A 57,351-nucleotide genomic window follows, 5' to 3' on the forward strand; every position below is an offset into this window, starting at 1 on the left:
CTGAATATAAATCCTCAGTGAGTTCACTGGAGGAGTCTCTTGTGATTATTCCAGAATTCCATCCAGGAGGCAGTGGAAGAAAAAATATAGCCAAAGCCATAGCAAATGACTTTGGCTGCTACAACTGCCACGTGCCTGTCTGGCCTGCTCTTTAAGTGTCAGCAGCGGGGAAGAGAAGATGATATGGAGCATGTTTGTCGCATAGCGGTTGCCAACAAACCACTCTCCCATCAACTTTGCTTGTGGCTCTGGTTCTTTAAGGTTGATGAGAAAATTCGGGGACTGTCATGAGAAAACAGGGAATTGCAGCATTCCTTCCTCGTAGTTCGGGAGAATCCCAAACATTTTCGCACAGCCAGGTGCACATGCTGATCCTCTTTATCAACCTACTTGCTGCACTACTGACCATGTTTTTAAGTCTGTTAAATGTATCGTGATGCACCAGCTATTACAATCTAATTGCAAAACCCCCAAAACTACCAGTAAAACTCATACAAAGACTTCTTTTACTTTCCAGCAGACAAAAGCAACGTCTGCATGACTTCCCTAGTTTTTGTAAAGAGAAGTTTTTTGTAAACTTTTTTCCACACCAGCAATTCAGTGGCTGACAGACATTTATGCAAGTAAGACCCATTTTGAGCTTACTCTCTAGAAGCTTCCATTGTGTTTTCATTGATAAATGCACTTGTCTTGCCGGTTTTCCCTGGAAGTGAACAGGAATTTGTAGCTTCAGAACAGGAGGTGGGAGAAGGTTATGTTCAAGCTATGCTGTGGTTGATTTCAGCAACGGTTTTTTTCACAGACACCGGAGACCTCTCAGGGATGGACTCTACCCGTGTGCTTGACTTGAATGCTGGTGGCAGTAGTGAGATCATCTGCGTTTCTTGCTTGACACAGCTGCAGTTCCTGCACTCTGTGTAACGCTGTTCCTCATCTGTGGGTTACAAGCCTTGTCAAAAGGAGTGGTGAAACAGATGGGCCAGAAATTGGCTCCGTTTAAGAAGGTCATTACCTGTGTCCACGGAAGGGTGTTGGCAGCACTGCCAGTTATCTGCTGTCCTCACCACTTTGGTATTTAGGGTTCAGCTGTAATTTGAAGCTCAGCATGCACATATGAATGTGTGAGAACACGTACAGAAGTTCACATCACAGGCATGTTCCTCATATACCTCATATTTTGGTGACACTGTCATTTGACTTACAAAAGAGGAGGTCAGTAACAGCCCTTCTCAGTAGAAGCCAGATTTTTCCTAGTGGGAATGACAAACTGAAGGAGATTATTCTGTAAGCCATCTCTTCTCCAGTTACAAGTTGTGAAGTTCACTTCTTCCTCAAGGATTGTGCAATACTGAGCGTCTCTGTTGAAAAACAACTTGCTTGTGAGTGCCAGAAATGAGGTTAAACCTGTAACTGAAGTTTTTTGTGATGAACCCTCGCGTATTCCTCTTGAAGGGTTAGAAGACCAACACTTTAAACCCCTGGAATACCCTGCGGTGTTGTCTGTTGTGAACACCCTCAATTTTCCCATCCGATTGGTTTCCAAAGACATTTTAGGAAATGGATTGCAACCTCCCTTCAGTTCCTTATGATAACAAAATCCCTAAAAACCAGAAGTAAGTAGAGCTTGGATGCAGAGGGTCTCATCTTGAGACATTTTAATTGTAGGTATCTTTTGCTGCTTCTTTGGATGTTCCCTGTCTTGTCTGTAGCACAAGAGTTTCGCACACAGCACGATCCTTTGGAAAGAGAGCTGTGTACTGTACATGAACAGTACTATCACTATTTCTAGGTGACTGTGGTGAAAAACACCTCGGCGAGGAGTGATGGTGACTAAAAGCACAGTTATTACTTCATGTAGCATTGGTGTAACAGGATAGGAGGAAGGCAAACCCAAAGGATGTTGTGCATCTTCCGAGGCTTGAAAGAAACAAGGCAGATCTGTGACCACCACATGTTTAATAGAGCAGACGTTGCAGGCATTACATTAATAACCTTTGCAAGTGCAGCGTGTGGGAGCTTGGTATTAATTTTAAGAGGAGAGAATGGAAATTTCCTGCCTTTACTCTGATATGAGCAGTAAAGTCATGATATTTATCAAAGGGGCAAGCATAGAGAGAAATGTGGGCAAGCATGCCTATGAAAGATTCCACAAACAGAAAACTATTTATGGATCTTTTTAGGTTTAAAAAATTGTGCTGAAAATGATATACCTGTTTATTTCCTGCTTGACTTTTACACAAAAAATAGATATTACCTATACCATAATGCTACAGAAAAGTAATGAACGTACTTGTTGTAGGAGGCAAGACACTAAAAACAGGCACATGAGCAGCAATGCAATATTTAGCCGGAATGTTTACTATTCGTTGGTGTTTGTTTTTGCAGATAACTATTTAACTAGTGTGGCTCTTAGGAGAAAGAAATGCTTTGTTGAAGTACCGGTGCTGCGTTCAGGCACATACCGTTTCAAACCTGGAAAACATTCTCCAGAAAAAAAAAAAAAAAGGAAGATTAAATTTAATGCTGATATTTATAAGGTAAAAGCCATGGGATTCAAGATTTCTCACCAAAAGCAAACAAATCTGTCCTTAGACTTGCTAGTTTACATATCCTAAGAAAGCAAGCGCAACAAACTCTAGACGCAGTGTGAAGAATGTCCTTTGCAGATGCCGAGAGACATATGGGGAGCTTTGTCACACGTAGCGACGCCTTCGAAACGGCTGGGCGAGGTGAGGGGCCCAACAACACGCTAGCTGTGAGGCGCAGTCCTCCGCCGAACTTACTGTTCAGATCCCTGCTTGCGTAACGTGAGATTTGCTCATTTTGCCAGTCGGATCAGGAGTCACTCAGCGCCGAGGAGCCTGAGAAACATCTTCCTCTTCCAGCTCAGCGCTGGAACAGATTGTCACCCCAAAGCCCCAGCATCTGCTCGGCGCAGAGGAACAGTTGCGGTGCTTGCTTGGTGCCAGAGCCTCTTAAAGGCACCTTTCCCTGCGAAGCGGCGGAGCCTGGCAGCCCGGGCGGTAGCAGAAGTATTTGGGTCAGGTTTTGGAAAGGGAAGGTTGACTTCCAGTGATTTAGTAAGGGTTTACTTCTCAGCTTTTCCTGTGCTTCCTAAAAAACAGAATATGCGTATGGTAAGATTGAATTGGCTTGGCTTTTTTGTTGGTTTTTTTTTCCCCCTGTGTTTTTCAATAGAGCAGCCCAGAAAGAGCTTGTGCAATCTGCTGGCAATGCGTCTTTAATCACAGAATCATAAAATAATTTGGGTTGGAAGGAGACTTTGCAGGGCACCTGGTCCATTTCCTCACTCAGAGCAGGGACACCTTTGACCTTGGATCTACCCGAGAAGGGAAATCCAGTGTTCTGGGGAGGAAAAACATGAAATATGAGAGCTGCACCTGCAGCAGTTTTTTCTGTATCTCTCCTAATTCTCTGTGCCCAGAGCGACTGGGCTGCCAGAGCGTAGCTATCCCAACAAAACCCATTTCTGAGTTAATTACAAAGGTCTCCTGTTGTAACTCGCTTCGTTAACCCTCAAACAGTTTCAAATTGATTAGCTGGGCCCGCTCTGGGTCAGACTGACAAACAGGTCCAAACGTAATTGAGGCTTCGTTACAAATTGGAGCACTGATGATAGTCAGGCAGATATGGGACATATGACATATTTTACCTTTATTCTAATACTGTTTTACATTATGTGCTAAAACTTTGAAAAAAAACTATGTAACAGCGCGGATTATAAGGCTACTAAAGATGACTCTTATTAACATTCAGATGATGTCCTGGGAAAAACTTGTTTATACCCTCCTTTAATTGAAAACGTCCATGTGACACACACTAGAGCCCGAAATATCAGATTATTAATGACTGTCACAGGAGGATTTAAGCACCTAATCGCCTCCTTTAATTTAATTTTAATTTTGAAGTGGCGGAGGGGGGGGGGGGAAGAGCGCGCTGCCGATGCTGCTCGACGGGCAAACCCGAGACCGGTCCCTCAGAGCGAAGCGTCCGAGGCAGCCGGGCTGCGTGCGGGATCAAAGGGGAAGCGGAGCCCCGGCGCGGCGGTGACGGCCCCCGGAGCCCTCCCAGCGCTGAGGCAGCCCGGGCCCGCCTGCCCCGCCGGGGACCGGCTCCGCGCGGGGAGGCTGCGGGGCGGTGACCGCTGGGGGGCGGCGACCGCTGACCGCCCGCGCGAGCGCCCGCTGAGGGGCCGCGAGGACGGGGCGGGACGGTGCCGCTTCTCCGCTTCTCCGCGCCGGGACAGCGGCACCGGGGCTGCCGGCTTCCTGCCGCCCCGCCATGGCCCCCGGCTCCGAGCGGCTCTTCGACTCCCTGGGACACTTCGGCAGGTACTGGGGCAGCCGCGACCCGGCCCGGAGGGCTGCGGCCCGCTGCTCTGGGACACCCGGGCGGGACGGAGGGACACCCGGGCGGGCGGGGTACCGCAGCGGCCCCCCCCACTCTCCCGTGTGTGTGTGTCGTGGTCACGTCTGCACCCGCTCGCCGCCCCGTTGCGTGGGCTCACGCACCTGTGGGCACCGTGCGCGCTCCTGTGCGCTGTGCGCGCAGACGCCGTCACGCAGGGCTTGGGTACGAGATAGGCAGCGTGGTTTTCTTGGGATCGGGCTTGGATATGGAGTGTACGTGCGTGTGTTTGTTGTCTGTGTGACCAACGGTGCGGTGCGCCGTGGCGGGTTTTCTGCGGCGTGGCTCGCGGCTGCGGCGTGTGCGCTGCCTGGGCGTGCGGGATGGGACACACAGGCGCGCGCGTGTGCGCTGCTGTGGCTGCGGATGCAGGGCTGGTGTGTCAGGCTGGCTGTGGCAGGCGACGGAGAGACGCTCGGCAAGGAAATGAAGCCGTAGAGGATGTGAGTCGTAGGGCGACGAGGCGCTTATGCCCGCAGTGGGTTCTGTCGCGTACTTTCCCAACGCAGCGATCGGCGTGGGTTTTCCAGGTACACGCTCCTCGGAGCGGGTGGCTGGAATAGACCCACGTGTCACACCACAAGTTTAAGCTGTCGGATTGCACTGTCGCCCTTTCCCGCTCGGTCAGCAGTGGGCTAGCCTAACCCCTGGTGTCGATCTCCTCTCTGTCGGGGGCAAGCAGGAGCGGCATTGTGAACAAAGCCTGGGAGCTCCTTTGGACGGTAGAAGCGCGTACCTGCGCTCTGCAGCAGAGCAGGCTCTCAGTATCGTGCAGCAGTAGGGGTGGGTATCCATAGCCTCTCTAGATGGTTAGGATGGAAAGACTTTTTCTTTGCTTAACTGGGATCTATCCTTTAGTACATGTTTGGCGAAGTTGTGACTTACATGCATATCTGTCTGAACAATATCTCATTCATTATCAGTTCTAGGTCAGCAACAAAACTACCTTGTTTGTGTGAACTAGGATAGAAATTCTAGCAATCGGTTTATTTTGCTGTTGCTTTTGCTCCTCTGTCTTACGTGCTCTTTGTGGAAAGCAGGCACTTGATACTGAATACTGAAATAGCATGAAAGTGGTTATTCCCTAACTACTAAAGTAGTTCTCCTACTTGAGAATATTTAACCATACTTCAGATAAAGTTTCCACAACTACTTCTTGCAGTTAAAGGGAGTACAATTCTACAGTGATAACCTCACATCTAGCCGCCAGATTATTTGAGGCACGCTTAATAGGGTTGCTTTAGGTTTAGGACCTTTGAGACTAACCGCAGACCACCAAAATTTTCATAGTCATGTCAGACTCATGGCTGTGCAAGGTTTCAAAGACCACATGCTAACAGTAAGTATTGTGGTAGCTTATGGTGGAAGCACCTATTTTAAAAATGTTGTAAAAAACTCTTTTCAATCCCTTGATACGGCTAGATAAATGATGATAATTCATATAAAAAATTGCTCTTAACTGTAGCTATGAATTTAGTCCTGATTAGTTTGTATTTATGCATCATCGTGACACTGACAGATAATCAATCATTTCTTCCATTCAAGCAATTCTTATAAGGCCCGTGTAACCTATGCAGTACATATAGATTCTGTAGATTTGCCACAGTCAGATTCTGAGCAATCCAAACATGACTGTTAGTATTTTGAGACTGTTTTGATTTTCTTAAACTCTGACAGAGGCAGTAAAGAATGGCCAGCTGTTTATGTGTATATAAATATACACATGGAGAGAGTATGCATGCATGCATTATATATATGTGATATATATTATGCATATATATCTATATAAAAATTATTCATATGCATATAATAGATAAACCCTTCACTTTTGTTAAGGCTGTGAGTTTTGCAGAATTGACATTCACATGGATGCTGACAATATTTTTCTTTTCATGTGGACTCTCCTTCAGAAATCTCAGTGATGCTGTAATTCTTACTGCGGTCTTGAGACAGGCATGAGCACCCATAAAAATGTAACGGCTTCCGTTTCCATTGCGGTTGAAGGAAGACTTTATGCCTGTTTTTGAATTTGGGCATAGGTAGCATCTGTGGCCTGTAAATTCAAGAAAGTTCTTTTAAACATCGTTCTAAAGTCTGCCTCTGGAGCACGAGATCACTGCTTGGTATTGCAGAGATTAATAAAAAAACCCCATCCTGTCTACCTCAAAGGACCTTGTCTCCAAAGTGTTGCCAGGTACAGCGGTGATGTCTGCTGTGTGGCCTGCAGCAGGCATGCATCTGCTGCGCCTGCCGGGCTCTGGTGGGGAGGCATGCCCTAGGGCCTGGCTGGCTGGTTCGTTCTGCCCGCTCGTCTCGTTCCCAGGTAAACGAAAGGGCTTTTAATATCTTTAGCGACTTTTATCTACCAGCGGGACACAGCTTACTTACCTGGTTGCTAGTGAGAAACAGGCTGTGTACTTTGGAGCTCTGATCTACACCATGACAGAGTGCTGAGTGGAGACATGGTCTAATCAGGAATAGCTGTCTAGAGAGAAATCCAGTAAGGTACCTCTTGTCGTAAGTGTGGATGAGAGTGAGGATTTGATTTCCCAGCTGGAACGTCTGGTAGCTGTGAGATGCAGTTTACACGATATGTAGAGTTTTCCCTGTGATTTACAGTTTTCAAATCTTGGCTTATACTTTATCTCAAAGCAGGTGGTGAAAATTGTCAGGGAAAGAGGGGAAGATTGGATGTCATTGACACTATTTCCAGGTTTTGTAATGAAGTATTTCCAGAATCTTTTAAAAGGTTATCTTTTAAAATATTCTGTCTCCTACAAAGCTGAGTAAGTTATCCAGATTTTCAAATGTTCATTTTATAAATAATGTATTTTACTAGCAGTTAGACTATTTAACAAATTGACAATAACTGGTCTTTATATTTACTGAAACGTTTGTGTATTTATTGAGTTTTTAACATTTTTATGTTGTTGCCTTACGTGAACTTGTTGCCTGGTCAGTGGAGTTGCTACAATTTGGACTTTGGAAGCAACCAGTACAAGGATTAGCAACGGCTGCTAGTAGGAGGAGGGAAGCAGGACAGACTGCCTTTTGGACAGGATGCTCACCTGTTGCAGCCAAACATGGAGTTTTGTAGAGTTTACCACACTTATCAACAGTTTCAACATTTTCTGTTAATTTCATTGGAACTTTTCTAGTGTTCGTAAATAGATCAGAGACTGTTCTTAGCCAGTAAAGAAACTGGCCTGACTTTTGTAGAGATTCTCTCAATGGATTTATACAATGCAGACCCTGCTGGTCAGTGTCATAGTAGCAATATCTGAACACTCAGTGCTAATACCATTTCTCTTCTCCCTACTTTGTAGGGTTCTTGGTTCTCTTCTAAATTCCTACACCACACCATCTACCTTCTTTTCACGTCTCAGAACTCTTCTAGGCTCCTATTTTCATGCTGATGCCCTTATCCTCTCTCTTGTTTCATAGCTCACAGCTCTTGTTGCGATCACATTACGTCTTCTGCAAATTGTCCTGTGTACATGATACTTCCAGCAATTCTTGGGTTTGTATCAAATAACAGAGAGTCCCAAGTATCTCAAAGAACATGCTCGCCATTTCTTTTCACAAAAAGAAAATAAGAATACTTTCAAACAATGATTTTTGAAACTCAAATATTTTACAGATGTCTTGAAAGGTTCTTCATCAAAAAAAATACACTTATAAGTGGAGAAGTGTACTTGCTAGACATGCAAAGAAATTGATTTTCCTTTTCCAAGTTAGTATGGAGAAACAGGCAATCATATGCAGTATTTGAACAGATGATTAGCTTTAACTTAGAAAATGGAAACATTACAAGCTTTTTCTGAGACACTGATACATTTAGTGTTTAGTACATCCTGCACAAAATTAATAGTTGTAAACAACATAATCTGAATTTCTGTTTAAGCTTTGAGTCATTTCCTGAAGTTGAACAAAATACTGTGATCTAGAGATTGTTTTCCAAAAAATCTTCCCCCCCCCCCTCCCCCCATATACTGGCTACTTTTATACAGTGGAAAAGTTTATAGCAACGTATCTGTCATTCAGATTTCAAAATGTATCAGTGGACAGCTGTTTGTGTTTACTGGAATGTGCCAGACAGAAGAATGTCAAATCTAAGTCCTCCTTTGGCTCCTAGTCAGGGGTGGTAGTTGACAGAAATGCTTGATAAATGTTCTTCAGCTTTATAACCATGGTATATGGTAAGATCTGAATCAGCCTGTGCTCATCTCAGATGTTTGTAGGATAAAACAAGTGGACTTGGCTGCACTTCATTTTTTTCCCTTCTTTTACTTGGGGGGTGTGCGTCTGGATGTTTTGCAAAGAGTACTTGATCCCGTTGGTTGAATAGCATCATAATAGCCTTGGCGAACTGAGACAAGCCATGTGTTTTCACAGAGCAGACTCTAGCAGCTTAAACAAAGATCTTGTTATCTGTGCCTGACTAGGCAGAAGTAGAAATACTCTCAAGGCTCACAACCAAAGTTGGATACTGGCAAGTGCTCCTGGGTAATGGTGGCAACGCCCTTACAGTGTCATCTGCAAGAGATCCTAACAGTATTTGCTGGGATCCAGGTCATACTGGAGGCAGTTTTGTCTGTGTAGACAAAACTGTACTGTATCAGAATGTGCTGGCAACCTCTTCCTGCCTGTTTCTGGACTGAAAAAGTAGATTATAGTAACAGAAGTAGATTACAACAACAGGAAAATAACTAAATAAAACTGGGATGAAAAGGTACTTGTCTATAGTACTGTCCATTACTTCTCTAAGGCTGCAAACTGCAATACAAGCAACCACTCAGACTTTTAGCTAGTAAATCAGTTATGATGCATAAACCAGCTGCTGATATTTAGACTGGACCTCTGAAATGTTGGCAACCCCCAGGGTGGTTTCTAGACCAAGTTGTAGCATAGACATATTTATGGCAGCATAAGGTAATTATCACACACATCAAGGAGCTGATGATCCACTGTTTCATCCCAAAATATTATGGTATGAATGAAAGGTAAATATAGAAGGCATTCACAGTGTGTTCCCAGTAAACCAATGCCTGGGTCTGGGGTATCACTCCTATAAAAGCTCTCAATAACTTCTTCATAATAATCATGATTTTCAGCGGTAGTAAGATATGTCAAAGTTTGAAGGAAATATTTTATAAAAGGCACCAGAAGCCTTCAGCACACGCTATGGAAATTTCTGTTGTACCATGTTGCTATAGACAAGAAGAATGGAACTGAGATACGTACACAGGTGACATTTTATCTGAGGTAGGTTGAGGCATGAAGCTATAACAGCTGAGCAAGAACAGGAGACTCTCAACTTCACAGAAATACAGAAAAAAATAGTAAGACAGAGAAAATATCAACTGAGGTAGCTATGTCTCGGTTGCAAGGCCAAGATGGGAAAAAGTGTGTTGACAAACTATACCAGACAGAGATTTACAAGTACTAATAATGATAGCTGATCTGTCAGATTGTCCATGTGACATACTCGGAGGGAAATCTCAGCTGTATTTGAAAAATACGGAAATTGCCTAGAGAGCTGATGTATACCTTAATATCATACATTGACAACCAAACTATAATGTTCACCTCAGACCAGATGTTCTCTGAAAATCACATGCAATGAAAATGTGGTTTGAGGAATCTAGAAGCACCATCCATTGAATCACAGACTATACCCTTTCCTCAAGAAAATGTTTTCATTAAGAGGTGAAGTTGGGTTTCCTCTTCCTATTATTTGGAGGCATTACTATTAGATAGCAGCATGAGAGGTGCAGCCCTAGCAGCGGTATTGAGGCAGGAATAGAGGCCAAGGCCTGGAAAATAGACAGAAAATGTCCATAAGGCAGCAGGAAGTAGAAAACAAGAGCCAAAAAGTTGCTTCAAGAAACTGGGTATAATTTACTGCTCTATAAAGAGCAGTCAGCACCACGCTTTGGACGGAGCTCAGTGTGATTTAAATCTGTTGTATATATGATGGCCTGGACTTTTCCAGGCATGTTGCAACTTCCTTCTCCTCTCTGAGTAGTGAAGGAGATTTGGAAGGATCTAGGTTCCTACCTGATCAATCTGTAGAAGTCTACGCTAGCTGTGTGGGGAAATTAGTTGTCCAAATCAAGGTGCTAGTGAGCTCATCTCACTAACTTACAGGCCTGTAGTGTGAACTGTAGACATCTGCCTTAGTCACCTTGTCATGGGCGAGAATTAGACCCTTCAAGGGCATGATACGTCTGTCTCATTGTCATTGGGTGGTTTAGGACAAGATGAGTGGTGCACCTAGATTAGTCTGTGCTTCCTCGTTGAGTGAAAAGAGGATCTAGAGAAGTAGTATAGATGTGTATGGATTGCATACTGCATACAGTATATTGTATCCAAGTGTACAGTATACATTCTTTAGTTTCAACCTAAAGGAACTAATTAAGGCTTAAGTAGAAGGTTGGGATGTGGGAAATGCTTCTGGCAGGACACTTTCTGTGTCACAGCATTAACTAGCATCTTACTCTCAAGACAACACAAAGCAGATATCAAGATCCTTGCATTGTTCTGCTGTCTGTCAGACATCAGAAAAATTGTCATGTATGCAGCAATACTACTGTTACAGTGCTTGCTACGTTATTGGCTTTCCATCAGCAATCCTTACTGTCAGTTCCTTGAATACAGGTAATTCCAGGAAAAATTGATTTAGACCAACTATTGAACCGAGAGCATTAAGATCAGAGAACTAAGAGAACAAGCCTGTTCTGAAAACACAGAAATCCCAAAGGTATGGCAGGTGAGGGAATAAAGCCTGCAACTGACGTTCTGGGAAGGAAAATGGAAGATTAATGCAGTCATTTAGAACTTATGAAGTAGGAAAAAATGCATTTTTTAGCCTTTTAGTTGCAGGCATAGATTTGTGTCCTTGATGAAAAATTAGAAAATATTACTAATAATATTAATTTAGCCCTTGTTCTAAAAATAAATATTATCGTATCTATGATGTAATATTTCATTTGGTGGATGTCTGTTCAGTGCTAGAGAGAAAGTCACATACAAAGGGTGAAGAATAAGCAATAAAGGATAAGCAGTATCAAAAGCACTCTCTGACGCAAAGCCACTGGATATATGGTGATATTATACTGATGAGACCACGTATCATTTAAATAACTTATATTCATGGCTCATATTCCAGAACAAATTATTTGTTGGAATTTTTTTCTGCATCTTTGGAACTGGTTTAGGTCAGCAGAACTGTGAAATAGCATAAACTTCTTGCAGCTCCACCCTTCTGAGAGAAATGATTCATATTAGTCCCGGGGATCAGAGCAACTGAGACCTCAGCTCATTTACACTTACATTTTAGGCACTTTGGAGAACTGTCATCCTTTGTACATCAGTGTAGCTGAGCTCAGTTCTGTCTTACTTATCCATTGAGAATAGAGGGGTCAGTTGGTGCAAAAATAGATTTATGCAGAAGGATCCTGAAAGGTCTGAGCAGAATCCAGCTTCTTTATTGAATTCTTGTGGAGAATGGGACTCGTATATTGCTTGTAAATATTTATGTAAGATTAGAAAACAGATCATTTCAATTCCGCATCATTCAGTTGTAGGAGCTACCACGAGAGAAAGACTCAAGGAAGGAACCTGACATTACTGTGGAAGTATAAGCTGGTAAAAGAACATTACAGAATATATTTAATAAGAGGTCAAAGTGCATTCTTAGCCTTGAAAAAAGTCAAATCTGTAATTCGCATTTCTTTGTTTTAAATTTAAATTGCTTCCAATTTTAACAGTTTAAAGAGAAAGGTAGTGGAATCATCTTCCTTGAATGACAGGAAATGAAAAGGTTGCCTGCTTTCCATTAAGAAATCAAGAACAATATAGAATAACTCAGTCTGTTGGTCATAGAAGAGATAAATGACCAATAAAACTAATGAAAATATCTTTTCTTTGGAAAGATCAATAATGCTGTTAAGATTTTGACTTGTCTTCTTTAGAGAGGTTGTAGAAAAGCTCTTTGTCTAATTAAAATTAAAGGCAGTATGTCAAATATCCAAGATCTATTATTTCACCTTTCAGCATTTCATACTATATTATATGCTCCACAATGTGTAAATCTCTCAGAGGAAAAAAAACCCAAATATTTTTCTTGTCCTATGAGGACACAGGCTAGCCAAACCAGTGTCCAGCACTGAAACTGAAACTGGACAGAAGTTCATGACCAGGCTGCTAATGAAACCAAAACAAACTGAAAAGCCCTGCAGTGAGAATTAATCATTTAATAAGGTCTTATTATGGGCCAGATTCACATGACCATTCGGGGAGAAGGAGTTGAGGACTTCTAGGCAAAGACTGGGCTACACGTTTGCAGTGAAAGACAGCTTGGAGGGAAGGTGAGCTACGAACCTGCAAAAGAAGTTTAAAGTCCTCTTGCACTCAGAAACCTTATTTATGTGGGTTTAGAGGTAACCTGGCTTGCCCTGGAGAAGATGATAGCCTGTCGGGGATATTGTCCTAGCCAAGCAGGCACATGGGTGGGACAGACTGGCTGACCTTGCAGGAGCCTGAGAACAGCACTTGCAAGAGCTGGTGAACTGTTGGTGCATCATCAGTGTAGATTCCTGAAAAGAGAGGAGGAAGGGAGCTATGCCTTACTCCTTTTTGGTGTCCTAGCTGAGCTTTAACAAAGTCTGTAGAAGATACAAGCTACTCTGTTACACAAAGAGAAAAAAGGTGCTGGTGTGGAGGCTGTTTTCCTTTTGAATGTAGAACATAGCTGCTAAATATGGATGCACTTAAACTTAGCAAAGCTGCTAAATATGGATATACATAAACAACTCATTCATAAGCAAAACCAAGTTTAATAGAAGACAATACTTTGACCACACCAGATTGTGCATTAAATCGAATCCCTTTCTTCAAGCTGTAGAGCTGTAGAAATACAGATGTAGAATTCCATAAAGGTAGAATTGCAACTTGCTGTGTTGTCTTTGGCAGGAAAGAATCTCTGGCTGAAACTGAGTAGCATTTCCTAAAGCCATGCCTTGATTTATATGTTGATTTTGTCTCAAATTTTAGAAGACACAGTATTATCTGACACTTAATTCCCCAAATGTAACATCTTATTAATGATTCTTTTTTTAGTGAAATTTTCCTAAAAAGCAAATGAGACAATGGTGTCTGCTTCAGCTTTTCAGCTTTGCTCTTGATGAAGAGCCACTGTGATGGAAGTCAGAATTAACAAAAGAATGTTGTGCGAGTTGCAAATGGAGCCAGGGAGAGTAAAATGACCCGTTATCCAGGTAATATGATGCTTTATGCCCACAGAAATAGATCAAATCATCTTAATCATATTCTAGGCTGCAAAATTAGTGCTATGGGCAAAATTATTGATTATATTAAGGAAGAAAGAAACAGTGGAGCAACCCAAAATTCCATTACATTTTTGTCAAATATTGACTGAAATGATTTAAACATTATTTTATCCACAGAGTTAATAGTTCTTCTTATTTCTAACTGAAAACTCAGCAGATACTAGTATGTGCAGGAATGGTTACAAACATATGATAGGAAACTGATGTCCAGTATAATTAAATGAATTACATGGATTTCTTACTTGTTTTAACTTTTACCATGAGAACTTTCAAAAACCTATAAGAATGAGAAATTTTACAGTCATTTTCCAAGCATGGAGGAATTAAGTTTCCAATACAGAAATTTAAAGCCATGGGTAATATGCTTAACAACCAGTGTGGCATGGTATGAAGAGAATTGATGTAGAATTCAGGCTGAAAATGAGCTGTCTTCATCCAGTTCTGCTTAGGTGTTACTACGAATAGGAAACCAAACAAAGAGAAGTGTGGCCAGCAGGGCGAGGGAGGTGATTCTGCCCCTTTACTACGCTCTCGTGAGACCCCACCTGGAGTACAGCATCCAGCTCTGGAGCCCCCAACATAGGAAGGACATGGATGTGTTTGAGCGGGTCCAGAGGAGGGCCACAAAGATGATCAGAGGGCTGGAGTAACTCTTCTACGAGCACAGGCTGAGGGAGTTGGGGCTGTTCAGCCTGGAGAAGAGAAGGCTCTGGGGTGACCTTAGAGCAGCCTTCCAGTACCTGAAGGGGGCCTACAGGAAGGATGGAGAGTGGCTTTTCACAAGGATGTGTTGTGATAGGACTAGGGGGAATGGTTGTAAACTAAAAGAGGGCAGATTTAGATTAGATATTAGGAAGAAATTCTTCACCATGAGGGTGGTGAGGCACTGGGAACAGGTTGCCCAGAGAAGCTGTGACTGCCGCATCCCTGGTGGTGTTCAAAGCCAGGTTGGATGGAGCTCTGAGCAACCTGGTCTAGTGGAAGATGTCCCTGCTCATGGCAGGGGGCTTGGAACCAGCTGATCTTTAAGGTCCCTTCCAACCCTTAACTTTCTATGATTCTATGTTTCTATAAAAAGCATAATTTAATTATGACAGCAGTAAGGCTTAATTATTTTGCAAAATAGTATTTGAAGAATAGATAGCTAGTTGCTTCAGAATTGACAGTTTTCACCACTGTGAAGTAGATGTTTAGTCCATGTATTTGTACCTTCAGCTATACCAGGTTTAGAGTTTTGCAATAGAAATGTGTAAATAGAATAACAGATAAGTAAGAACATAATTCATATGAAAAGCGGTGAGTTTTATTTAAGGATTATAGACAGAAAAAAAATAGATAAAATAAACTTCCTTAGTTTCAACAAAGTTAATGCAATGTGTCATCAAGGTAAACAGTAGAAAACATCTGATTTCCTAAATGAGAAAGGAAGCATGATATATAACATATAAATAAACATATAGCATGAAATAAACATATAAATTTACATGAAATACCACCTATGTCTATAATTAGATGGAATCTGAATATAAACATTTAAATTCTGTTAGACACTTTACAGATTATGATGTGAAATGATTTGCTTACATAAGCTGATAGAAAGGCTACAGCGTAAAAGAGAATTAAATACCGAATTTGGATTTGTCCCCCAAAAAAGAGGCTTACCAAAAGAAAACAATGTTATCAAAGATACTAAAATTGAGTTTTCCCTGAGAAGTAATGCTAGTAATATATCATGCAGGCAGAGTACATGCTGATTTTCTGAATGCTAGATGTTTATAAAAATGCTGCTCCTGGGATGGAAACTTCCAAGTATAGAGCCTGAAGTGTTACTACTGTTCAAGAGTAACCACTCTGCCTTGTTTAGCACTGATCCAAATAATTCCCAAAGAAACCTGAATAACTTAGAACCTGCATGGTCATGGTCTTTTTTAATTGAATTACCTGGTAGACACCCTTGACACATGTGAAGCAGAAAGGACAAGTGGGTAACTAGAATGAAATAGACTGGCTCCAGCTCTGCCATGGGAAGGTGCTGGGATTGCTGTTGTGATTGCCGTCCATTCCTGCTTGCCTGCCCTGTTCCCATTGTGATTGCTGCTCTGCTGGTAACTGCTGTAGCCCCACTTGGAGCCGTCACCTTAAGTTCCAGGACTGCTTTACTGGTACCTGTATGGGTGCAAACGTACCAGAATTACAAAAATTTGTTACATACTGATTTTGATAATCAAAAAGAAGGCCGATCAGCAGGTTAGAAATTAATGCACACCATTTAATGTTTGACCATTGTTTTCACTGATAGTTTTAAATTTCCACTTTTTTCTCCCTTTTACTGCTTTATTTCTGCTAGTTAGAAGGTAGATACTATAAATATGTGAAGGAGAAAAACTACAGTTTCTCCTAACAGCAAGCGAGATGTTTGATTGGCATTTGTTACACAGGTAGGTCTTGTAGATCTCTCTCTTCACTAGATAATCATCTGCAGGTGGACCCCTCCATGTCAGATTACACAGCATTTGTCTTCCTTTCATCTAAGGAGTGTAAAGTATGGTGAAAGAGCTGTGCTCACCTCTCATGTTGCAAAACTGTTCAAAGTCCCTCGTTGAGTTCTCCAGAGTCCGTTGTAGTTTACGCATGCCAAAAAGCTAGTGGATGTAGCCTCAGCAATTAAAAAGTTATTGCTCCCAGTAATGTGTCAACCAGAAGTTGCTTTCGCGGTAAAGTCACAAGCGGAACGTGTGTGTGTAGCTTGATTGATTGAGTGCAAAAATCCAGAGCCTTTGTGCCTAGTCCAGTTCTGCTGTCAGCTGACCCTGACAGCTGGTCTGGCGTGGCCAAGGTGCGAACACACCATCCTTTGGGCTGGCTCTCCCCTGGAGGCAGTAATCCTGGGCAGAGGGGCGGCGAAAAACATCGGGGCATCTTCAACAGCCGCTGCCCTTTCTGCTGTGTATGGCTGGCCGGAGTTGAAAGCTGTGTTACCAAACTGCTGCAACCCAGCAACATTTATCAATAAATGGATGGTTTTGTCACAAGTGATGACAGAAATGCAAAGTGCCTGATTTAGATAGTCAAAAATGAAGAATTGTTCCATTAATTGCAAAAAAAAAAAAAAAAAAAAAAGTATGGCCCTTAATTCTGTAGCACTAATTCTTGATTTTTACGCTGATGTGACTTTCTTCATCAAATGTGCAGTAGTGAGCAGCCGATGTAATTTTCTTCTTGGCTCTGGTGAACAAATGCTGGGCTTGTCTTAATCCAAGGGAAATGTGCATAAGTTTAATGGGATAGAAGTGTTACAATTCTTCAGATAATCAGTTTTAAATGATTCTAAGAACAATTTGGTAAGTGTCTGCTGTTTGGTGACTGCATGTTGATGCACACATTGACACCAGTGATGATATATAATTCCTGGGGCCTTCCTGATCCCTAGAGGCTTTCTTATTCCTGTTGCATCTGTGCTGTGGGTACACTTAAACTGGATATCCAGCACAGCATCTTTGACCTCTGAAAACAAATCTGAGAAATAACAATCTTTCTGATGTAGGCTGAGACCAAGTCTTAGCATAGTTTAAACCGCCCCTAGGAGGGAAGGAAGTTTACTCTTGACGCTGTAAGTCAAATAAGGCTGTGTTTGTTACATATTTAAGGCTGCTTCCAGATTTATATGTCTGCACCATAGCAAAAATACTGCTCCAGAGTCTCATTCAGCTCCTTTGCTCTCAAAAAATAAATGTGTAAACAGGGTTTTGATTTAGAGTGGAAAGAATGTTGAATGGCTTTTCTCACATTTAAAAAACCCAGGATGGAATACAGAGGTGAAAGTGGTTACTGAACACAAATTTTTTCAGAAATAGTAAATATCTGGAAATTTCTTTCCACTGAAGCCATCCTGTTGAGTGTACACTGCACAACAAAAACATACTGTGTTTTCTGAGTAAGGAGTTTGCTAACAAGGTGGTTGAAAAGACAAACAGTAAAAATAGTTCTTGTAAAACCCATGGAATAGTACAAATCTTTTGCTGATCACAGCCTTGTGACTCTATCCTATGCTGAAAAGATTTCTAAATTTTTATATTAACTTTTGAAGAGTATCTAGTAATTCCTCCGTGTTCTCTTTGATAGACAGACGAGGAAACAAATGTTATCAGAAACATATTTTATTTAACGTAAAATTAGTGTCTAACAACAAGTTTTGTCCCAGCTATACACTGTAGTAACTGACAATGGTTTAAGTACTCCAAGGCTGGGGATTTATTTGCTAACATATACGCAGCAATGTCCATTTCAGGTAATTTTGTATGCCAGATGTACCACCTTTCAAGTAGACTGGTGCAGATTGTTTGCATGGATGCAATATAAATTGGATCAAGCAACTGATCTGACTTGTTTGGTTTTTTAATCATCATCTGTTTAGACTTTTTTTTTCAGGTTAGTTCAGTAACCCAGATAAAATTCACAGCCGGTCCACGTAAAAAGTGCCATAGCAACTGAGGGTCGAGAGCACTGTGCCTCAGGGGATGGATGAACAGTGGGAAAGGAGAAGGGAGGAAATATCTTACAGTGACAGTACCACAGAGTATGTTGTGTCATGAGACTTCAGCCAGGGTGACAGTGGTCTGAGATCTAGTTCATTATCTTTATGGAAGAATATTTCTTCAATTCAGGTACTGACATTATGATATTACCAGTTGCTTTCCTTACTGGTGAGATCATAAAACTTGTACAGAGGACTTAGAAAGTGTATGTCTTTTTTACTCTAAGCTCTAAACTGAAAAAAAGAGGGACTGGAGAGAAATTTCACAGAAATATTTTAAGAAAGATTGGAACATTTTCATGTTCTGTCCTGCTCAGGCTTTTGTGAAGACAGTTTTATGCTCATTTGACTTCTGGCATTCATTAAGCGTCTCTACACTGGAGCAGTAGCCTACAAAGTCTTCTTGACTTCTATATTTGACACTCCTAGCAAGAGTGACAAGAAGTACTTGCCAAATAATTATCTCCCATGGCAAGTCACTGAAGAGATGGAAAAACACTGCAAGAGATTATCATACCTTTTAGGACAGTCATCATGTTCACAGCTTTTAAAAACTGCAACAAGTGTGCTTTTTAAAAAGAAAAAAAATCTGTAAAAGAGGTCTTGAAAACTACTGCTTGCAACAATATATGTTACATAATCTGATGTGTGTATGTGAAGATAACTGGCATATAAAATACCCTTGCCAAAAGCTGCCTTTTTTGAGATCAGTCCAGGAAAATAGATCACAGACTTTGCTGAAAGAAGCCTTGCTTTCTTTTGGTGAATTTCAATAGCATTTATTGCTACTGCATTGGGTTTTTCGAAACATTTTGATGCATGAGCAGCAGTATCTCTTTATTCAGGGAAATTTAAATTTTAAAGTGGAGTTTGGTGAGTTTACTAAAAAGATTATATTACATGTTTGTAACAGAGAGATTGAAGCTGAAAAATCATAGAATTTTTGTATATAGAATATAGAATCATAGAAGCCTAGTAATAAAAGAGTTTCTTATCAGTCCAGTGTTCTTAACATAAGAATTTGAGAAAGGAGTTAATAAATTACAGTTGTCAGCAAATGAGCATAGTGTTTAACCTGTGCCTCAGGGTCAGTGAAGCATCCGACCTGTGTACACTCTGCTGTGACTTCCCGGCCTGGCACAGCCTGCTGCGGGGGCTGCTCTAGGCACCCGGCCAGAGCGGCTGTTCTCCCCCAGCACCACGTCCTCACGCGAAGAGGAGAAGCTGCTCAGCCGTCACGGGACCGTCGGCCAAGAAGCAGCCCCAGGATTTTAAGACTGGGGAAGAGCATTGACATGGGCACAGTAAGAGGGCTCAGATAAACCTCGTGCACCCAGAGGTGCCAAGAGAGGGATCCCAGGCTAGCAATAGAGCAGGCAGCAGCTTTATGTTCCTCCTCACTCAGCACCATTTGCTGCCCCGACCTCTGGTCTAGCAAACCTGTGTCTACCATGAGGCTGGGCCTGTGTCTTTCTCTGTCCCTTTTCAATCTTCAGCTGTTCCAGTAAGCAAAGTTCAATACATCTGTTGTATTTTCTCATCCCATGTGTCATCCTCCCTACACCTACTTTTCATGCATTGTTACTGATGGGCTAATTAACTCCTTTTGGTGACTATGCAAGTTAATCAATTTCCTGACCTCTACACAAGAAAGCCCTTCCTACCCTCAGGAGATTCTCAGCAGCTCAGGAGGTTGGGCTTTTGAGTCTAGCATTGGTGGGGAAGCTGTTACAACACTACTGCAGTCAGCAATTAATTTTGCCTTCACAGCAAAAGAGGGCTAACAGGTTGAGGTTTTTTTTGTGTATGTTAGTTTCCTATAAATATATATGTATAGATACAGAGAGAGACTTAGCCAGCCCATTGTGGAATTTTACTGGAGAGAGCAGTAGGTAGTTTTCACAGGCAGGGGAGCAGCCCATTAGCATGGTGGCAGGACTGTGGGATTGCTTCAGCCACTGGTGCTGCCAAACACTTTTCTAGCTTCACATAAGGCCTTATTCTTCCCCGTTCCTGCTTCCCCTGACTGCTCCTTGACTTTTTTGTTGAGCAGTTAGAGGTTAAAAACTGCAGTGCAATCCATCCTGCAGGATTCTGCAATAACATGGCCGTTTTGCTGCAAAAACATGTTTTCCTGTTCTTAATTTAAAGTCATAAACGGCTTAAATCGTGTCTATTGATGTGTATCTGGCATTCCGTTTGAATTTTTCTGTTTGCATATCATAGTTGCTGCAAATTAGGTAAGAAAAATAACGATACTACAGAGTGAATTTCTTCGTTGGAACTAAATAAGGTTTTCAGAACATTGAAACTGGAAGAACGTTTTTACAGGAATCGGTTATATCTAGTTGTAAGTTAAACCCTTGAAAGATTGGTGAAATACAGTACAACACAGATATTTCTTCAAAATAAATCCTTTATTGCTTTTTATAGAAGTGGAAACTATTCTACAGGACACAAAGGAAAAATGAGGAAAGGGTAATGGACGGTAATTTATATAGTTTCAGAAAGTAACTAGAGGGGGATAACTGATAATTCTGTACAACACAGCAATAAAAGGGAGATTTATTCAAGGTTGCACAAGGATGTTTTATAAGCTGCTAATAGTCTTACACTGAAAAAGGGGACATTGAGATTAGATTTAATGAGAAGCTTTCGAACAGAAAGATTTGACAGTGGAGCAGTCTGTCAAAATGGTTATTGAAGTACAATCACAAGAAGCGTTCAGGAAGAGATAGATAAAACTCTCAAGGGAGCAGTTAGTGCAGAGATTAGCCAGACCTGATCAAAATCATAGACCTGGTCATGCTCTTGGGATTTGGGTTTTTCAAAAATAATGTAATGCGTTGGTTCATGCCATCTTCTCAGTCCATATCCTGATGAGTTTTTGTATTCTTTCAAGTCTCTCCAACAAGAAAGCGCATAAATTTATTTTTCCTGCTCACTGTTACTGGGTAGAAGAGAAATGATGAACTTGATATCCCTTGTATTGTGAGGGCTAATTAGGAAACTCATGATGAATGTATAGGAGTTTGAAATTATTTAACTCTTCCTCTGTCTGGCAAATACCAAAGGGGCTTTCTGACACTACAATTTCCTGATGCATAATGGCAGATATTGCAAATACTGAGGATCTTGGTTCCAGGGATGCCGCCTTTTATTAGCTAGTAGATGACGTAATGCCACAGCTTCTAGGGATTAAATCTGGTGATTTGCTAGAGGTATTCTCATCCTGATTTCAGTTGATCTGCATACCGCAGCAATAGGCCAAGTTGTTGAATTGGGTCTTACTCCGCTATTTTTAAAACGAGTTTGTGTCTTTTGATGGGAACTGTTAAAATGAAACTAGAGAAGAGGAACTAAAAAATGTTGCTGACTATATTTGTCTCCATTAATAGGGGGGAAAAAGGTTGCATTTCAGAATAATCTTTGCTTTTTGTGGTCCAAGATAGTCCAAAATCTTTTTAGAGCAGGTTTATCCTTGCCTTGATTTATGGCTAGCTGCTTAGTCCTCAAGCAGCCGTTGAGGGGGGATTGATAGGCTTAAGGGATGCTGTGGTTATGTTCAGTTTCTCTTGACCATCTCTCTTGCAAGGTTTATTGGGAAAGAGCAGCACAGCACTTGTGTAAGGACTGCCTTGTCAAGTCTGCAAGAGGGAAGTGGAGCCAGCTTTTGAGCTGCTGCGGTGGGTTTAGCACTCAGATTGCTATGGAGAACTCAATAGAGCTGTTGTCAAGAGAAGGGGATAAAACCACTGCATCTGAACAGCAACAATGACATTTAAAAGATAGGACAGGCAGCTGGGTTTACATTTACCGAGGAAAGAAATAAGAATCACAAGATAAAAGGCAGAGGAGAATGAGGATGGTGAATGAAGTTAGGTTATACAAGAGAAGTGTTTAATTGGAAAGATTAATCGGACATTAAGACAATGTATCCAGAAAATTCTATTTAAATACTTTGGTTATGGATAGTTTAGAAATTCATTAGAAATTGCAATGACAGATAATTAAAAAGTCCTAGGATAAGAACTGCTGCAACCTTTATTACAGGAATTCGAGGCTGGATTAGATATATTTCGGAGAGGAGTGATGTAGAGGTCGCATTTGTTACAGGGACTGGAATTTCTCTGACTTCTCCCACAAAACATTTCGAGGCAATTGTTTTTTAGGCATCATTTCTTGGAACTTCAGCAGAGATAGCCTCTGATCATTTGAAAAAAATTTGCTTTTTGTTTCATACTACCAAGGCCCAGCGCATACAGCAGTAAGGCTGTATAAACAGAAGCTTATTGAATGCTTCTTCAAATTAGTGAATTGGTTGGCCTTCAGGAAATAAAAAGTGGAGGAGAAACCAAAGCTATGTGGTTTTTTTCTGAACAGATGTTGTACTGATTAAGTGCATAATTTTAACATTTAATTGAGGAGAAGACTCCTTATGCTTAGATTATCAGAAACTGTCTAGAATTTGCAGTCAGTGATATTAGAGTTCATTGCAAGTCTTTCAAAATTCAGAATACATGTGCAATTTATATACTAAGGTTTACTTGCATCTCAAGCATGTTTTAGAAGCTGTTAAAATGCCAAAATTCAAGCTATGCATAAAACATTCTTTTGCCGTGTTTGCTTTATGATACAATCTTTAATGCATAACTGCATACCCCGTTTAAGCCAAAACCCAACCCAGTTTGCAGCTATGTTTTGGTGCAAAATGTTTCACACTGTTCAGATTTTATCTTCCTCTACATGTCTCCACATGTATTCTCTCTTTGCCTTTTGGAGGCAATAAAGAGAGATGGAAGACAGAAGGAATACACAAGTGTATATATATATACACAGTTAGGTGTAATGAAGGGCGTGATGTATTTGGTTTGTTTTATTTGATGTGCATATCTCTATCTCTCAGAACCTGAGGTTGCAACATTTTGTTTTTTCTAACCATTCCAGTTATCTAAGGCCTTATTTTGAGGGGATGTACTACACAAAATTTGAGGGTGACAGGTTGCTTCAAACTAAGTGTTTAAGTTCAGAATTGTTTGTTTCTAAATGATCTTCTCTATGTATGGCTAAATACACGACTAACAGCAGTATTTATTTCCTGACAATAGATTACTTCTGCTGTGGATCTTGAGAATTCTCACCTTTGGTCTCTTGCAGGGCTTAGCTAATATAGCAGCACTATGTAACAAAACACTAGACACTTTAATGATGTCTCCATTTACTGGTCCTAGCAAAATAATTATGTTGGGGTTTTTTTCATGCATAGAGAGCTTTTCTTCAGTAAACTTTTTTCATTCCCTTTACAGATTTCAAGCATGTGTTTATTTTGCATCTGTCTTTCAAGCTATGTCATGTGGCATCCATTACTTAGCATCTGTGTTCATGGCTGTTACTCCTAACTTTGTATGTGGGATCCCTGGAAATGTGAGTAGTGTACTTTTCTACAACTCCTCTGAATCAAGTATAGAGGACATCTGGACACTATGGACATCAACAGAAAATTATATTGTAGTCCAGCTGGCAAACGGAGAAGTTTGGGAACTTAACCAATGCAGCAGGTCCAAACGAGAAGTCAGTTTGGATCTGGCATATGAATACAAAGGCAACAAGTCCGTATTTTCCTGTTCTGATGGATTTCTCTACGATGATACAAAGTGGAAGAGCACTGTTGTTACGCAGTGGGATCTGGTCTGTGACCAAGAATGGCTCGCAAAATTAATCCAGCCTACATTCATGCTTGGAGTTTTGATTGGAGCGGTGATTTTTGGTGACATTGCTGACAGGTAAAGTGCCATCCTCTGGAAATTTTAGCAGCAGACTGCAGTAACTCCATGCATATCTACCTGTTTTATTGTTTTCATTCATTGTGTATTCATAATTATGTATTCACAATTCATGAGGTTTGGATATTATTCACAGAGGTGTTTAACTCAATTTCATTTTCTGATAGCAAGTACTAATTTTAAAATGTATTCACAAATCATTTGCTTTTAGAATTGTTTTGTTACTTTATATCATCCATTGTTCTAGGCCTTGATTCCTCAAATTGCCCTGTGCATCTGGTATTTGGCCTTAGTTTGTTGGTTTTTTTTTTTTTTGGTTTTTTTTTGAACAGGAATAGCAATTGTTAGTAGTAATAGCAACAGTAAAACCTGGGAGAAGGTTTTCACCTCATTTTCCATGAGGAGAGATTCCTCATGGAAACATATATTTTTATTTGTGCATAAGATGAACAGCTGAAGGGCTATTGGAAGGTTAAAATCATGTATTTTAAAGTCACAGATTTCCTAACCTCTGTCATGAGTACAGCTCTGTGGGGCTAATGCAAAGGCTTTCAGGGTTTGATCAGGCCCCACATTCATAAAATAAAACACCCGTACACTATTTTTCTTTGCTATACAATTGTAGTTTTTCCCTGAATGCTTAGCTTAGACTTCAGTCTCTTGAACGTTAGTCCAGATAGGATGAAAAGTCATAGAATCATAGGTTGGAAAAGACCTCTAAGATCATCAAGTCCAACCATCCACCCAACACCACCATGCCTACTAAACCGTATCCCAAAGTGCCACATCTACATGTTTTTTGAACACCTCCAGGGATGGGGACTCCACCGCCTCCCTGGACAACCTGTTCCAATGCCTGACCACTCTTTCAGTGAAGAATTTTTTCCTAATATCCCACCTAAACCTCCCCTGACACAACTTGAGGCCATTGCCTCTAGTCCTATCGCTAGTTACCTGGGAGAAGAGACCAACACCTGCCTCACTACAACCTCCTTTCAGGTAGTTGTAGAGAGCAATAACGTCCTGTCAGTGAGTTGTGGTGTGGTTTCACTTGTTTACCAGTGCGTACAACGTTCTGTTTGAGCACAAGAAGAGTCAGCCTGTGGAGGGACTCGACCTGAGCAGTCCCTGGCTGACGGTGCCAAGGCTGTCCTTCAGCCCTCCCCTCTGACACTTCCTTCCTGGATTTTTTCTCAGATTATGCACTGAGATCCAGTGTCAGAGCTGGACTTGGAAATGACAGCGAGATCCAGGATGCATGTCTGCTTCTCTTGGTTTTCTCTCTCAACACAAACATATGTATTCCTACCTCAGAAGAACAGCCAGCCATGCCCCTCTACCCATATGAGAGTCAAATGCCTAAGCTATGTTGTACTTGATTTTGTCTCAGGCAGTTTATGTACCTGCATTTTGCTTTGAAGGCTAGGTTCGTGTTTTTATCTCTTTCTATAAAGGAGTTTGTTGACTAACAGTTCTGTTAGGTGGAGGATGAAATTTTGCCTGACAGCTAACAGCATAAGCAGAAAAAGGAGACCACATGTGTTGTTTTCTCATTTTCCTTCATTAGCACAATGCTATGGTGTTACAGTTACAACATGGGAATGCAAAAGTAAAGATGATTTTTTTTTTTTTAATTCGGCTTTTAGAACACATGGAATCAATCCTCCCTCCTGATCCAAGGCTTTGTATAACTGTATTTAATACAAAACCAGAATGTAATGCCAACATTTGTTCTGCATTCCTTTAAATCATTCATAGCTTTATTAATTAATACTCAGACATGATTTATAAGGTTATGGCCATATTGTTCTCATTTCCATTAATTCAAACCATGGACAGCCAGTTAAGATAATACACACATTCTGAGTTGCAGATTGACACCCGGAGATTTTACAGCTGAAAGTTATTATTTTCTGACACATCCTGGCTGGTGGGAAATAAGTTTATGGGTTCCTCCTATTCCTAATTAACAGATTTCCCAACAGAAGAGCTCTGACAGCTGGGACTCACTGGGATCTCTTCTGGCAGGGATCAAAGACCAAATGTGCATGACTCCGGGTCAGGGCTGGAGAAAAACAGGAGGGCACTGGAAAGAGCTATGCCGAGTGGCTATTTGAACTACACCTCCTATTTACAACATCACTTTCCAGGGTTGCTTCCATGTAGTACCAAACACGGAGAAAAAGCAACAAACGAGCTCGCACCCCTGAAAGTCCTCAAATTCTATGTCTAAATGTAATATCCACATCTGTGAACAGCTGCACACAGTGGAGTAGATAATAAAAGTCCAAGAGAATATTATCAGGAAAGAAAAACTATTCTGTGAGTTTTGTGTTACAGAACATTTGTAGACAGAATACAATGAATCCTTAATAGAGTGTTGTATATCTACTGCAGATTTCCAGGATTTCTCCTCAGATGAGCTTCTTATTGATAGCTAACTTGTTTAGGGACAACTGACTCTACTTGGTATATTTTTCTCCCTGTGATAATGGAAGAAGATAAACAAATAGAAGTTCTTTTTTACTAAATGTCCTTCTTTGATACTGGAAATTACTGTGTTGTTGATGGGTATCTATAGTATTTGACACGGGTTTTTTTTTGCTGTTAGCATACTAGCGTATTGGATTTCTGTGTTTGTACATGCATGCATGTGTGCTGTGATGCAATCAGAAAATTTAGAGGAACTATGTAATTGTCATTTATTAGAGAATTCAACTTTAGAAAACAGGACAAAGATATGTTACAGAAGCCTTTCATTACTATCCAAAATGGTTGTTTCTTTGGCAAGAGATAGCATGTATTATCACAGCTAACTTTTGTTAGACATTATTAACTAATATACTTACTAATGTACTACTATATTACTTAAAGTATCGGAAAAAGCAAGTCTTACCTACTGTCCTTGAAAATAAGACAGAGTAAAACTGCAGATTAGTTATGTAGAAATTAAACTTGAAGCTGAAGGTGGGCATATATATTACCCACTTCTGCACATTGCTTCCAGCCAAGAATAGTGGAATGGAAGTTCCTTCCATAGCAACTTCCTTTTTCTTACGTTTAGTTGGAATTGCTGAAAAATTAATTGTTTTCTTTCTCACATGGTGAGAAAAGTACAGGAATCTAATCTGGAGTTTCTGTGGTGAGAGCATTAAGTACAGTATTTTCAGACTCACTTCCAGATAAACTCTCTGGAGTTGCAGGTGTATTTAGTAGAATGTTTGTGATTATTTGTAATTTTATTACTTCTGTGATTTGCAGACTGGGAAGACAGCGTGTTATATGGTTCACAAGTGCTGGTCAGTTTGTATTTGGCATCGCAGTGGCCTTCACATTTGACTACTACAGTTTCATGATTGTGCGCTTTCTCCTTGCTATGGTAAGACAGGAAGGTCAGCTCTTTTTATGTCTCATTTCCTACCCCTTCTCAGGAAAACCTCCCTTTTGTTGTTCTTATTTCCTCCCCTACTTCACTATTCTAAAGCCCCCTCTGTTGCACTTATTTCAGCAGAGCAGGGAGAGTCTGAATGTTCTTGGACCACAGCACTTTTCCTCTTTGAATTAATAGAAAGCGTCTATATGAAGCAGTGTTTGGTACTTCCTCCATCCCAACCTCTGCTGGACTGGTAATTAAATACCAAGTGTGAGCAGCAAACTCTGGATTCTGCGTCGCAGCTGCCATTGCATTTCTCATTGTCAGAAATAGAGTATAAAATGGAGTGTAATTTTCTTAAAATAGCAAATCTGTAAGAAGTATGATTTTTATCTCTACCATTTTGAGTGATGGAGTGGAGATGCACATTTTGCTTCCATGCATCTCTTTGGTCTTTTAGACTACATCTGAAATACTAAATACATAGGTAGACGTGTTTAATACCTAGATGTTTATACTGTACTTAAGGGTATTCCAGTATATGTGTTTATGCGTATCTATACACATACTTTTATGTATATGTATGATATATATCCAATATCTAATATATACTCAAAATTTTTATATGTAGTAACCAATTTTAAATTACTATTTTACATCCAAAAGACTAATATTTGTAGTCTTTCACTACATAATGCATAAAGAAATTAGAAAGCTATCACAAGAAAAATTATGTAAGTTATTTAAAGTAGGTTAGAAATTTGAAAATAATCACATAATTTATTGTATTCCTGCAGGCAATTCATTAGTCAAGACAGGACCTTGAACCTGGAGATCCCTTTGCCTGATTAGAGCTCAGAAGGTTTTCCTACTAGGAAAAACTGCATGGGCACTTTGGCCTGAACAGTAAGGTCAACAGGAGTCCCTCTACTGACTCCCTTGGCTGTTGATGCTAGGGGCTGTGGCAGTTTAGAAAAGCACAAAGCTCTGGCCAGACCAATGCTGTAGTTTTTAACTGCCCACTGGGATTGATTCGCCAGGTGGAGGTCTGAAGCTCTGGCTATCAGGTTCAGTGGGCTCAAAATCAGAGATTATTAACTGGAATATTTTTAACCAGAAAATTGATTAATCAAAACAATATACTGGAATATTTTCTTGTCTAGATATTCTAGCTGTGTTTTGAAATGTTTTTAGAGACCAGGAGTTTTACTGTTGCTAGAGAAATTGAAATATATGTGTATATTCAATAATACTTATATTCAGTGAAGAAATACTACAATGCAGAACATGCCAGTAATTGCATTTGCTAGATAATGTATGAGAACCTGTAACCGTATATATGAGATTCTCTTCCAACATAGTAAAAATTTGATTTAACGATATCATTTACAAGGGTGTGGAAGGTAATTCTCAGTAAATTTGCAGTTCCCTGACATACAGATTATTAATAATCTATTTAAAAGCCAAGGTCAAGATTTTCAGAAGTGGCAGTTACTTCAGGGGACCTCATTTTCCTGAGTGTCCAGTTTGCGATGTCATTAAGGGACCTGATTTTTGGAGGTGAAGGGCTTAGTGACATCAGGTGTCTCTTCCTGGCTCTGCCCCACTACAGAGAATGATCCAAATTCACTCCACATTTTTAAATACCATGTCCGGGCAGCCTGAAGGTTTGAGTAAACTTTTTCTCCAGCCCATTTGTTTTCAGGTTTGCCATTTTTCTGTCAGTGTGGGACATGCCAGTGCAGTGGCAATTAAGTGTTCACAAATGTGGAACACTTTTAGCTGTTTGGTTTTACCGCTGTTGCACAAGCAGAGTAGCTACAAACCTCACTCTTTCTTTTCTTTTCTCTCTCCCACCCCCCCCAGGTTTCAAGTGGCTATTTGGTTGTCGCTTTTGTTTATGTGACTGAATTTGTTGGCATTAAAGCACGAACCTGGGCTTCTATGCATGTCCATGCTTTTTTTGCTATGGGAATTATGATTGTGGCACTCGTGGGATTTTTGGTTCGGACCTGGTGGGTCTATCAGATATTTCTCACCATAGCAACTCTTCCCTTTGTCTTGTGCTGCTGGATGCTCCCAGAAACACCTTTTTGGCTCCTGTCAGAGGAAAGATACGAAGATGCGCAAAAAGTAATTAATATAATGGCAAGATGGAATAAAGTAAGCACTCCCTGCGAAGTTTCTGAACTGTGCTCAGTCCAACAAGATGATCTAGTCAGTGGCAGAATGGGTGACAATGACACGCCCTCAGCAAAGAAGCACAACATCTTAGACCTGTTTTGTAACTGGCACATTGCAAGAAGGACCATCACAGTCTGGCTGATCTGGTTCACTGGGAGCTTGGGCTACTATGTCTTCTCTCTCAGTTCTGTCAGTCTAGGAGGCAATGAATATTTAAATCTCTTTCTCATAGGTAAATATTTTAGTACCTTATACTGTTTATGACACCACTAGAGTGTAACATTTAGAAATGTCTATAGATTTGACAGCCAATTTTTTAACTTCATTCAATTGTGAACCATGTTCAAAAAGTTTCTTGCTAACTCTTCATAAAGTTGACTAACACAGGAGAAGTATCATTCGCTCCAAATCTCACTGTTTCTTAAAAAAAAAAGAGTTTAAAATTTGTTGGTGTACAAAATTCTTCTCCGTCTGTCTTTGTGATTGTAAAACCATATTCTGCTTGTCTCCTCTTTGCCCTGCAAGCATATAGCAGTTCCACAGAAACACCAAGGGAAGCAGACCAGCAACACAAAATTCACACAGCTCTGTTAAAGGCACAAACTAGGAAAACAAGAGAAAAAAATGATTCCTTTCAATTACAGTTGTGATATATTGAGCCTGCCTGTGTAGAAAACAGATTCATAATTCCTAGAAGCCAGAGTAATTTTAGTTTTCTCAAAAGTATATTTTTAATTTACATGTAATATTCTTTTAATTTTGTCGGTCAGACTGTAATCTTCCTCTGGTATGTAAGTTGTCTACAGAGGCAGCTCAGTGTATTCAAGGCCTGATCCAAAGTTTATTAAGATCAGTGGAAATATTCCATTGATTTCAGAAGACTCTAGATCAGGCGTGCAGCTCTGAGCCAGCAAAGAATTAAATCATGCTCTTTGCTTTATGCAACTGAATGCTCTCAGTAAAGTGAATGTGACTGTTCGTGTACATAAGCACACAAAAGGACCGGGGCTCTCATGAAACTAGTTTGTATTGTCACATATAACAGCGTATTGGTAGACTGACATGTTGAAGTGTGGATGCTAGTACTGCCCAGGTAACTAAACTGTTATGGTGCCGTACAGTGTGTAAATCACCACTTCCACCTGTTCAGAAAGTATTTTAGCAGACTAACAAACACTGAAAAAGCAATCTGCTTTTACCAACACAAGCCCAAAAGATTGTTTCCTGATATTATAGATATGTATATTATATTATTAATATGTTAATATATATTATTACATGCTTAGTAAATGAATGCAGCATATTTGTTCAAGGTTGTATCTTATGTTCTTCCTTGATTTTACATTGGACATAGCAGCATTATTCATGAGCAAGTTGGTTTAAAACATGTCCGAACTCACTTAGGCTCAATATAATTTGTCTAGGGGCAAATCATGTTTACACAGGATCTGTGAACAGTCCTAGCCAAACACCAGCTCCTTTAGAGCTGCAGAAGCTTTTCTCTGGAAAGAGACGTTAGGAAGAGACGACCTGAGTAAGAGTGAGATGCTGTAAGCAGTTGCCCTCTTTTCAATGGAGAAGAGAGAAAGCTGGAATGGCACTCTCTTTGTGGAGTGACTGAGAAAACTGGACCTGGGGAGACCACCTTGCTTGGTGTTTAGGTTGGGGTGATCTGGGGCTGAAGCGCCTGTGGCTTCTGTTCTGTGTCCAGGTGGCAGCCAGCAAATCCTGTGTGTCAGTGTGACACCAGCAATATTCCTCATGGGCATGTTGAAGCTGTTGATGTGAAAAGACCTGAAGCAAAAGAGCAGCAAATGGAGAGCTTTCAGTCACAAGGGCCAGTGTCATAAAAGCAGAACCACGGCCTTGCTGTTTTCTGGAATTTTTTACCCCAAAGAGAACTGGAGCTCATCTGTGCTGTGAAACCTGTTTCCCTTGTCCTTCTCCGTCCCCCACTACCGCATTTTAGGCCATGCTTTATGCCTTCTGTTACCATTTCTGTTACCAAATGAACTAATCCATGATGATCTGGTTATCTCTAGATTTCACTTATTTATTACCCCCTAGATTAAATGAATCCCCATAAAGAGGAAGTTAGAGTTATAACATGAATATGTGTAATCATGACTTGAAATGATTTCATACTGACAGGTGCTGTGGAGTTGCCTTGCTATATCATTGCTTGCATTGGGATGGACAAACTGGGAAGGAGAAACACACTCATTCCGTTCCTTATTTTAAGTGCACTGATCTGTGTTTTAATTATGTTCATACCTCAGGTTAGTCATGTACCATTGAAAGTGTTCCTATAGTAGAAATTGATTTTAAAGGCTCTTAAGTCTGTGGATGTAGCTGCTTTTTCTAAATCATACAGTTGATTAAAGGCTGTTTTTAAAATGCAGCTGCCACTCTAAGACAGATTTCTGTATTTTCAGTACAGTTTTCACAGTTGCATTGCTGGAGTCACACGTAAAATGTTCCCAGGGGTTCAGTGAACCAGGACTGGTAAAAAGTTACATGGACACTTGTTACTTATTGAGACCGATTTTAAGAAAGCAAGCAATAAGTATTACATCTTGTTTAAAGAAAGGTCACAGCTTTTGAACGATTAAAATTAAGTTTGGAACAGTGTTATTTTCTGGTGACTTATTTATTTGTGCTCTCTTTCAATAGGATTTCAATATATTAATTATCTTAGCAAATATGGCTGGAAAATTTTCAATAGGTGTGGCATTTGGCCTTATATATCTCTACACAGCAGAACTGTACCCAACAATTGTAAGGTAAGAACTTTCACCAGTCATGTATTTTTCATTATTTTGCTGTTATTTCCTTGTCTTTGTTATGCTCCTGGGCCAGATCCAGCAGCTCTTGACATTAGTGGTGGTGGTCCGAAAGACTTGGGATGGGGGTGAGTTCCTCTGCTGCTTCAGAGTTGTCTACTATTTGGCTGTATAATAAATTTTTCTTTTAATTTTCATTTCCTTATGCATTCTTTGGTTTCATTGAGGAACTAGAAGAATACTCAATACTTTCTTAAAAGTTATTTATGCCTTTCTTAAAAGTCCTGGTTGTTCATCCTGTGGTCTCTGCTGAATGATTGCTGTATTTTTAATCCTAATTATAAAAGCAGCTAAATTTCATTACAATCTAAATTCATGCTGGTATAGCAATAGCTTGCTAGTACCATTGCATAAAGACACATCATCCTACTGATGTTTTGAGTGTCTGTACATTTCTAATTGTTTGCTTTTTCTGCCAGAATTCTTATCAAAGTCTTTGTTTTATGTGTAGGTCACTTGCGGTTGGAAGTGGAAGCATGATGTGCCGTGTAGGAAGTGTGGTTGCTCCTTTCTGTGTATACCTGAGAAGTGTTTGGATTTTCATGCCACTTGTAAGTATTTATTTTAAAGGTTTTGAAAAGGCATATGTGTCACTTATTTTCTCAGGAAACAAAAGCCAAACTTTTTGTTTGAAAAGGAAATTGAATGAACCTTTCTTGTTCTAAATTTTAAGCCTCAAAGTAACTTCGTATTGTTACAAATATGCAGCTAAAGCAAAAGGGAGACTTTGAGTCACTGAAATATTCTGAAAAGTTTTTATGATGGAAGTTATAAACATACTTATGTACTAAATCATAGTACAAAATTGACAAAAATATTTTCCATTAAAATATACTTTATCTACGATGTAACATTTAGGAAGTGTCTAAATCCATACTTCTTTACTCTGCAGGCCTAGCAGTTTTTGACCATGCTCATGATTTCTTCTTACCTTTTTTCAATGGCATAGTTCTTCTATTTTTGGAATTCACCACCCGTGGCTGTTTTTTCGTAATATTATTCCTCAATCTTTTCGATGGCTTCCCTGGAACATTGCCTCTTTGGAACAGCCTGCTTGGTCTTCACAGCTGTCCCAAAGCTCCTTTTTTCCATTTTTCATTTACAAGAATTGAACAAAACAATTCATGAGATGATAGAAAAAGAGAAGCAAATGGTGTATCGATGAGGTTCATGGTGACTTTGACAAGCAACAGAACCTTGGATTCATTAATCACATCCTATTTGTAGGTGACTCCAGGTCATGCTACCATTAGGTTTTGTCTTCTACATCCAGTTGCCCCAAGAAAATAGAGGTAGGACTATTGCTTCATGAACTTTGGGCATTTTGTCTGTACTATGTAGCTTCAAATCCATTTTGGACAAAATGTTTTATGTATTTCCTGCTCACAAATGAATCACATTTCTTCATTATGTTTATGTTGAGGCATTTGCTGCTTAGAAATCCTGCAACTATTAAATCCGTTTTTTCACTCCTGAAGGATAAATTATGCCCATATATATAAAACCAGAAGGAATTACAAAGTTTATATTAAAGCTTTAAGTACAGAAGAGTTTATTAATAATTTAAAAATAGTTTGAGTTCTTTCAAAACCCCTTAGAATTCACTGTGACTAGCACACCAGTGTTATATATAGATTACACATGTGAGAAGGTGAAAATATAACGGGATGTGTCTTTCACCTAGATTCTTACTCTAATTTTGTCTACCACATTGGAATTTCCTGAAAAAGTGGCGTTGTGTTCTTTTGATTTTGCAAGTGTATAATCTTCAATTATAGATGCTAGAGATTGGTTTCAGAGAATTCTTGGGAACTTGTTTCATTATTTAAATTAATTACTTGCAGTTGTTTCAGATGAAAGTTAAGAGGATGAAACAAACCACAAGTGAATTTATTCCCTCTAGCTCCTAAAAAATGTTTTCTTTCTTAATAATAGCCCCATACAAACCAAGATACCATCCCAGAAAAGATGAAGAAACAGTTGCACAACAGAGTGGTCATGGGAGAACGTTCTTTTTCTCTTGTCAGTGTTTTGCCTTTACTGGCTGAGATAAGCTTTATCTGTGCAGAAGGGCTGCAGTTAAACCACAGATGGGGAATGCTCAAACATGCTGGAGAGCAGTGCAAATGGCAGTGTAAACAGAGGAATTATTTCAGCTATGAACAACTCTCAGTGTACAAAAAGTGACCAGAGCATTGTAGAGTCGTGTAGCAGTTCAAAGTGAATATGTTTTCATTATTAGCTCCTATTATAAAACATTCGTCAGTTTGTTACATAGGCTTGTCTTGAGTTGGAGCATAGCATGCCAAGTCTCAGGTAACGTAAGTGCTTTGGAATGGAAATGGAATGAAATGGATTACATTTGTAAGTAAACTGATATACATCATGTTGATCTATTGTATACACCACACATTGTCAAACAGTTACTACGGCTATTTGTTTGACAGTCTGCCTCCTGTACAGTTATACCACCTGCGAGTAACGCAAGCATCTCATTTGAATGCCTGTAAATCTTGACTAACTTGCCAAGTATGTTTTACATGTGACAGCTTTCTAGAAAACTTACTGTAAAGCAACTGCTCCATGTATAACCTATTTCTGTTCCTCAGCTGTTAAGAATGATATTACAGTAGCCCATTCACAGACTTGATTTTTCTCTCAGATAAACCATACATTCTAAATTAAAGAAACCTCCACTGAGGTCAGTAAAGTAAAATGACTGCAAATCCTGTGTCTAATACTAGTGGATTTTCAGGAGAAGATTTGACCTTTTGTTGTTGAAGTAGGAATTTTGCAAAAAAGAACCCATTTTAGATTGATTCAGAGCCATCAGATGTGGATATAAAAATAAACAGCAGACTAGAATAATCATTTTTATCAGAAATAAAAGTATTATTTTGTAAGGATATTTAATTCAAATTGTCTTTTGTTCTAGGCTAAGTATATTAAGTCCCAGTCTTAGACTACTGTGGAATTAAAATTGTTCCACCAGGTAGGGAGGAAGACATATGAAAATGGTGGTAAATCTGTTTTTGAAGTTATTTATGGTAGTGGTTAGATGCTGCTGGCTGTACTGAAGAGCTGGGAATACTTTGAGAGTTTGACTAAGCAGGAAGTCAGATTTCAAATTAAGACCCTGAAAAAGCAATGAATTTAAGCAGGTACTCCTGTCAAATTACCTTCAATGGAGCTTAAACATACTTAAATATTTTGTGCAATAGTACCCTTTAATCCATAAACATTTAACTCATTGACTATGTGAGAAGAACATATTCTGATGCTGAATTACGTATGTAAAATAGTACATACCTACAAAATGTGTTATAACATTTGTTATAAGCAAGCAAAGGGCTAAATTATGTCAGATGTCTCATGAAGAAGTACGCCAAGGTAAGACTGCAAATGACTTGCTTTGACTAAATGTGAGTAACTTCATTGATAAGTGTCATTACTGCCCCTGAAAGGGTAGATGACATTGGGGAAGTCCTTTTATTAATATACTGTGACTTAATTGTTTCATATTCTGTCTTTCATAGGAGATATTGGAAAATGCTTTGCAGGGTCAGGGAGAAGGGAAACATACTGAATTAGTCAGCATGCAGCAACTTTCACGTTGAAAAAAAGACAACTAACGTGATGGAATATTGTTGAGAGATCTGAGATGAAAAGGCAGGAAAGATGGTGGTGTGTACGCTTACAGAATAGTGAGAATTCGCAGACGAACAAGAAGTAGGTTCATGAGGAAGGAAAACATGAGTAGAATGCAAAGTGTCTAAAGGACTAACCGAAACAGAGAAGACACACATGCTCAGAGCTCACATGGTTGCTTTAACCTTGTCCTGTTAGGCATCAGTAGTGACCCTGTTCTCATAAACTCCAAATGTATGGGTGTCTGGAAGCTTCATTATCCTTTACAGCCCTCAATATCCTAAAATATAAACTTATGACAGCCTAAAGGATGTGCATAAGAGAGGTTACTATGGAATAGCTGCCATGTGTCAATTCATCCTGTCTTGCCATGGCAGAAAATCATGTTTTAATAGCGGAGAAGAGTTTTGACAGTCAAAGGTGAGACTTAAATATTTTGGAATACATTTTTAAATATCACTCCTGGGACATATATGTGTCTATAAGGATTTTCCTCAGTTTGTCACTCAGCGCCATTTCCTCTGGTCCTGTTGCTGCTAGGATTTTTCTTAATTTTTCATGGTAAAAGCATGACTATTTTATTTTCACTGTAGTTTGTAGTATTCAACAGTACTTTGCTTAAACGTTTATTTTGTCAGACTCTATATTTAATGGAAGTGCAAAAAGATGAGTGTATGCAAGAATGTGAATTCTATTTCTCAAAAGAGTGCTTGAGACAAGCTGTTCTTTTGGAGGTGGAGGGAGGCAAAAGTGCATTTGCATGAAAATAGCACTGTTGAAGGTTACAATGGAGAATTCCAATTTTAAAGCACCTTTCTGACTTCAGCAGAAAGTCTGGCTTAGCTGCAGATCGTAGCTGGCCAGTTCTTGTCTCAAGCTCTGTGTGAGAGATGTAGGCATAGTAATTCCAAATGCGCTCTCTCACACTTGGAAAGAAAGTGTTAAACAAACAGGACAGACCTGAGAATCAGCGTAGGGCAAGATAAGGATAATACAGTATCAAAGTGCACAGTCATAAAATGGAAAAACACTAAGGCCATGCATGATGTACTCTGTGGAAGCATTTCTGTTGAGAGATTTAGGTCATTTATAACCTGGCTTTGGAAGAATGTCAGGGTTTTAATGCTGTTCTGTACTTCAAATGAGGAAAGTGTGAATTGTTCTCATTGAACAAGGCACAGAAATGAAGGGAAGGAAAAGATAATCCTGGAGCGTGTGTGTGCTTCTGCATCTACCCCACGTGATCCCAATCCCTGCACGACTCTTGCTGAAGTAAGCTGTCCTTACAGAACTGTGTACGCCATGGACAAATCCAAGATGTAATCCCAGTGCAAACATCAGTAGATGCCTGCACCTCCAACAGATCTTTGAAACTGCAGTTTAGCAAAGTATTCATGTTGAGAGCTAGATTCATTATCTGCTGAGGTGCTCTCCTGAGCAGGGATGTGCAATTCTGTGGCTCCAGGCCAACAACAATCCATGCTGAGAAATTCTGATCTGGCTGTGTGCAGGAGGAATGGGCACACAGGTACAGGGGGAATACGTTCAGGAGCGCAAGTGCAAACTGAGATTACAGGTGGCAGGAAAATTGTAGCTCTATGAATATGCCTGTAAAAATATATGCAGTCATAGAATCAGTTCTTAAATACATACCTGATAGTAGAAATATGAAGATATATGTATTGTTTTCTCTGACAGAATTATTCTTGCCTACACCATATTGAACCTTTGTGGAACAAAACACTTCACTTGCTCGTCATTAATTCTGCTGCATAATCTTTCATTTATGCAACAAAAAAGGCAGATCTTTTATACAGTCAACATTTAAGACTTACAATCTTTGCTTTACATTACAGTTCCTTGTGCTTTATTTTAAGTGTACTTTCAAGCGAGATCAAAGATAATGCATAAATTAAAAGAGGTTTCTACCTTTACAGCTACTGTTTATTTCTTCTAGTTACTTGTTGGAATCATGTCTCTTCTGAGTGGAATATTAACAATAATGCTTCCAGAAACACTGGGAAAACCATTGACTAATACCTTGGCGGAAGCTACAGAAATGGGAAGAGACAAGAAGAGCTGTTCAGGAAAGACTCCTCCAGCACACAGCGGTGCGGCATTAGAAAAGATAGAGATGTTTGGTCAAAGAACAGTCAGCACTGAGAAATAAAGAAAAATGGCTGTTCCCAGTTTTAATCATTATATAATTTATAAGATATCTTTATTCAAGAAATATGACTGTTCTATACTATCTGTGCCTTTTAATTTGTACCCAGTCTTACCTTTTGAATAGAGCAAGTATATAAAACCTTTTACACATGACTAAGGTACTGCAGGAAATTTGACAGGACTTCTAGATCCCTTGTCAAACTTCCCAGGCTTTAGAAAACCCATCTGACTTGATGTGAGCCGTTGGAATGATTACTCTAAATGTTGGAACTTACCTGATTACACATATATAAAACATACACCAACTCTTTGCTTCATATTTTCAGCGGTTAGATTTGTAAACCCACCACAAAGTGCCTTGTCTGCTCTCGTCCTGTTGTAGCTGACAGTTACAGGCTTGACACTTCAAACCATGGTAAACTCAAACCGCTATGATTCAAGAGAGAAGACTTAACATTTCATCAAGTCATATCAATAATCTCAAAGTCTAACTAATTTATTCTGGCTTTTTTTTCAAATTTTCTACTAGAAAAGGTGCCATTGCTAACAAAGGAAAGTACTCTGGAACAGCTTCTGACTGAAAAAGTAATACTATGTTTGCAAAATGTGCAAATAGTTTGTATACTATTCATTCTGTTGAATGGCAAATGTGCTTTTATTAATGGTTTAGAAAAAATTGCTCACTGGATCTACTGCTCTCTTTGTACCTTCTTTTTAGTTTAGGTAAAACTAAAATGCCTGGTGCCTTTGAAAGTCCTGTTCATTCCAGACCATTATTTCAGTGTTCCTCTTTTCACTTACATCAGCTCGGATCTAGCATGAGATTCTTCATAACTTGCAAGAGCTACACCAGCAACTTTGCCTAATGGCTCCATCGAGGCCTTCTCAGTCCTCAGTGGAGCAGAGTAAGTGGCAAATAGGTCTTATTCAGGCTCTCTGCACAGAGGTGTACATAGTTAATAATGAATGTTTAGTAGACGTGTTATCTGCACACTGTTTTTCTCATAAACCAGCTGTCTGTAGCTCATTTTTTCCTTACACCCACACAAAATCAGTTAGAAAAACTTCAATTTAAAATGGTAGCTGCAGGACACGTATCAATAGAAGAGTTACCAGTTACTGTAGGAGTTTTAGTCAACTGTCTGTAAATGTCCCACTGTCACACCTCGTGTGTGTATCAACACTTACTTGCTGGTGCAGTGATCATGCCTTATGACTGTGGACCACAGAAAACTGCTAGGTAGGAATGTGTTATTCTGGCTGCTATTTTTATGCCTTTCAGTCCCACCTCCCCTTTTTCAGTCTACCTCCAGACCTGGGGGTTTCTTCCTTGCCTGAGGATCTGTATCCTCTTCTCTCAGCCACCCTTGGTTTGAGGGGGGTGGCACATGAAGCTCCTGTGTGTTGGGGTTCAGACAGCCCTCTCTTGCCTGGGCTGCATGAACCCTATCATCCCTGGTTTGATATCAGAGTTCTTCTCGTCTTAGGCACCTACTCTCATGCTAGCTAGTACAATCTCATCAAAACAAGTCTTCCCATGTTTACTTCTTTGCCACGTACCCCAAAATAAGACATTTATATTTCTGTAGATAAATATTCTATATACTGTAGAGTTTAATGGTCAGATTTTTCAGTTATATCTGCACAGTCATATTAGTTTTAATGACATCTGAAACCAGAATAATTGTTTATATCCCCTTATAAAAGATTTTTTTTCTTCACTGCACTGTCCTAGAGTGTCAAGTAGCATTTTGCTCCTGGTATTACAGCAAAATCACACCCTATATGAGGACTAACATGCTTCAAAGCTAAGCAAAAATCACTAAGTTTAAGTTTAGGGAGTTTCTGTGTGATAATTACATGGAAAGCAGAAAGGGATCTTTATGCTCCTTCCAGTTCTGTGGGTGTTCCAGTATTTGCAGAGATGTCTGAAGAGAAGCATAGAATACTGTGGCTTCTGTCCAGATACATTAGTTCAGCAAAAGCATGTGCTTAACCTTGCCTGCGTGACTAATCCCATCATTATTCAGAGGAAAAATACATACTTTGATGACTGAAGATAGGGTGATTCACATGCTGTGGCTTTTTATTTTGCTGAAGAGCAGACCTGGTATTCTTCCACTGCTTTCAGATCCTCCTGCACTTCCCAGAGCAGAACAACTCTCCCTATCTGCAAGATCTGTTGCCAAATCCCGTGTGCCCTGCCTTAAACAACAATTTAACCATGCTAAAAAGAAAACGTCACGGAATAGACCTAACAAGTAATTAAACTGTCACTGTCTGACATTGCGACCACCCTCCCCTCCCCACAGAGCTCCAAGTAATTGCATTGTTTTTGGGTACTTTCACACTGATACTCCCTCTTTTATTAATACAGGGTCCTATCTTGAACTCCTTAGTCTTGAATGCTGGGGACAGTACAGTCTATTTCTAACAAGGTACTAAAGAACAATTAAAATTATTTTTTCTACTTCCTTACCTGCCAAATAACTAAATGATTTGGAGGTTACCCTGCTAAGAACAGTCAGTGCATGTTCTGTATTCCTTTCACTGGAGGGATTCAGGACCTGAACATCTGTAATCAGCATACGTAAGGTAAAGAGGAAAAAAGAAAAAAGCAAAAAATTAAATGCGCAATGATACTGAGCAATCCCTACAGGCTAAAACTTAATGGTGATTCTAAAACACAATGTAGCTTGATGGCTTTTAGTCCCAAAAGCCGGTTCCTCCTGTCACTGAAGTCAGTATTTGGTATTTGGTCTTTTGTTCAAATGAGACCTCAGTTTCCATGAACTAATGATGTTACTTTTTCCCCTGAAGTAAGAAGTTTATTGATCTACAGGTACGCATTTTGTGATTTTATGCATGAATAGCTTAGAGGATGCCTTACGTTATCCTGTTCCTTAAGCTGAGGAAGCATATACCTTAAAAAAGGAAATAGCATGTGTCTATATGTCTCTAGTATATCTGTTTGCTTGGTTTTTCCATATGGACAAAATTACGGTTTAAGACTAGTCATATGTTATAAACATAGCATAGACAGGGTGAGTTGATTTCTTTCTCTTAAATATTCGTAGATCATCTAAATCCTCTTGCAAGAGAGCACTGAGTTTGAGAATAAGTTCTTCTGTTCCTGTGGGGCTTATTTTCCTCTCGTTGCTCATAAAAAGAATTCCTTTTTATAGTTTCTTATCCGAGTCCTTAAGTTCTTTTATGTTTGTATTTGTCATCTCTATCTTAGTGCAAATTTATTGTGCTGATCAATGTCTCTGGAGTTACATAATGGTTTTATGAGATAGTGGATTAGAATTCTTATCTTAATTACTGGTCACTATTGCACAATGAGAAATGGGTTTGTCCTAAATTTGCGATCATATTTTATTAGACAGTCTTGCAGTTTGTTAAGGACGTACTTTCTGGCTTAAATATAGGAATGAGAGCAATTGTCATTAGTTTAATGATAACTGAGAAAAAATAGTAAGTAAATGTGTTTGCTATTTTGAATCTGTATTTTAAAACAGATGTATTTTCTACTTTAATAACTCACTTCAAGTTCTTTGTGCAAATCTTTATAGTTTAATCATCTATGTAGAAAAAAAAAGCTATCCAAACTATGTGTGCTCTGTGTCAAATGTTTTGGGTGGTACCCTGAATGTCTGAACAAAGGGGTGAATCCCGCCTGAAGGCTCCGGGCTTCTGTGTAACAGCTCTGTGGAAACAGAAGACGATCTGACATCCCAGCTCTGGGGTGGGGGAATCTGGCATTCTTCTGTATCTTTTGCAGCTTATTTTTATCAACTCCTTACGTGCAGTCACTTGGGAAGCCTCTGTAGCATTGGGCTCAGCAACATGCAAGGCCTGTGAGCGCCTTTTGAAGCGCTTCCAAAATGCAAGGTCACTTGTGCCATGGAGGCATGATGCCAGAACGGCGTTTGTGGCTGCAAAAAGTAGGGTCTGGATTAATCCCGTGGCCTTGTACATACATATCTTAAAGATGCTTGTCTAAATCCCACAACAGATTCGTGGGGGAGAAATTAAACTCAAAGATAATTGAAAAAAAAAGAAAAAACAGAGAAAATAAAAAGATCAGGGTTGACAAAAGAACAAGTTTATTTTATCAGGACAAAATTCTAGTAAATGCAGTCAAGCAGTGTCTGCATTGTCACCTCTCTCATGAAGAAAGGTTAGAGCATGTCTAAGTACTGGTAACCTAATAATTTTGTACAAGATTCTGTACCAGGTGGAGTGTGCATTTTGGTAACATGTGGGAAGTATGTACTCATCAGAAGGAGTTTGTTTGCCTAGAATATGTGGGTTTAGTACAATATATGTTGACGTGTTTTTTAAGGTGTATTTATTATCTGCAATTATGTGCAAGAATAAAGTCAAACACGTTATTTAATCTTTACACCTTGATGTAATTTAATGAACTCCTAACAATCACCAGCACTCCTTTTGGTACATGCTCCCATGTAGGAGCTGGGCTGGCGCTTTGGTATTCCGTGGAGATCCCTCCTGCAGGGAAACCCATGGGATAACTTCTGCATGGTTTAGGCTGGCAAGTATCACCTGCGTGTCTTTTTCCTGTTTGTGTTTGCAGGTGTAAACCAAGGTTTGGGTAATGTGTTAGGTGGTGACTATGACAAAATGTGCATTAAAAATGTGACGTGTTTTGCATTTCAGTTGGAGGAAGAATATGATTCTTTTTTGCCTGTATTTGTATAAGCTGACTGTAGGGTAGTAGTCCCTCAGACAAATTCAGCAGTGACAAAAATAGGTGCAGATATTGTAGATTGGGTATGAGTTGATCAAAAAAGAGAGTCGTTGACTACAGGAATGACAAAACAATAGAACTTGTAACCACTAGGTGTTCAGTGGATGTGAAAACTAGCTTCTTCCTGCAGGAACTGGCGTGGGCAGACAGTGCAAGGGAAATGAGAATTGCAGCAATCTACAGCCCTGTTCTTTGTCATTTGTCCTCTCAGCCCTTCTCAGGAACCTATTTGTTTTCCACTTCCCTTAAATCTCAAATTAGTGCAAATTACTCAATTTTCCATGCATATTTTATGAATCTACATTTTCTGATCAAGTTACACCTATTCAGTTGAACTTTCATCATTCATGTTTTAATGGCTTTTTATGTCTGTGCCAGGTGATTTAGGTTCCTCCCTGAAAGTAACCATAGTGAATGGTTCAAATATTTGTTTGCTAAAGTTGAGAAATTTGAATCATCCCTGATACACTGATTTCAAGAGCACTGAGTTCAATCAAGCTGAGAAAAATGAAGCCCTCAAATGGGGAAGTATCCTTTTTTTAATATGACTAATATATATAAATGTTTACAGAGAAGTTTGTACTCAAACCCAGCTGTTTCAAAGAAATTACTACCCTAGCTTTATGAATTATCAGAAGTAACGGGGAATATCTCAGTTAGTGACAAAGCAACTCTTCTCTCTCCACACGCCTGTCTAACACACAGGCTGGAATACTGCTTGGGTGTTTGTTGCAGATGAGTAGGTTCCAGCCGTGGAGTGCGCATCTAGTTATTAATGTTGCCTCATAATGTTCCATGTGGAGATGAAGTGACTTGCACAGGAATAAGAAAAAAAACAGCACCAAGGGGTGATCCTTGTGAAGATCTCCACAGTCAGATTGCCAGGGATGAGAATGAAAAGCGGTTTTGACTGAGGTGATCAGGAACGTAGCAAAAGTACCGGAGATAAATGGGCAATCTCTCAGTAAATATTTTCACAGAGTTTTTCAAGAGGAATGTCAGTATTGATGGTATCTTCCTCATACTGAGAGAATTCCCCCAGAAGCCAGTAAATAACAAGGGAAAACAGCAAAATGAGGAGCAGCTTAACCTCTTTGCTGAAATGGTAACTCGCCATGGAAATTGATGCTTGACTTGATCTTTGAACTGGTTAAAGAAATGGCAGAGAAGTGATCCATGTCATTGATAAGATCAGAAACAGGTCAGTGCTGCTGTGGTCAGAGAGGTCATTTCTGCTTGTCGTTACTTTTCTATTCAAGAGAGCACACAAAGCAAAGGGAATGCTAAGATAAAGGGAAATGCTTCTTAAGCGCTGCTCTAGCTGGGTTGGTGGTGTGCTGGGATGCCGCTGCCCGTCACTGTTCAGAAGCAAGTACGATCAGGGCTGTGATTGTTTTGTGCCGGACACCTAGCGCTCTCTTCTTGAGTGACCAAATCATGACTTGCACTCAGTCAAAGGATACAGCAACCACTATGACAGAGTTTGTCAGGAGTGGTCTTGAAATACAAATAGGTGAATGTTGCACTTGGAAAATTATTTAGCCAATTATTTGTTAGTTAAAAATGACATACTTTGCACAATACACAGAATAGTATATACACAGACTTTCATGGGGCGTTAGCAGCTGGGCTGTTACGCAGAGCTTCTTGCCTGTCCTTGTGCTTTTTCCCATCTTTTATGAGAACACAAACATCTGTAGCAAAAAACTTCTCATATCTTGAAGGCCTCAATACAGAATGGCTGATCTTTGGTTAATCAGGGCCCTCGGAGTTAGAGCAAAGAGGCTCTGTATTGTGCTGTCCATTTTAGGGAAGAGCAGAGGAGAGAAAAACAATGGCAGCACTCAGGAGTTGAAATTTCTTCCCTTTATAGATGCATGTGTGGATAAACAAACATTTGTGGTGGGAAGTCACACATCTAGATTACACAGAAAGAGATGACAAACAAAGCTCACTTGTCATCCTAAAATATGGCAAAGCATGGTGTGTTCACCCTTCTGAAACACTTTAGCCTGTGGAACAGTAAGAGTTTCTCAATGAGATTACGGTAAGAGTTGGCATCCCAAACCAGCGTGCATTTTCTGAATCTCATTCTCAGGAAAAGACACACTTGGAATTCTCTGAAACCTTTGCATAAACATCCAACACAGAAAATTTAAATCCAAATTATTCGAATTTGGTGGAGTTATAAGCAACAAGAAGTAGAGTTTCCGGAGGAGAAATGGCAGGTATTTTTAATCTTAGCTAGCACTCCAACTTCTGTTTATGTTTGAAGATTTCCATATCTGAAAGGCTTCTCTCCAAAGCTATTGCAGATATCCTGTGTATATTGTACAATCAGTACATCAAGTCCATCAACAATTTCATTTCTAAACAAGCAAACGTTCTCTGTTCCTCTGCCTCCTTCCCTGTCTTATTCAATACCCTATTTTCAAACCACTCAGAAAAATCAAGCTGTACTATAATTTTGGCAGAATTATTCCTTGTTCCTTTCACCATTAAAGGAAAAAAACTCTAAAAATTATGCATCTAAAAAGGTCAGTGATTACATGTGTGTAATATATCATGGCTTTAGTTTTAAGAACACAGCTAGCTTGGGAGATGAGAACAGCTGATCGCGTGTTGGGCACGCTGTTGCTGTATGTACAGATGCCCTTTGGATGGCTGCCTGGGATGTATTTAAATGGCTACGAGGAAAAGGCACCTGCCTGCAAAGTCCATGGCAAATGTTGTTCGACAGGACTGGAGGGGAGCAGTCTCCAAACACTGTCCTGCTGAGCCTGTTCAGGGACGAACGCTCAAGCAGTCAAATATTAACCAAAACGTCCTGCCAGTGGCAAACGCCCCGGAGCCAAGAATCCCTGGTACTCGATTTCATCCTAGCGACCCTGTAGACAGCTTTGGTTTTGACAAACTTGTGTTTTTCTGCTGAAAAATGTTAATCTGCACAGTCGTGCCTGGCTGTGCTCGTCAGGCATTTACGGTTTAGCAGGGACTTGTTGTTCATCGACCTGTGATGACTGAGATGACCAGGCCTGCGGACACGCCGTGTTACTGCCATCCTGGCGGCTAGCACGATTGCTCAAGGCAGCTTCAGAAGCATTCAGAACTTAATAAACTGCTTGTAAGAGAAGGAAAAAGACAATATATTATTGCTGGGGACAGCGGGGCCCCATGAGCCTCCTCTCGAGCGCACTGGGGAAATCTTAAACGAATAAATCTGTCGGCCGTTGGCGAAGGGCACGGCACGGCTGCGTCCGGGCTGGTGTGCGGCTGCCGGGCTCTCCCGGGAGCAGTGCCAGCTCCGGAGGCGACCTCTGCCTGGGCACAAGCAGCTCCCTCATTAGCGAAGGGACGCGGGGCCAGGCGCTCGGGGAGCGGCCGCGGGAAGGGGAGCTGCCGGCAGCCCCCGCGCCTCCGGCCTCCCCTGCTCCGCTTCCCGGGGCGCGCCGGGAGGGCGACGCTTCCAGGCGGGACCAGGAGCCCCCTCCGCAGCAGGTACGGCCTTCTCTCCCCGCTCGGCTTTTTCTTCGCACCGTACTTCCAGGCGAAGAGGGAAACGCTGGGTGACGGAGCCCTTTCGCTGCCGAGGGCCGGGGAAGGCGCCCGCGGGGGCTGCGCGGGGGCCTGGCGCTGCCCCAGGGACGTCCCGCGGGGCACAGACCCGCTTGGCAGCCAAGGCGTGGGGGCTGTCCCTGCTGGCTGCTCGCGCCGGGTGCGGGATCTCTGCTCTTCGGGGCGCCCTGAACCGCAGCTGGTCCCCGCTTTCCCCCTCTCCCCGCACAGAGAGGCAGCGGGCCCCACGAACCCCGGCCTGCGGGGAACGGGCAGCGCGGGCCTCTCCGGTCCTGGAGAGCAGCAAGAGCGTCGCTGGGCGTGTGGGTGCTGCTGGTCGTGGGTACCTTATAGCGTGGGTGCAACCTGCCTCCCGTTCAGAGGCATTTCCTATGCGTGCGTGTGCGAGCAGCCATCCGAAAGAGGAGATGAGGCCTCCCCGGTAGCCTCAGGTCTCCATGAGGGTGGCTCAGAGACGCCTGCTTTCTGGCCGTGGCCCCAGCGGAGAGGCCGAGGGGGTCTCGAGGAGCCTCCTGCCGCCCTTGGTCGGTGAAGACCGCATCCTCGCTTTCCTCCTGTGGCAGGTCCCCAGTCTACATCTCGCAGAGCAGCTCAAACAACTGAGAAGGGATCGGGCCAGAGTCAGAAGGCCAAAATCAGGGCTCCCTCCTCAGCAGGAGGAGTTCCTCCCCCAGGAACAGAGCAAGCTTCATCAGCCTCTGAACTACCTGTAGCAAAGAGCCTGGCAAAACCCCTCTCTGGGATCAGGCGAAGGGAAGCAGCACCAAGGGTGCTTGTGAACTGGGGAAGTGAATAAACAAAAGACTGATCTGCAGAAAGTACTAATCACTTTATCCACTGCCTGAATGATGTTAAGACTGGGGGTGAGTGGTGATATACGACTATGTAAGGCAACAAAGAGTAAGGAATGGATCTAGTTAAAATTGTAGTTTTGACCTCCTTGCGTCACATGGGGCTCCTCAGCTGCGGGAGCTGGGAGATTAAGTCACATCAGAAAATATCTCAGTATTTCTAAACAAAAAATTCTTTCTGGCCTGGGAGGAGGAGGAGGGTGGCAGGGGCACGAAGCCCACGTCAGGCAGCCGGTGTCCTCTTTGCTGGGAAATTACAGCTCCAGGTGGCTCTGTCTGGCCCCTGTCCCGTTCTTTTGACACTAAGAAAGGACAGAGCTAAACAGTACCTGACACCCTTCACCTCCCTCGCCAGCCTTTTTTGATTTGCCTTTTAAATGCTGATTTTTGCAAAACCCTCAGTACAAGCCAGTCTGAGAGCGCGAGAAGCCTCACCCCTGCTGGCACTAAGCTGACCTGCCATATCAGCTAAAAATAGTTTCTCCGCCTGTGCCGTCCCAGCAAGGCACAGGGCTCCCAGCTAAGGCAGGCTGCGCTGCCAGGGCAGAGCCACAGCTGAGCCTTGCACTCGCAGCGGGGTCAGAGGCTCTGCAAAGCCTGAGCTGCACTCGCTGATACGAGCTGTGTGTAGCCTCTGCTTTGCACCCAGGTAATTTTTGGCACTTCAGCACATTAAGGCTTGATGTGCTCCTGGACTGCAGTGGTAAGTGCTGGAAACAGGATGCATTCAACGGGTGCCCACTGTGGTCTTCTGAGCCGTTCCCGCAGGCTCCAGCATTGCCAGCGGCCCCTTCCTGCCCTCACTGGCTCTTGCAACATCGGGAGCAGCTGCTATCAAACCAGCTCATCTGTGAAAATCCCACCCGAACTGGGAAGACTTGTGAAAGCTGAACCTCCGCCAAGCCGCAGCTCCCCTTTCTTCCCTGGCAACAGGGAGGTCAGTGGGGAAATTCAGTCTCCATCACAGTCCAAGGGCTTTGGCGAACGAGAGCGGTGAGGGGCATCCGAGAGCACATCTCTGGCAGATGCATAATGTACCCGTCGCGTATGTTCCAGGGGCGGCTGAGAAAGCAGGGCTGTGGTCATCCACGGACTGCTGCGAGGCTCGCTGGGTGTGCGGAGAGCCGCACGCCATTTCCACAGCTGCCACTGCTGAGCGAGAAGGTTTGATAATGAAAATGTGTTTAGAGACCTTTCTCAAAGCCAATTTCCCTAAGTAATTTCAGCATTATTAACACCACCCCCACCCCGATTTGTTGTTACTAGTATTTTCCTTGCCTCCCCTCCCCTCCCCTCCCCTCCCCTCCCCTCCCCTCCCCTCCCCTCTTCTTCCCCTCCCCTCTTCTTCCCCTTCCCCTTCCCAGCCATGCAGGCCAGTGGTTGTGGTTCAGGGTTCATCTTTACCCTTGCACTACATCCTCTTTCCCTGCTGTGTGGGCACTTTTGTTGTTGGCATGTGAAAGAAGATGCAATAATTAACAGGAACAAACTTCAGTGTCGCCCCAAGAGGAAGCAGGGGGGTTGTAACAACCCTCGGCTGTGATGCGGAAGGAATGCAATGATGGGCAACAGTGCCTGCTCCTCTCTCCCTTCCTCCATAGTAAGGACATCAAATTTTAAGTAGTAAAACCTCAGCGGTAAGTGAGAAGCCGTGTGAAGAGTTATGAGCAAGGATCTCATCAATAAACCTGACCTATCATTATCCCAAACAGTCTGTCTTGCCTAAATCTACATCAAGGATGCCAAAAGCCACAGGGAGGTGGGAAATCAGCCCGTCCTTATAACTGCAGACACTGTTTTCCAGAGAAGGTTGTCAGGAAGCAATTAGCAAGGCTGGATTTCTACAGTCAAGGATGAGCGAGTCCTGCAGGAGAAAGAAAGACCATAATGGAGCAAGACCGAAGGTCCATCTCGCTCAGCACCCTCTCTGAGAGTGCATGTTGGTAGATACTTCAGGACAACATAAAAGCCACAAGGAAAGGAGATTCTCCCCCTACACCCTGGCTCAGATTTTGGCAGTAACCCCTGGAAGGAGCGCCTGAGCCAGAAGGTGCACCCCAAATTCAAAGCCGCTGAAGTAGTTATCACCTCTGAGGTTGCCCAGTCTCTTCTGGGCCCATCTAGTTCCTGGCTTTGGGGAGTTTGCAGGGCGCACCGAGTCGTATGGTTCAGTTGTGCTTTGTGCCGCTGGCGTTCTGAAACCTGTTAGCTGGCCATGGCCAGGCACACAGGCTGGCACCTCGCTGGGACGGGCTGCCAGATGATTCTCAACCACGAGCTGCATGCCACTCACCAGGGCAGGTGACAAGCTCCAAAACTTGGCCAGGAAGAGGGAAAGCAGAGATGCTGCACCTCCTGGAGTAGCAATCAGCAGCTGAAGATGCTGGGGAGTCGAGTGGAGCTGCTCCAGGACATAAAGCAGGCTATAAAGCAAGGCAGCGAGAGGCAGACATACAGGCTCTTGGGGCAGTGAGGCTGGCTGGCTCCTGGGAACCAACGCTTGCCGCCAGGAGAGCATGGCAGCCTCGGAAGCCCACGAACCTGTCCAAGGCGCTGGACTCTTTACTCTGCGTAACCAATTTGCCTCATGTGCAATTTGCTTCCACTGCCCATGCAGTGATGCACCTCATTGCCGGAGATCTTGATATTCAGACAACCTTTTTGCTCGTGGTGCCTAAAAGCCAGTTTCCCCAGAGTTCCAAAGACACTTTCACTTCTGACATGATGGAAAACTCGACGGGTTCCTCACTCCCTCAGGTTTTATTGGAAAAACCTTGCTGCAGATTGTGACAGCCCGAACACCAGTGCTGTGCGTACAGATCGCTCTCTTGCCCTTTGCCCTTGTGCTGAGGGTGGGATAGTGGCTGTTGAAATGCTTTTCAAAAATTTGCTGTCATGCCAAAGGCTGGTGATTTTTTTCTCACCTCAGCCTTGGTTGTCTGTGTGCAGCAGTTAGTCTTCAGTTAGCTGCCCCGGGGATTTATGTTACATCTTGTGTGGGTAGTTCATAGCCTGACGAGGGTGTCCAGCAGGGGTATTGATGACATCGGATGTCATGTTCTTTCCAAGTGCACGTAGGTGCCTCTCTCCTCTGGCTCCCCACCCCGGAGATGGCAGCACCCAAGGTTGCAGTGGTTGGCGCAGGAGTCATCGGCCTGTCCACAGCACTGTGCATCGCAGAGACTTGCCCCAGCTGCTCCGTGACGGTCCTTTCAGACCAGTTCAGCCCCAACACAACGAGTGACGTCGCGGCCGGGATCCTCATCCCTCACACCTACCCAGGTGCGTGCAGCCCGGCGTGGCGTTGCCCGTGACACCGCATGTGCAGTGACACACAGAGGTTCAGGAAGAAAAGGACCATGCCCTGCATTCCCTGTCTGTCCTATCTTCTTGATGCAGGCTTGAACGCTTCTCCTCTTTGCATTTTCCCTTTCTGCATGTTTGATTTGTTCACATGCAGGCACACCGATCCATGTGCAGAAGCAGTGGTTCAAAGAGACCTTTACGTACCTTTTTGCCATCAGCAACTCAGCCGAGGCATCAGAGGCTGGCATTCACCTGGTCTCTGGGTAAGAATGGGCCCCCAGGGCAGCCTTCGGTATGCGTGTGCCACGTGCTGGAGCAGGCAGAGAGGTTCCCCTTGCTGGAGTTCAGGCATATTCCCTTCACGGCATAGCTCTTAGGACTGTATTCCCAAGAAACTGCATTGCAGCTGCTCAGGCAGGGCGTATTTTCAAGCAAAATTCATGCATAGGTGTGCACAGAGAAACCACTCAAGACTGGCCTGCACTGAAAGTCTTCTAATAATTGATGCTTTCCATACTGCCATCTACTGTTTCTTGCAGTAGGGGTGGTCCTCACAAGGATGGGACTGCAGGATCCTCCAACTTCAGCAACTAGGTATAGGGATGCCATTGGGGGTGGTGTGTGTGTTAGGAGTGTTTTATGCTGCCTGTTATCTCCACAGAGGTTCATCTTTAGGCAGTGTTGAGGCTGGGCACCTGGCAGCTTTCTGGGTGCCCAGAAAAATCTGACCAGGTGTGCAAGTGGCCTTACACGAAGGTCCAGCCAAGGTGGCTGCAGCCATGGTGGGGACGCTGCCAGGGAACTTTGTACTTTTACAGGTGGAAGTTCATACAGTATAGCTGGAAGAACTCTCCCCAGTTCAGCTATGCCAGTGTGTCACCTGCAAGCTCGGCTGTGGCAGCCCCTCTGCCTGTTTGCCAAGGCAGGTACCGCAGCAGCAGGCAGCAGCATTTCCCCGCTGCTGCTAACCTTGCAGAGCTGCACTGATGAGCGGGAACAGGTTCCTGAGTTCCTGGCTTTGTGCTAAGATTGCTGTGGCGCATAACATGGCAGAGCAATAGTGGCTAAGTTTCGCAGCTTTTTCTCTGTGTCCTTTTAGGTGGCAGGTCTTTAGAAACACTCCCAAGGAAGAGCTACCTTTCTGGTCGGATGTTGTCCTGGGATTTCGACCAATGTCTGAAGCAGAACTCCAAAAGTTCCCGCAGCACCAATTTGGTCAGGCCTTTACGACACTGAAATGTGACTGCCCACCCTACCTGCTGTGGCTGGAGAAAAGGTTGGTTTTGCCAAAAGCTGGGCACGCAGAAAAATACCCAGGGAGAGGGACTCGGGGGGACCTGGGGAGTCCTTGAGAGCCTAAGGTTTGAACAAAACCGGAAAAGGGCTGTTTCTCACGGGGGAAAATGCAGCAAGCTCTTCTTTGGGGAGAAGAACAAGAAATCAATACCCAATTTTTCCAAAATGTGAAAGGCCCCATTTATGCAATGTGCACCTTCTACCACTGTGGCTGTGCAGTGGGGCTTAGAGTGGGAGTGCCTCTGGGCATAGGACCGACATAGCCACAGGGGCCATGCTTGGCCAGCCAGACCTTGAAGGTACATCAGGAACCTGCAATGTCCTAAGGAAACATGCAGGTGCTCCTCATTTGTCAAAGTTCCCAAATAATATCCCTCTGTTCTTGAAGATACATGCAACTGCTGCGAGAACGGGCGTGTCTGGGGAGGTGTCTTATCTGTGAAGACTTTGCACTTAATAAGTGGCTGGACCAATTAATCTCAAATTTGGTCAAAAATTGGAGTAATTTCTTAATCCAGCCAGGTGAAAAAAGGTCAAATAGCATCACCTTGTAACCAACCTTTTGGAAATGTTTGCCTGCATAAGATGGGTGATGCACTCAGTCTGATGAGTCGTGGCTTCAGAGTTCGTGCCTGGATTGACATGAAAGTTAGAAAATTTTCCAATTTCCAAATTTTCCCAAATTATGCGGATTTTGGAGAACTGTAGGAGAGTCAGGATGCAGATCTAAAAAGGTTCTGACACCTGGGACGTGCATTTAATCCATTTAAGTACCCCTAAAGTGAGCAAACAGCTGTCTCCATGTGAGCGAAAGCAATAGGCTGCAAGCTGATTTGAGGCAAGTAAAGAGACATGTACTGACACCGCGGCACAAATTGCCAGCTCAGCCAGTTGCTTGGATGCCTTTCATCTCACTGCAAAACGTGAAAAAATGTTTCTTGTTCTAGCAGCCAGCCAGGCTGGGAGCACTCCAGTGGCACCAGTGCCACGCGAGGTCTGTGCTGTCTCCTTAGAGCACATGCTCTGTCATGTTTTATCGGCTAACCGAATCGGAAATATCTGCTGAAGCACATCTAAGCTGTACAACCCATTTAGTATCTGCCACGTGATTTCTGCTCTCTCCTTAGTCCTGCTGTAGCCTTCTTTCTCAAAAGTTGTAGTCTAATAAGTTGATGAAGCTCCTTGTCTTTCTCTTCTTTCTGGTGATGAGGAGTGAGAGCATATTAAACATGTAACTAATTCTCAGACCCCCAGTGACCTGAGCAGTATCTATAGACCATTCTCTTGGCAATCCACAAGGAAAATTGTTTTTGTGCCCACCTTGCTGGTCCAAAATTGGACTTCAGGAATTTTTTTCCTCCTTGCTTGCCTGAATCCAGTTTTCAGCAGGATTTTTATTGGTGTATTTTTATGGCATGATGGCAGAATCCCAATTGCAATGCTTAAGAGCCCTCCCAGCAAGTTGCCCAGCCAGAGCTGCTGCACGAGACCTCCCCTGTTCTTCCCAGCCAGCCTCAGTGTCCTGCTGCACCAAAACCCAGTCCCTGGAGCAACAGCTGTGCCCTGGATCCTCAGCTTGCTTGCTGCTTTGCGGAAACCACTGCCTTTATCGTGGGCTTGATCACTTTGCCAGCTACCAGAGCATTGCAAAGGAAGGGATTTCGCACTTAGTGTGCTGTCATCGCAGACCTGTCTCCTGACTTGCTCATGCTAAAATCCCCACTAAAGACCCCCGGCAACCAGACCCAACTGACAGCATGCAGTGACTCCATCTCACGCCAATGTTTGTCCACATGTAAGGGCTTCAAGCTTCAGGCAAGTTCAGGGTGAAATTTGGCTTGAAATTGAGCTCAAAGATGAACCTCAAGAAGGGGTGAATTCTGCTGAAGAGCAGACGTGGATGCGTAGCGCTCTGAGCTGTCCTGGGTGACTCCTGGCTGCTGCTCTAGAAGGGCAGGGGCCTTCTGGGGATCTCGTGCCACATCTGCCTAGCCTGCGGGGACATCTTGGGTACTCCAGAGCTTCACACATGGCACGAGATGACTAAGTGGCTCCTGGTGTCAGGGAGGTGAGTTGGGAAGGAACGTGATGGTGTATTAAAAGAGGTGTAGTATGATAGCGGTGTCACTAGCAGAAGTAAGTTGGGGAATAAATCTGACATTTTTCAGCTTGCTTGAGCTGTTAAATCTTCTTACTGTTACAGAAATTAATCAATGAGACCACGAGGACCTGATGTTCTGTCTAGGGTCTTATGCCGGACTCTTCTCTAGTATTAACCACCTTGCTGTACCTTTTCCAGACCAAACAAGCTAGAAAATAGCTTTTCTCGGACCAAATCAGACAAATCACAAACAGAAACCCCATGGCATTTTCTTTGCTTTTTGTCCCATCTGTTTTTTGGTTTTGATTGGGATGTTAAAGGTAATTTATCTAATTTACTTAATGTGCATAATAATTACATGAGGGTTTAGGGGTTTCTTTTCTGTCTCACTTCTGGAGTCTTTTTGCAGGTTGAAAGCATCTGGCGTTCAGATGTACACCAGAAAAGTTGCAGACTTGTGGGAGCTGCACAGCGAATACAACATCGTCGTCAACTGCACGGGCATTGGAGCCCACCAGCTGGTGGGGGATGAGAAGCTCTTCCCCGTCAGGGGACAAGTACTCAAGGTTCATGCTCCTTGGGTGAAAAACTTCATCCGGGACGGTGATGGCTTAACTTACATCTACCCGGGGATACACAGGGTAACCCTAGGGGGAACCAGGGAAAAGGAGAACTGGAGTCTCTTCCCTGACCCTGGCACTATCAAAGATATCTTTGACAGATGCTGCTCCCTTGAACCCTCACTGCGGGGAGCTCAAGATATCAAGGTGAAGGTGGGCCTCAGGCCATCCAGGCACTGGGTGAGACTGCAGAGAGAGGTCTTGAGCCAAGGAGGAGTTAAGCTCCTGGTGGTCCACAACTACGGGCATGGGGCAGGTGGCTTTTCGGTGCACATGGGCACAGCCAAAGAGGCTGCTCGCCTGGTGGGAGAGTGCATTGCCGCCCTGCAAGGCACCTCATCGAGGGCTAAGCTTTGAATCCCAGAAGCTCCTTTTCCATTTATGACAGGCTAGTGTTGCGTCTCCTAATAGCAGCTTTGGACTTTTATTCCATCACTTGATAGGTGGCACTAAGTCAACAGCTTGTGCCATTGCAGATGCTTGGTGGTATCTCACCTGGCTTCTGGCTGCCACCTTGGAGAGGCGTGGTGGGTTGATCCAAGTAATAGTCCAGGTGTCCTTCTCCTCCATCCAGCATTGTTCCTGCCCTGGGCATTTGTCCCTTGTGTTGAGGAGGAGGCAAGAAATGTAAATATTCTTCACATAACAGGGCTCAGATTGCTGCAGTATAATATAAATAACATCATTTCTTCATCTGCATCTAAAGAGTATCGGATGCAGTGTGTTCAGATTCAGTGAAAACTAGTTTGCTCCCCTTGTACCACATGTCGTCTCATATTGCCCTTCCTCCTGCCATCCTGCTAACAAACTTTACCATTTTTCATATGATTTACAAGGAAAAGAAAACCCCACGCAGTGCTGCATTAGAGTGCTCCAGGTCAGCTCTTACAGAAAGCAAGGCCAGGTCACTGTCATGCACAGCGACCAAGCAAATGTGATTTTAAGAGCAGGTCTGTGACACCGATCACTGCATTTGCTCATATTACGCCTCAGGGAACTTAGCACAAAGTTTCTGCTCGAGGAAGTTGCCCCATGTGAGCTACAGTTCTGTGCATCTTTTCTCACGCTTGTTTGCAAATATCTTTTTTTTCTCTGAGCCCTTCAGATTTTGCTCTCAGACACAGATGATTTTCTTCTCCCAGTAGAAGCATTGACATGGCCTGTGTTCGATAGAAAAGGATTTTTCAGGCTGGGCTTGTGTGTACGAGCACCTCTTTTCTACTTCGCGTCAGCACCGGCTTCTTTCCTTGCAACAGCTGATATGAATAAAGCGGTGACAAACCAACACGGATCTTAACACCAGCTTCAGTTTCATAAGGGAGAGAAGAGCCATTTAAGACTAGATAAACACTCCAAAGACAAATTTGTCTGTAACTGGGCGTGAGCAAGCTCCCCTGCCAGACCCTCCCTCTGTGGCAGAAGCCGAGCTAGGCTTTACTTTCCCCTCAGCAATCCAAGCCCTGTGATGAGGCTGAAGATAGTCACTCCCCAAAACTGGAGCTTACCATCAAAGCACAGGTCTGAGTGTTTGTGATTAAACACTCAATAGATGTTAAATGCTCATTCAGGAGCGTTAGGATCCACTTCAGACTAGGGGTTTTTGTCCTTAGAAAACAAATCAAAATCCTTCAAGAATTCACACAATTAAAATGAACCGATAAATAAAGTTCTAATAATGGAGCAAAGTTCACTTCTGTAGTGTTTGCTTTCATAAACGAGGGGTTTTCTTTTATTTGGGATGGCCTGGCAGGGCCAAGAAAGGCCACATTCAGACACGGCTGCCAGCTCCTGCTGTTCTCGGGGAGATGAGGACAGTTACCCTTTGCAATGAACAACTGTCAAAAGAAACATCATCAAATTAAATTATAGGTCAATTAGCGCCTGGGATCAGCCTGAGCTAGCCCCGCCTTCAGCAGTCTTGTCTTCTTCCCCTCAGCTCTGGAGGCTAATTTTGCACTTCCCCCCCCAATCATTTGTCCTTTCCAGTGGTACGAGAGGGCAGAGCTGCTGCTTTTGGCAGCAGCGTTGGCGTACGGCTTGTCAAATGGCAGCTTTGTCCTCAGCTAACACGGAACAGAAAAAATACACGGAAAAATCATGAGAATGGGCTATTTTTTCTTAATCTTGATTTTAATCTTAGAAAGTAACAAACAGCGTAAATTATCCTGGAACAAGCAACACTCCTAATGCTGATGGGGTGTTCACAGCCCCATGAGAATCCAGAGCTCTGGTTGTGCACTTGTGCTCTGCGGGGTGGGGTGGGGTGTGTGTTCTTCTAATTTACTTTTTAAAAGTTGTCTGTTGATAAAAATGGCAAAATGGGTTCAGTTGCAAGGCCCGTCAGTCTGGCATCCTAGCTCTGGCTACGGCCAGCAGTGGAGAGGGCCACCTCTAGCACACCCTGGCCCATTCAGCTGAGGGGTAGCTCAGTGTTTCATGGCCCTCAGATGATTTATCTTCCACACATTTATCGGATTACTTCTGAAACCGTGTATGGCACTTTTGTAGTCTC

At 42.3% G+C, this 57,351-nt stretch overlaps 1 protein-coding gene across 7 annotated transcripts; it reads left to right on the forward strand.

Moving 5' to 3' along the window:
* Window positions 1–4,183: 4,183 nt before the first annotated feature.
* Window positions 4,184–56,524, forward strand: LOC104332680 (solute carrier family 22 member 16). 7 transcript variants are annotated; one of them, XM_075414214.1, is made up of 10 exons: window positions 4,187–4,352; window positions 23,622–24,098; window positions 27,360–27,477; window positions 29,338–29,887; window positions 32,329–32,438; window positions 32,950–33,049; window positions 50,586–50,798; window positions 50,977–51,085; window positions 51,922–52,098; window positions 54,629–56,524. In XM_075414214.1, the coding sequence occupies exons 1-10, from the start codon at window positions 4,303–4,305 to the stop codon at window positions 55,194–55,196; spliced, it is 2,472 nt and encodes an 823-aa protein (XP_075270329.1). In that variant the 5' UTR covers window positions 4,187–4,302; the 3' UTR covers window positions 55,197–56,524. The 7 variants fall into 7 exon arrangements, with proteins under 7 accessions (XP_075270332.1, XP_075270329.1, XP_075270330.1 ...); XM_075414216.1 differs by lacking the exons at window positions 4,187–4,352; window positions 23,622–24,098 and adding an exon at window positions 27,607–27,724 and having other exon boundaries at window positions 27,402–27,477; XM_075414217.1 differs by lacking the exons at window positions 50,586–50,798; window positions 50,977–51,085; window positions 51,922–52,098; window positions 54,629–56,524 and adding exons at window positions 31,807–31,934; window positions 38,104–43,222 and having other exon boundaries at window positions 4,184–4,352.
* Window positions 56,525–57,351: the final 827 nt, after the last annotated feature.

The sequence above is a fragment of the Opisthocomus hoazin genome, chromosome 2, assembly GCF_030867145.1.
Source record: "Opisthocomus hoazin isolate bOpiHoa1 chromosome 2, bOpiHoa1.hap1, whole genome shotgun sequence".
In the NCBI taxonomy this organism is placed as follows: domain Eukaryota; kingdom Metazoa; phylum Chordata; class Aves; order Opisthocomiformes; family Opisthocomidae; genus Opisthocomus; species Opisthocomus hoazin.

Coding starts and splice junctions, on each gene's coding strand:
- LOC104332680 (XM_075414214.1), top strand. CDS start 4,303: ATGGCCCCCGGCTCCGAGCGGCTCTTCGACTCCCTGGGACACTTCGGC. Junction 50,799..50,976: donor CATCCCTCACACCTACCCAG/GTGCGTGCAGCC, acceptor GTTCACATGCAG/GCACACCGATCCATGTGCAG. Junction 51,086..51,921: donor GGCATTCACCTGGTCTCTGG/GTAAGAATGGGC, acceptor GTGTCCTTTTAG/GTGGCAGGTCTTTAGAAACA.